At 39.0% G+C, this 72,089-nt stretch overlaps 1 protein-coding gene and 1 non-coding gene across 2 annotated transcripts; one reads left to right on the top strand and one right to left on the bottom strand.

Moving 5' to 3' along the window:
- Window positions 1-10,144: 10,144 nt before the first annotated feature.
- On the top strand, window positions 10,145-55,289 carry VSIG4 (V-set and immunoglobulin domain containing 4). The gene is made up of 7 exons (XM_005700851.3): window positions 10,145-10,274; window positions 14,875-15,231; window positions 38,735-38,797; window positions 39,457-39,534; window positions 51,178-51,282; window positions 54,012-54,033; window positions 54,373-55,289. The coding sequence occupies exons 1-7, from the start codon at window positions 10,220-10,222 to the stop codon at window positions 54,608-54,610; spliced, it is 918 nt and encodes a 305-aa protein (XP_005700908.1). The 5' UTR covers window positions 10,145-10,219; the 3' UTR covers window positions 54,611-55,289.
- A 2,504-nt stretch (window positions 55,290-57,793) lies between these two features.
- On the bottom strand, window positions 57,794-57,900 carry MIR223 (microRNA 223). Its single transcript, NR_129658.1, has one exon. It is a non-coding gene; the product is annotated as a microRNA 223 (primary transcript).
- Between the last annotated feature and the right edge of the window lie 14,189 nt (window positions 57,901-72,089).

Consider the following 72,089-nt stretch of genomic DNA (forward strand, 5'->3'; position numbering starts at 1 on the left):
TATTTAATCAATTAGATCATAACATGTATAGTTTCATACTACACTTCATTGCTTAATATTAGATTATAATTTTTTCCTAAACTTTTAAAAATTTCTCCAAAATTTACAGCTTTATTGATATATATTTCACAAACTATAAAGTTTATTTATTCAGAGTATACAATTTAATCATTTTAATATATTCACAGAGTAGTATAATCATGATAATAATCAATTTTAGAATATTTCATAACTCCCAAAAGAAAACTTTACCTATTAGCAGTCGCTCCTTATCCCTTCCCATATCTCCCAGTCCTAGGCAACAACTAAATCTATCTTCTGACTCTGTATATTGTCCTATTTGCTAATGTAACCTTAATAATGACTTATTTGTTTCTATCTACCAATATGGGTACAGATATTTTCTTAAAATCCTCCAGATGATATGTACTTAAGGAATGTAAACTTATGCTTGGCACAGTACAAATGTTATCACATGGTGTGCAATTATGTAGCTTTTGGTGTGTCACAGGTCAAATCCTGTCTGAAGGCAAAATAGTATCTCATATCTGAAGGCTAAAATCTAGCATATTATTCAAGTGCTGAAGAGGAAGTCATCCATCCATGCAAAAGAGGCCCTGCTCCACCCTGAACTTGAGCTTGAAGAAACCACCATTCCCCCCAATTCTTCCTATAGAAGATTCATCACGTCTTCAAAGTTCATTTCAAATGTCACCACATTCTGTTCAAAAGCTTTCATAATCTTTTGGGAATTTAATTATTCACTCTGCTATGACTTTATAGTATTTTAAACTCTTAGCTATATCACCTTCTAAGTTCAATTTTGTTAAACCTATCAGACACTAAGCATCTGGTACATACCAGGCCCTTGGCTGGGTCCAGAATTATATAGATTCAAGAGGGAGCACACATATGTACACCTGTGCCTCATTCATGTTAAAATACAGCAGAAATCAACACAATATTGTAAAACTATTATCTTTCAGTTAAAAATAAACAAAAAAAACTCATAGTACAAGACACAGTATTGATAGGAGTAACTCAAAATATGGACTCTGACTACAGACTGCATAGGTTCAATTCCCAACTCTGATTCAAATTAGCTATAAAACCACAAGAAAGCCATCTACATTCCACAATGTAGATATTTTACCCTGATCACCTCTAAAATATGAATAAAATTAGTACCTTCCTCATAACCTTAAGGTTTAAGGGTTAAATAAGGGACATAATCCATATAAGGAACCTAAGACAGACCTGACACAAGTCAGTAATCAATCATCTTAGTGAAATGAATTGGGGTTAAATTGAAAGCCCATTCACGAGAGGGATGAAACTCCAGTACTTTGGCCACCTGATGCGAAGAGTTGACTCATTTGAAAAGACCCTGACGCTGAGAAAAATTGAGGGCAGGAAGAGAAGGGGATGACAGAGGATGAGATGGTTGGATGACATCACTGACTCAATGGACATGGATTTGGGTGGACTCTGGGAGCTGGTCATGGACAGGGAGGCCTGGCATGCTGCAGTTCATGGGTCTCAAAGAGTTGGACATGACTGAGAGACTGAACTGAACTGAACTGAAGGGAAAGATTGGCAGGCCCAGACTGTCAGGGATCTTCCTAGACAATAGGATGTCAGGGTTTCTTACTCAACTCTCCAAGTCAGTGGGTAAAATGAAATGTGGACAGTGTGTATACATCACATCCACCCACTTAGCCAGCACAAATGTCTCACTTCCCTTTTTCTGTCACTTTAAGAATCAGAGTAAGAGGAACTTTGCTTTTTATTGCTCAGTCAAAAAAGAAAAAAAAAAAGCCTGGTGGCATATATTAATGCTTGCTTCATTTTTAATTTTTTTTTTTTGTTTTGCATTCTTTGAACATACATGCAACCAATGAATCTAGTCTTGTGTGTGTGTTTATAACATCCCCACACTTAAGATACAGATATATCAACTCCAAAACAGTTTTTCCCTCTTGAAATTCGGATTGTTCCTACTTAGCTCCAAAAGACGTCTGACAATTCTTCTGTGCTTTTCAGAAATATTTTGCTTGGCTTATTTTTTTATATACCCTTGTCCTTTCTATTCTAAGTGTTCAGTCATAGAAAGAGCTTTGGATTCAAGCACAGTTGAAATTGTAGCTCAAATTTGCTTTGTTCCAAAGCTCTTTCTATGACTGAAGTTAATATGCATTCGTATATTGGACTTCCCATGTGGTGGTAGCTGCGTGGTGTGCTACTGCTACCACAAAGTCACTTCTCCATCCTCTTTGCCTAGCTAGTGCTAACAAAATTTCAGGTTCCAGTCCACATTTCAGCTACTCTCAGAAGTCTTCTTAAACCAGTGAAGTCCATAGGAATTTTTACCATCTCTGTGTACCCACTGTACAAATAAATTTCTATCATTCTGTTATCATTTAGTATGTGAGGCCTGTTGTTAGTTTACTTTTAAATGGATCTCCCTCTTTTTCATGTTTCTTTGGTTAATGCTTGGGTTATGTTTTATATGTGTGTGCGAGTGTTTGCACATGTATACACATGCTTCTACTGTTGTCTTCTGTTTTGCTTGGATATATGGGTCTGTGTTTCAACGCTTGTTTTTGAAAGGGTTGAAAGTATTTAGGTTGCCCTATGGTTTATGGCTTCCCTGGTAGCTCAGTGGTAAAGAATATGCCTGCAACACAGAAGTTGCAGGAGACACGGGTACAATCCTTGGGTGGAAAAGATCCCCTGGAGGAGGACATGGCAACCCACTCCAGTATTCTTGCCTGGAGAATCTCCATGGACAGAGAAGACTGGTAGGCTACAATCCATACAGTCACAAACTGTTGGACATGACTGACGAAAGTTAGCACAGCACATGGTTCTGTTTCAACCCTTGTTTTTGTGTCCATGTGTATGTCTGTGTACATTTGTATGTCTATATGACTGTTTTATGTGTCTGTATTTTTTTTTTCTGCATGTATATTTCATCTGTTTTGTGAAGAAGGAAATGGCAAACCACTCCAGTATTCTTGCCTGGAGAATCCCATGGAGGGAGGAACCTGATAGGCTACAGTCCATGGGGCTGCAAAGAGTCAGACACGACTGAGTGACTTCATAACACAACGACAATTAATATTTATGCTTATGGTCATTATATACACATATGTATACATGCATATGCATACATATATGGGACTTCCCATGTGGTGCTAGCTGCGTGGTGTGCTACTGCTACTGCTACTGCTAAGTCACTTCAGTCATGTCCGACTCTGTGTGACCCCATAGATGGCAGCCCACCAGGCTCCCCCGTCCCTGGGATTCTCCAAGGAAGAACAATGGAGTGCACTGCCATTTCCTTCTCCAATGTATGAAAGTGAAAAGTGAAAAGTGAAAGTGAAGTCGCTCAGTTGTGTCTGACTCTTGGAGACCCCATGGACTGCAGCCTACCAGGCTCCTCTGTCCATGGGATTTTCCAGGCAAGAGTACTGACATGGGGTGCCATTGCCTTGTCCATGCATGGTGTGGGCGTGACTTTGAAGAGATACCCCACGTCCAAGGGCAGAGAAGTCCCAGCAAGACAGTAGGTGTGGAGTGGTGGCTGCACAGTGCTCAATCAACTGTGAAGAGATACTCCATGTTCAAGAACAAAGGAGAAGCCCCAGCAAGACAGTAGGAGGGGCAAAATCATATTTAGAATCAAATCCCATGCCTGCCAGAAACACTCAGAGAACTCAAACAAACCTTGCGTGCACCAAGACCCAGAGAGACCACAGAGACTCTACGGGTCAGCAGCGGACTCCCGCAGGGGCAGGGGATCTGAGTGTAGCAGGCCTGGGTGAGGCATAAGCCTTCTTGGAGGAGGTTGCCATTAACCCCATCAGAGAGCCACCAGAACTTATACAGGACTGGGAAAAAACTTTTGGAGGGCAGAAACAGAAACTTGTGTGCACCAGTACCCCACAAGAGACTGACCCAGACTTGCCCAAGAATGTCCAGGAGTCTCTGGCAGAGGTTTAGGTCAGTGGTGGCCTGCTGCAGGGCCGGGGGCACTGAGTGTAGCAATGCATGCATGGGACCTTTTGAAAGAGGTCACCATTACCTTCATTTACCTCCACCATAGTTTGGCGCAGGTCAAATAACAGGGAGGGAACACAGCCCCACCCATCTATAGAAAATTGAATTAAAGATTTACTGAATATGGCCCTACCCATCAGAAAAAAGACCCAATTTCCTTCTCTGTCAGTCTCTCCCATCAGGAAGCTTCCATAAGCCTCTTACCCTTCTGCATCAAAGGGCAGACAGATTGAAAACCACAATAACAGGTAACTAACCAATCTGATCACATGGACCACAGCCTTGTCTAACTCAATGAAAGTATGAGTCATGCCGTGTAGGGCCACCCAAGATGGACAGGTCATGCTGGAGAGTTCTGACAAAATGTGGTCCACTGGAGAAGGGAATGGCAAACCACTTCAGTATTATTGCCTTGAGAAACCCCTTACACAGTAGGAAAAGGCAAAAAGATAGGACACTGAAAGATGAATTGGTAGGTGCCCAATATGCTATGGGAACCAGAAAGAATGAAAGAGATAGATACAAAGAGAAACAACACCCAATTGTGGATGTGACTGGTGATGGAAGTAAAGTCTGATACTGTAAAGACTAATATTGCATAGGAACCTGGAATGTTAGCTCCATGAATCAATGCAAATTGGAAGTGGTCAAACAGGAGGTGGTAAGAGTGAGCATTGACATTTTAGGAATCAGCGAACTAAAATGGACTGGAATGGGTGAATTTAACTCAGATGACCATTATATCTACTACTGTAGGCAAGAATCCCTTAGAAGAAATGGAGTAGCCATGATAGTCAACAAAAGAGTCCGAAATGCAGTACTTGGTTGAAATCTAAAAAACGACAGAATGATCTCTATTCATTTCCAAGGCAAACCATTCAACATGACAGTAATCCAAGTCTATGCCCTCACCAGTAATGCTGAAGAAATTGAAGTTGAATGGTTCTATGAATACCTACAAGACCTTCTAGAACTAACTCCAAAAAAAAAAAAAAAAAAAAAAAGAAAGAAAGAAAAAAGAAAAATGTCCTTTTCATTATAAGGGACTGGAATGCAAAAGTAGGAAGTCAAGACATACCTGAAGTAATAGGCAAATTTGGCCTTGGAAGACAGAATGAAGCAGGGCAAAGGCTAATGGAGTTCTGCCAAGAGAAAGCACTGGTCACATCCTCTTCCCACAACACAAGAGACAATTCTACACATGGATATCCCCAGATGTTCAGTATAAAAATCAGATTGATTATATTATTTGCAGCCAAAGATGGAGAAGTTCTATACAGTCAGCAAAAAGAAGACCAGGAACTGACTGTGGCTCAGATCATGAATTCCTTATTGCCAAATTCAGACTTATATTGAAGAAAGTAGGGAAAACCACTAGATCATTCAGGTATGTCCTAAATCAAATCCCTTATGATTATACAGTGGAAGTGACAAATAGATTTAAGGGATTAGATCTGATAGATAGAGTGCCTGATGAACTATGGATGGAGGTTCATGACATTGTACAGGAGTCAGGGATCAAGACCATCCCCAAGGAAAAGAAATGCAAAAAGGTCAAGTGGTTGTCTGCGGATGCCTTACAAATAGTTGTGAATAGAACAGAAGCAAAAGGCAAAGGAGAAAAGGAAAAACATATCTATTTGAATGCAGAGTTCCAAAGAATAGCAGAGACAAGAAAGCCTTCCTCAGCGATCAATGCAATGAAATAGAGGAAAATAATAGACTGGGAAAGACCAGAGATCTCTTCAAGAAAATTAGAAATACCAAGGGAATATTTCATGCAAAGATGGGCACAATAAAAGACAGAAATGTCATGGACCTAACAGAAGCAGAAGATATTGAGAAAAGGTGACGAACAGACGAACCTTAGACGAACTATAGAAAAACTATTTTCACGACCCAGAAAATCACGATGGTGTGATCACCAACCTAGAGCCAGACATCCTGGAATGCAAAGTCAAATGGGCCTTAGGAAGCATCACTATGAATGAAGCTAGCGGAGGTGATGGAATTCCAGTTGGGCTATTTCAAATCCTGAAAGATGATGCTGTAAAAGTGCTTCACTCAATATGCCAGCAAATTTGGAAAGCTCAGCAGTGTCCACAGGACTTGAAAAGGTCAGTTTTAAGTCCAACCCCAAAGAAAGGCAATGCCAAAGAATGCTCAAACTACCACACAATTGCACTCATTTCACACGCTAGTAAAGTAATGCTCAAAATTATCCGAGCCAGGCTTTAACAGTACATGAACCATGAAGCTCCAGATGTTCAAGGTGGATTTAGAAAAGTCAGAGGAACCAGAGATTAAATTGCCAACATCCACTGGATCATCGAAAAAGCAAGAGAGTTCGAGAAAAACATCTATTTCTGCTTTATTGACTATGCCAAAGCCTTTGACTGTGTGGACCACAACAAACTCTGGAAAATTCTGAGAGATAGGAATACCAGACCACCTGACCTGCCTCTTGAGAAATCTGTATGCATGTCAAGAAACAACAGTTAGAACTGGACATGGAACGACAGACTGGTTCCAAATCAGGAAAGGAGTACGTCAAGGCTGTATACTGTCACCCTACTTACTTAACTTATATGCAGAGTACATCATGAGAAAAGCTGGGCTGGATGAAGCATAAGCTGCAATCAAGATTGCCAGGAGAAATATTAATAACCTCAGATATGCAGATGACACAACCCTTATGGCAGAAAGCAAAGAACTTAAGAGCCTCTTGATGAAAGTGAAAGAAGAGACTGAAAATTTTGCCTTAAAACTCAACATTCAGAAAACTAAGATCATGTCATCTGGTTCCATCTCTTCATGGCAAACAGATGGGAAAACAGTGGAAACAGTGGCAGACTTTATTTCCTTGGGCTCCAAAATCACTGCAGATGGTGACTGCAGCCATGAAATTAAAAGATGCTTACTCCTTGAAAGAAAAGTTATGATAAACCTAGACAGCATGTTCAAAAGCAGAGACATTACTTTGCCAACAAAGGTCCGTCTAGTAAAGGCTATGGTTTTTTCAGTAGTGATGTATGGATGTGAGAGTTGGCCTATAAAGAAAGCTGAGTGCTGAAGATGATGCTTTTGAACTGTGGTGTTGGGGAAGACTCTTGAGAGTCCCTTGGACTGTAAGGAGATCCAACCAGTCCATCCTAAAGGAAATCAGTCCTGAATATTCCTTGGAAGAACTGATCCTGAAGCTAAAACTCCAATACTTTGGCCACCTGATGTGAGGAACTGACTCATTTGAGAAGACCCTGATGCTGGGAAAGTTTGAAGGTGAAAGGAGAAGGGGATGACAGAAGATGAGATGGTTGGATGGCATCACCAACTCATGGACATGAGTTTGAGTAAACCCCAGGAGTTGGTGATAGACAGGGTAGCCTGGTGTGCTGCAATCCATGGGGTCTCAAAGAGTTGAACATGACTGAGTGACTGAACTTAAGTGAATTGATGTGTTACTAGTGGTAAAGTACCCATCTGCCAATGCAGGAAACATAAGAGTTGCCAGTTTGATCCCTGGGTCAAGAAGATCACCTGAAGGAGGGCATGGAAAACCACTTCAGTATTCTTGTCTGGAGAATCCCCATGGACAGAGGAGCTTGGTGGGCTACAGACCATAGTTCCACAAAGAGTTGGTCACAACTGAAGCAGCTTAGCTCACACACATATATACACATGCATATATGTATTTGTCCTTATGTATATGCATCTATGTTTGTATATGATATTTATGGGTTTATGGGTTTATATGTATGCATGTTCTTGAGCAGGACCTGTGTGGATTTCTTTTTTGCACCACTGCTTCCTTCCAGCTCAGTAAAACCCAAGGTACTTGTACACACTGTGCTTAACAACATCATTTTTGGAGACATACAGATATGTGTTTGAATCTTGTCTAGGTAGCTCTATACAGGTAACTGATTTCAGTATTCTGGGCTTCTGTCTCATTTTTAAAATGGTGACTTGTGCAATTCATTCATGAAAAATCTTTATTGAGTATCTATCATATGTTAGTCACTTTTCTAGGCACTGGGGATATCGTATCAAACATGTCTTCATAGTGTTTACATTCTAGAGTGGACAGACAACAAACAAATAAACCAGTAAACATACAATCTGCCAAGTAGTGACAAGTTCTAGAAAGAAAAAAAGAATAATAGCATAAGGAAGAATAGAATGACAAAAGATACACAAGAGTGAGTACAATAATACCATAATACCTACCTAGGAGATTGTAGATACCAAATGAAATAATCTGCACTAAGTGCTTAGTACAGTGCCTGGAAAAGCAAATGATTAAGAAATAGTAGCTGTCATTGTTATTCTTGTTACTGTAAGTATATTATAGTTTGATTTTTAAAGATCGGAAAAGATACAAATATCAAGATTAGCAATGCTCATGTTACAATTGGGGAAGTTGAGGCACAGAAAGATTTAACTTGTCTAAAGTCTCAGAAAGATGCAAAGTCAGGTCTGTCTCTAGGATTTCTAACTTCACCTTCAATGGAATTTCTAACTTTCCCTTCAATGTTCTTCTTTCTCAGCAGTTACTGAGCCTACTGCAGGACTGTAAGTCTTCCCTAGAGAAATGCTGTGCATGCTCTCGAGGACATTTATTTATTGTCAGATCTAGGAGATCCTAACAAGAGGCAAGAGGCAGTTCAATAATACAATCACCAGGCCAGACAGAAACTGACACCAGTCCAGGGGGGCATGGGGTTCTAGCTCTTCATCAGGAAAAGATTGTGTAGGTGAAAAGGTGTGTGTGTGTGTGTGTGTGTGTGTGTGTGTGTATGTGTGTGTGTGTGAATGGTGGTGATGGTAATAGGATGTTGGTTGGGAAATACAAAAGCAGGGTTTTCCAAAGTTCAGCGTTCCCTGAGTGAGGACCTGATGGGAAAGAATGACTAAAAGTTCCAGTGAGGTAGACTAAATGAAGTGACCAAAAAGCAAGGGACACCCAAGGAGAGACTGAATTTGGAAGCCAGAGGGGCTTAACAGAATCCCATGTGATAATGGCAGAATCTGAAATGCTAGAGCCTCCTCTTAGCCCTTGTCAAGCCTCAAATCATCTGTATGTAATCACTCCTTGACAGGCACTAAGGGTGGTTACACACAGGAGTGGAGGAGACAATGTCTCTCTTTGGAGACCCACTTCAGTGTGAATTCGTTGGGTGTATTTTCCCTCTTGGAAGTGTTTATATTTTCAAAGATTAGTGAATTGTTAGCAGTGCCAAACCTAAAGGTAGACATCTAGTGGACTTAAAGTCACCCTGAGGCCTGTGAAGAGAAGTAATTAAGCTTCTCATAAGGCCTAATATCACTCTTATGGGTCAGGTGTATGTATCAATGTAAAACCATTTAAAAGGTCAATCTGATAGAGAATACCACTGTCAAATCAATTGCCAAGTACACTGGATGTCAGACCTAACTTTCCAACTAAAGAAATAAATAAAAGATTCCTTGTGAGCAGTAATGGAAACTTTACCCTTACCACCAAAGAGGTAGAGCTATCAGAGAAAGCTTCCCCTATAGGAGATGTGGGGGTATATCCCCCCATAACAGCATTATTCATGAGCTTACAAATTATTTAAGCACTAATATATAAAAATATCTTTCATAAACTTAATCTCTTGCATTCTGAGGCCCATAGACACCCATTCCCAACTCTTTGTTTTTTTACATAGACTGAATAGACAGGGGTTAACAGTACGACTGCTGAATATTGCATAGGCCAGCAAAGTTGATCTATTCTACCTGGGCACACAAGGAAGGAAAATACTCCCATAGTGGAGTATCCCAAACGTTATTCCTCAACCTCATCTTGTTGAGGAAACACAATAATCACAGCTTTGGAAATCAAAGACCAGAAACTCCTATTGGCTGCAAGTAAAGTCAAGTCAATATTTTAGCAATGGGAAGAACTGCTTCACTCACAGTTAAAACTCCAACCCCAGGCAGGGTAGGGAGGGGGTGCTCATGTGACTTGTACTGAAATAGGGAAGGAAGGGGAATGTTAGATGTGACTGGGAGTCCATGTGAGAGATATAAGGAAGAAAAGGAAGTAAGCAAGCACAGACTCTGGAAGCCATCAGGGGTTCATCTTTTTAATATCAGGAGGCAAGAAGAAAGGACAGAAGTGGCTCTGGCTGTGATGGGGCTCTTACTGGGCCTGCTGCTCCTGAGCCACCTACTGGTGGTCATCTATGGTAAAGTAGTAAAAGGGGGTCTGGCTGCCACTTTTGGCACAGGCAAAAATGGGGGAGTGGGGAGAGGTGGGATTGAATGCCTACTAAGGAAAGCCTACACCTGCTAAATGAGTCACTGTTCTCAGCCAATGCTCCAGATTCTGTCAGCTTTGGGAAGAAGGGAGGGAAGTGGCTGAAGGTTATTGAGGAAGCCAGGAGATAAGTTTGGGTAGAAACTGGAAAGGATCGTCCCCTGTAAAACATACACATTATTTTCTAGTATTTGTTATATCTCAGGGACATTAAAAAATGTTCCCAACATCATTTAATTCCCTTCCCCATTTATTGCCCTTCACCTAAAATTCTACCACTATATGTTTACCTCTATGCTCCCCGGTTTGGATCTTTGTTAAGATATACAGGCTCTGAATAAGTAATGTTGTTAGGAGCTAGATGGGACCTTAGAAGTAACCTAGATCCACCATTCAATGTTATGAACAAGTGCTTAGAATATTTGTTCACATACTTGCAGTGACTGAGAATCCACTATCTGTCCAGACCATCTAGTCTATCCAATCAACTGTTGGAAAATTCTTCCTTGTGTTGAACTAAATCAATTCCCTTGTGTCTTCTTTCAAAGGATCCCAGCCCTGTTTCTTGGAGACACAAAGAATATATCTTCTCCATGTTCTGACAGGTCTTTAGAATGCTGTGGACAGAAACAGTGTTCCTTTGATTCATCTCTTCTCTAAGTTAAACAGCTTCAGCTTCTTCAAGTGTTCTTCACAAGACTTGGTTTCTTATCACTTCCTGGGATGACTCACTTCCCTGTGGACATGGCACAATTTGTCTGGGGTAATTTGTCCAACTTAATGCTGGACTTATATATCAAAAGAGGATTGACTATCTCATAGCAGCATTATTTTCTGAAATCCTACTGTATCTTCATTTATATCCTTGAGAACTGAAATAGCCTTTTAGGAAACTGCTGCTGCTGCTGCTAAGTCACTTCAGTCGTGTCTGACTCTGTGTGACCCCATAGATGGCAGCCCACCAGACTCCTCTGTCCCTGGGATTCTCCAGGCAAGAATATTGGAATGGGTTGTCATTTCCCTCTCCAATACATGCATGTGTGCTAAGTCGCTTCAGTCGTGCCTGACTCTGCAATCGCATGGACAGCAGCCCTCCAGGCTCCTCTGTCCATAGGATTCTCTTGACAAGAATACTGCAGTGGGTTGCCATTTCCTTCTCCCTTTAGGAAACTAAGCCTGAGCAATAGCTAAGTGAAATTCGCTATAGGGTAAAAGGATCCTTGATTCATCCCTGCTTATTCCATATCCTTAGAGGGATAGACCAGATGGGTGCTAACTTGGTGCTATTTAGGTGGTTAGAAAGAATCCAACTTTCCATAACTGACTCAGATCAGGTTACCTTGTCCTGGAGCTCTGTCATCCATCAAATTCTACAACCTCAGAGTTAGAAGAGACACTGAATTAAGTCACCCAAGAAGGAAAATAATTTTTTCCAGGCCACAGAGCATTAGCAACAAAGTTAATGCTCCTAAAAATGATTGTTCTTTCTACAACTACAATGTTTTCACTCTCTAACACATCTTAGAGTGCACCTCTCTACTTTCTCCAAATCAGTTGATTTGAGCTTGGAATTAAAGAGAAAGGACTGGAGCTCAGAGGACCATTTTGTAAATGTTAAATTCAAATCACATGCGTGTGTGTGTGTGTGTGTGTGTGTGTGTGTGTGTGTGTGTGTATTGTTCCCTCTATAGCCTGTGGAGGTCATTTAGACCTAGAAGCAGGTCTATCATTTGTGTGAAGAGTCTTACACCACAGACCTGAGACTGAGAACAAACTGGCCTATAGCACATTCCTTCTCCCTTAATCTCAGTGTCCCCAGCTCATCTGTATAGTGAAGAGATCAGTTTGGCTGATCTCAAAACACCCTGCCAGGTGGACAACTCTGGAGGACTGTGGTTTCACTTCTAAAAAGCCTCTCGATTTAAGACATATGTTGAAATAGTAAAAATAAATCCTAATATTTGCATTTTTTAAATACTATCAACATTTTTCAAATATCTATTATGTAAGCTAATTCTCTATTGCGTGGGCATTATGATAGGGGGAGAGAGGCCAGACAGAGATGTTCAGGGTCATCAGAAGATCTCACTGTCTGTTTGATAATATGAGGATGAAAATTTTAAGTGGAGCCCATAATAGATCTCATAACCACCCAAACCAGGCCTTTCCTTGCTTTAGGATCATCACACAAGCCACAGTTCTCTTTACTTTTTAAAGTCCAGGTCCCAGGACTAGTGTGGGCCCCAGTACTAGCCCTTCTTTCTCAAGTCAAAACACTTTCCAACAAAACCCTTTGAGTCAATGCCCAGCCCTTTTCTTTCTTCTGAAGGGATGAAATAGTTGAATAATATTCAATCTCCTGAGGGAGGATAGCTAAGCTCTGAAGTTGTGGGAAAGATTTCTCAGAAAGCAGTTGGCAGATGAGAGAATCACTTTTTAGGCTGTCAAGAGGATATTTTCTAGTCCTAGGATAGCACTATTAAGCCATATCAAATAGATCCAGATAAGAAGGTGCTTGTTTCAGTTGTAGCTGGTAGATTAATCAGTTTAAAAAGTAAGGAGGCAGTGTGGCATCTGAAAGACTTCATTCTAGTCTTCCAGGCTTGGCTGTGCCCCTACTTTCTGTATGACTTTGAGTAAGCATCTTTCTTTCACTGAGCCTCAGCTTGTCCATATGTACCATGAGGGAATGTGACTAAGTGGATTCTGTAAGCCCTTCTAGCTAAGCCATACTGGAAGTCTCCAAATTCCATCCTGCCTGGTACTTCAAACCCTGTTGTACCAAGTACCTCACCATTTGGTCGTTTGCAAGGATCCATAATGGGCAAAGTGTGTCCCCAAGAGTTGGTAATTTCCTGAAATAGATCTTCCCCTACCTAACTTTCCAGGAAAGTGATTAGTATTTCTTAATTTGACCTACATTTCACATTGGCTGCCAAGCTGCCTTGTTGCTAAAGTGTCCTCTCTAGTTTACCTACAACCAAGGGATGACCTATGACCTGTCCATAACTCGATAGGTCCCAGCAGGTTGTAAAGGAGTTTTACTAGAGTCTCTGTTGAGGGCACAGGCCAAAGGCTAGACTTTAGCATTCCCATTGATAGAAGCCCCGGTATTTGGCAATACATTCTGGGAGCCAGAACACATTCTCCTACTCTATCTTTCGTCTGTTTGATTAAAGCCTGGGAATTTTAGGCTACATAAAAATCTTTATTTGATAAGGGTTTCCCTGGTGGCTCAGTTGGTAAAGAATCTATCTACAATGCAGGATACTTGGGTTTGATCCCTGGGTCAGGAGCATCCCCTGGAAAAGAGAATGGCTACCCACTCCAGGATCCTTATTTGGAGAATTCTATGGACAGAGGGGCATGGTGGGCTACAGTCCATGGAGTTGCAAAGAGCCAGATATAACTGAGCGACTAACACTTTTACTTTCTACACTTTGAAACTACCTCTCCTAAGAGAGATAAAGACATATCTAAATACAATCCTTTGCTCCTGACTCCAGTTAAGTAAAACACAAAATCCTCAAGATATAAGCTTATGGATGGAAATTGTTAATGGAAGGTGGTATCTCTCTCAACACCCCCAACTTTTCCCCCTTAGTTTCCTTTCTCAGCAAGCCAAGAAACAATCACCCTTTGGCTCTACCACCATTCCTACCAGGCAGCTCTAGGAATATACTCAGAGCCTTTGCTCTTCCAGATATTTTCCTCTCCATTCCTCCTCAAGATGAAATTTTCCAATGTACTTTTGCTGAGAACTCAGAGAAACCAAAAGGAAGATAAAGAAAGGATAGAAATCAGAAAAAAATATCAAGCTTACAAATTGCATGTTTTCAACATTTAACAATAACTAATGATTTTGCTAAACAGAAATGCATCTTATACAAGTTTCCACCCTGAGAATTGTCCTTTGCCTGCCTCTTTCTTCCCTTCCAGAAAATAATTTTACTGCAAGGACCCAATCACTGAGCCTTTCTGAGGGAGCAGTGAGGAATAAGCAGGGTAGATAGTCCTTTCTTTCTGAATCCTGAAGCCACTGCATTTCTCCAAGTACATAATTACATGCAGTAAAATAGCTCAGACCCGATTGCTCAGCGTTTGCTCCCAGACTTCTTTTGGAAAATGTTGAAAGGGTTTTTTTTTTTTTTTCATGGATTTGCAGAATATTAGACTCTGTAGGATCCTTAGAGTTCATTCCATTCAGAATTTCTACATAATATATGAAATAAATAGGTCCACCATGGTGTAAATGGACTTACACATGGTCACTTCAAAGCAAGGAAGTAACAGGAAAAGAACCTGAAACTCACAAGTGCTAAAAAAAAAAAATACTTTAGGGCTTTCCTTCTAAGGACTGGTTCTGATTGATGAGAGAGCTGGCAGAGAACAAAAGATCATGGGAAATCCGAACCTATGAGTTAAGGGTGTGTTTCTCAGAACCCTCTTGCAGCCTGCCACTGCCATCTTTGATCTCAGATGAGTGTACCATCTGTGTCTTCTTCCTTCTTCTGTTTCCCCCTCTTCAGGACATCCCATCCTGGAAGTGCCTGAGAGTGTGACAGGGCCTTGGAAAGGGGATGTAAATATTCCCTGTACCTATGGTCCTCTGCAAGGCTATACACAAGTCTTAGTAAAGTGGCTGGTAGAACGTGGATCTGACTCAGTCACGATTTTTCTACGTGATCCCTCCGGAGACCATATTCAGCAAGCAAAGTACCGGGGCCGCCTGCATGTAAATAATGAGGTTCCAGGAGATGTGTCCCTCCAGCTGAATACCCTGGAGATGGATGACCGGAGCCACTACACATGTGAAGTCACTTGGCAGACCCCTGATGGCAACCAAGTTGTGAGAGATAAGATCGTTGAACTCCGAGTCCAGAAACGTGAGTTACTATGGGTGTTAAGAAAGTACTGGTAAGCAAAGACCCAATAAAGGACTGCAATCCTAGCAAGTCCTGAGAAACCCATAGACCTTAGTTTACCTCTACATAGTCTCTCTTCAGCTATATGTGCTAATCAGAAGTAGTGAACAGGATAGTTTCAGGGTTATCACTCTAGTGGCAGAATTTAATAAATGTTGGGAAGGCTTTCTGGCCTTCAAATCTCTACTCCTTCAAGTGTTCCAGAAATTCCAGCACCCATAGCCTGATTGTATCCTTAGACTCTCTCAAAACTCATAAAAATAAGTATATCTGATCAGGTTATCAGAGAATGTATAAATATTCGCAGAGAAACTCTGGGGAAGGGTATGCATGGATTAGTCAAGATAAGCTGAGCTAGCTTGACAATTTTACAAAAATCTGACCCCTGGTCATCCAAAACTTCAGATAAACCAAAAACTCTGAACAAAAACAAGCAAACAAAGCAAAATGAAAAATGAAACCAAAACAAAAAAGTTGTTTGGGCTTTGTTTTAATCAGTTTATTTTTTTAACTACAGATAGCACAAATCCCCAAATAATACAAAATGATACTTTTTCCAAGGTAATTCTTTTCATTTAAGTTGTCTTATTCCCTTTTATTCCCCACATCAGCAGCCCTTTATAGCTTCCTTTGCAGAGATATTCATAACCCTAGACTCAACATGGATGACAGCCTTGTGTTCTCATATCCTTGCAACTTCCCAGAGCCTCCTCTTTTGTCTTCCCTTTTCAGTACCTGTTTCTGAACACACAGTGATGTCTGACAGTGGCTGTGGCTTCACAGTACCCAAAGGAATGAGAATTAGCCTTCAATGCCAGGCTTGGGATTCTCCCCCCATTAATTATGTTTGATACAAGGAATAGACTAACAACCAAGTACCCATCAAAGTAGGAATCTTCAGCATCTTACTTTTGAAGTCTGCAGTGGTAGATACTCAGGTTTCTATTTCTGTACTGTCAAGGGCTGGTTAGGCTCTGAGCACCACAGTCACACTGTGAAATTTGTGATCAAAGGTGAGCAACATTCTTTCTTGGTGAGAATCTCAGTGGACTACCTTGCTCCAGAGATATATCAACATAATGCCCTTATCCCAGAGAAAATCGATTGGGGCAGAGTGGGGAGGGGAGGTTGTTCATTTACTAAAGAAAAATTCTAGACTGGTGCAATAACACTGGAGACATTGCCTGTCATGTTGTAGGTTAAGTAGATGAAAATCGTAAAGGGAAAAGTAATAGTTACTAAGTACCCTTATTTGCCATATACAATGCACAAGAAGTTTGCACATGTTTTCTAAATGAATCCCACAATTATCTCATGAGATAGCTATCACTACTCTTATTTTACAGAAGAAGAGACTACAAGTCAGAAAGGGAAATCTACTTGTCCAGGGGCTTACTGCTTGGAAGTTCAAGGCAGGATTTGTACTCAGATTTCATGTTCTTCCACCATGTCTGATTGCCTCTCGTGATTGAACCTATACCAGTTTCTGGGCACCTTTTGGGATACTTTTTATTGGTTTGTTTTTGTTGTGCTTTGTTTTTTTGTTTTTTTTTTTTGTTTTTTTTTGTTTTTTTTTTTGTTTGTTTGTTTGTTTTTCTGCTGTTGTTTTTATTTTGTTGGTTGATTGTTCAGTTTTGCTTTATGAAATAAAGCCCAGATCTCTGCACAGTTTCTTTAAATCTCCCCTCTTTTTCCCTAAAGCCAAATGCAAATTCTGGTTGAAGTCTAATCAAAGTCTGAATGTTTATTACAGAATTATTTGGAAACACTGCAAATTGTGTACATAAAGATTGTAGACTGGAATTTAAATGAACAGCCCAGCACTGATATGGCCAAATGAATCTTGTTGCCCTTCAAGAAATCTCCTTGGAAGGGAAGATACTTATTCCAAGATGGTTTTTATTTCCCAAAACAAGTTGAGGGCTAACTTCCTTTAGGAGATTATCCTCAGAGCCTCCTGAAAATTATTATCCTCAGAGGATATCTGTGTGTAACAAAAGTAAGAAACTGTCTCCTTCCACTTGGGTTCAGTTCAGTTCAGTTCAGTCACTCAGTCGTGTCCGACTCTTTGCGACCCCATGAATCACAACACGCCAGGCCTCCTTGTCCATCACCATCTCCCGGAGTTCACTCAAACTCATGTCCATCGAGTCGGTGATGCCATCCAGCCATCTCATCCTCTGTCGTCCCCTTCTCCTCCTGCCCCCAATCCCCCCCAGCATCAGAGTCTTTTCCAATGAGTCAACTCTTCACATGAGGTGGCCAAAATATTGGAGTTTCAGCTTTAGCATCAGTCCTTCCAATGAACACCCAGGACTGATCTCCTTTAGAATGGACTGGTTGGATCTCCTTGCAATCCAGGGACTCTCAAGAGTCTTCTCCAACACCACAGTTCAAAAGCATCAATTCTTCGGTACTCAGCCTTCTTCAGAGTCCAATTCTCACATCCATACATGACCACAGGAAAAACCATAGCCTTAACTAGATGGACCTTTGTTGGCAAAGTAATGTCTCTGCTTTTGAATATGCTATCTAGGTTGGTCATAACTTTCCTTCCAAGGAGTAAGTGTCTTTTAATTTCCTGGCTGCAGTCACCATCTGCAGCAATTTTGGAGCTCAAAAAGATAAAGTCTGACACTGCTTCCACTGTTTCCCCATCTAGTTCCCATTAAGTGGCTGATATTGGTTTGAGACTGCTGTTTGGCTTTGGCCTGCAGGGATTTGTTTGCCAAAGTTTAGATGTAGTGAGAATGTGTGTGCTGTAAGTTTTGGTCTGTTAGTTTAGGAAGGAATAAAGGCAGTCTCATCCTGAGAGAAATTTATGGACACTGGTCCAGTTTTTTGAGAGATGACAGTCTGGTCAAGCAGAGAAAGACATGGCCAGAAAGTAAAAAAAAAAAAAAAAATGTGTACTTCATAAAAAGACAAGTTGAACATTCTCATCTTTCTATGTTTCTAGCCCATTTAGGCATGACGTTGCTCACAACCAATCAGCCTGTCTATTCCTTTTCCAGTCCATGTTTACAGGCAATAAAACTGTTAGGCAGTGCTCACAACTGACCTCTACTGATGGATAAGGAAATTGAAGCCCAGAGAAATTAAATCCTTTCCTGCTCTCTGATCCAAGTTATTTTCTCTTGGCTTCCTTACCTGCCTTCTCTTCCACCTCAACATGGTTCCTTAAGCCTGGTCACCTGATTCATCTCTGTCCTACATATACTTCACACTCTGTTTTATTCCCCAATTCTGGAAAAAGTACAGAGATGCATTGGCCTCACTTTAGTTTCATACTCTGTCATCTACTGCTTGTCCCTGTGCTATTTGTCAATCAATTTCCTCATCTATGTCCCATTCCTTATAGCAGCTATTCAGAACAATTTCTGCCTTATTTCATATTTTAACCCTGCTCCCAGAAAATGAGGTCACTTTTTCCTTACTTGAGAAGATCCAGATCCCCACCCTCAGATGTGAATTCTTTCAAGCACCCTCTCTGCTTCGACATTCCCTTGCTCATTCCCTCTTGGCTCAGAGTAAGATATATCTTTTTCTCCACAGAAAAATCCTTTACCTCAGCTCTTAACCTCAAGTACTCTAACTCCCTGCTTCATCCATTATCCTCTACCTAAACCTTTATATATATATATATATATATATATACACACACACATATATAATAGATGTATATGTGTATTATGTAAGCCTAATGTACATATATATGTAAATAACATCCACAATGGCTCAGATGGTGAAGAATCTGACAGAGACACATGGGGTTCAATCCCTGGGTTGGGAAGATCCCCTGAAAGAGGGCATGACAACCCACTCCAGTATTCTTGCCTGGAAAATCTCATGTACAGAGGAGCCTGGCTGGCTACAATCCGCGGGGTTACAAAGAGTTGGACATGACTGAGTGACTAACACCTTCATTTCAACATATGTGTCATTAAATAAAATTTTACGTCTGCCACCCCATCTCTCACCCGTGGCCACTACCAATCTACTAAAACAAGTAGTTTTTATTCTGTCCCACCTTATTTAGCCCAATATAACTTTGTAAACTGGAGTCATCAGTTACTTCCAAATCTCCAATTTCACATCTTTGCTCCTCCTCTCTATTCACATCTTTGCTCCTTTGTCATGAATTAAATGTCCATGTAAGTGTGAGCTTATTTTTAGGCTCTCAATTTTGTTTCATTGATCTGTGTGTCTTTTCTTTTGCCATTATCATACTGCTTCGATTACTATACTTTTGAAGTATAGTTTGAAATCAGGGAACATGATGCCTCCAGGTTTATTCTTCTTTCTCAAGTTTGTTTTAGGTTATTCTGAATTTTGGGGGGGTTCCACATAAATTTTAGACTTGTTTGTTTCAGTTCTTTGAAATGTACCATTGGAATTTGGACAAGGATAGTACTTAATCTGTAGATTATTTTGTGTAGTATAGATATTTTAAAAATATTAATTTTTCCAATCCAGAAAAATGGGATATCTTCTTATTTAGTTGTTTTTTCAATTTCTTTTGTCAGTATCTTACAGTTTTCTTTGTACATGTCTTTTAACATCTTGGCTAAATGCCGGGGTCCAGCCCCGGTGGATCCAGGGAATTCGAAGGGTGGACGGCATTGGCGTGGAAAGACTTGTTTGTTTATTAATGTAAGATTAGATTAAGAAACTATAGTGTAGTAAGAAGATTAAGTGGAGGAAGAGGGCTGAATAGCTTGGTTTACGCGGAAGGCCAATAAAATTCCAGACAAGGAATTTGCACCATCTACGTTGGGCCACCGGCGCCCGCTTGAATATCTAAGGGTGCCTCGCCTTAAGCTCCCTTTCGTGCGGGTCTTAACAGCCAGGGCAAGTAAGTAGACCTGGCGAGCCTCCGCGCCCCAGGTGGAGATTCAGCCTGAAGTTAAAGTAAAGAGCAGAGAGAAGGAAAGGGAGAGAAGAAGAAAGAGAGAAAAAGACATGGGGGGAGCCAGAGTCCCAAGAAACCAGGCCGAGAGACTAGTTCGAGAAACTGGTCCGATCCTTTATTGTTCAGAAGGCCTTTTATACTTTTGATAAAACATGGAGATCAATGGGTAACACAGAATTATGTAGCGTTCGCAGCCCAGACTCTTTCTATACATCATTTTGTATACAAAAGGTCTCAGGTGATTTACATTATCTTCTGGCCAAGAGGCTTGTTAACACTTTTTAGCTCTCTTCCTTAACGAATGTTAATTTTGTTTCCCCTGAAGTGTTTTTCTTTAATCTGCATCTCCTTAAAGCATTAAAGTTACATCTCTATAGAACAAAGGTGCAGTGGGTTATAACAAAGGTACTTAACTCAAAGATCTAATGTTGCTAATACCAGGTCTACTACTTGTTTTTCTATATACCAACTATATCTAAAAATAAAGGATATGAAAATTTGGCAGCAAGCATTGACCCAAAAAATGAAACCTTTAATCAGTCCTATTCTGAAGGTTTTGACTCCTCGGAAGCCCCTACATTCCTAGGATGTTTTAAGCTTCCTGTGCCTCCTGCGGTCAGGAGGCCTCAAACAATCACATGCGCAGCTGTACGAGTCCTGCAGGCAGCCTAGAAAGCCATCAGACGGGTTTTTGGATTGAAACACTCTTTCAAATGCAGAAGACTAAAGCCCTGAATTGACTTTTTCCAGAAAATGTCAGAAGAGTGGAAAAGCAGAGCACAAAAGCAGGCAGATTTTTGTTGGGGTACATGCTTAGGAATTTCCAGAGGGGCCTCTGAAGTCTGAGCATGCCTTGCGTATGTCAGCTTCCTTCCTCATGACCTTGTCACGGGCGGGATTCCTCACACTGGCTTCCGGCAGCTAAATTTATTGCCAAGTATTTTAATTTTGATACAATTATAAATTGGACTATTTTTTTTCACTTATCTTTCTGAGAGTTATATAGAAATGCCACAAATTTCTGTATATTGATTTTGTATTTTATTATTTTACTGAATTTATTTATTAATTTTATTTACTTCTTTTTTGACTTTATGTTTTTATTTTTATTTATTTTTTAATATAACTGTTTTTTTTTAATTGGAGGTTAATTACTTTACAATATTGTATATGCTTTGCCATACATCAACATGAATCTGCCACAGGTATACACGTGTTCCCCATCCTGAACCCCCCTCCTTCCTCCCTCCCCATACCATCCGTCTGGGTCTTCTCAGTGCACCAGCCCCAAGCATCCAGTATCATGCATCAAATCTGGACTGGTGATTTGTTTCATATATGATATTACACCACAGCTGGGCATACACACTGAGGAAACCAGAATCCAAAGAGCCACGTGTACCCAAGTGTTCATCATAGCAGGACATGGAAGCAACCTAGATGTCCATCAGAAGATGAATGGATAAGAAAGCTGTGGTACATATACACAATGGAGTATTACTCAGCCATTAAAAAGAATACATTTGAATCGGTTCTAGTGAGGTGGGTGAAACTGGAGCCTGTTATACAGAGTGAAGTAAGCTAGAAAGTAAAACACCAATACAGTATACTAATGCATATATATGGAATTTAGAAAGATGGTAATGACAAACCTGTATGCGAGACAGCAAAAGAGACACAGATGTATAGAACAGTCTTGGACTCTGTGGGGAAGGGAGACGGTGGGATGATTTGGGAGAATGGCATTGAAACATTTATTAATTTTAAAAGATTTTTGGTGGTCTTTAGGATTGTCTTTATACAGTATCATGTCTCTTTTCAAATAGTAAGAATTTTATTTCTTCCTTTCCAATTTGGGTACCTTTTTGTTTTCAAAATTGTTTCCTTAATTTTATTTTTGGGTTTTTCATTGCTAGGGTGCAGAAGTAACAACTGATATTTGTATATTGATATTATATCCTACAATTTTGCTAAACATTTATTCACTCTAATCATTGTTTTGTGGATACTTTAGGTTTTTCTTTATATGATTTTGTCATCTGAAAATAGAAATAATTGTATTCCTTTCTTTCCAATTTGGATGTCTTTCATTTGTTATTCTGGCACAATTTCTCTGGCTAGTACCTACAGTTCAGTGGTGAAAAAACCATGGCAAGAATGGGAATCATTGCCTTCATTGTGATCTTACAAGAAAATATTCTTTATTTCAACATTAAATGTGATGACAGATGCCTTTATTTTGGTAAATGTTGCTTGGGTTGAGAACATTTTCTTATTCATAGCTTTTTGAGTGCTTTTATAATCAAAAGGTATTGAATCGTATCATGTTCTGTGTCTATTGAAATGATTGCGTATTTCTTTTCTTCTTTATTTTATTAAGAGAGTGTATTATCTTGACTCATTTTCAAATGTTGAAGCAATCTTGCATTCCTGGGATAAATTGATCATGGTACAGAATCCCTTTAATATGCTGCTAGATTTGGTTTGCTAGCATTTTGTTATGGAATTTTGCATCTATATTCATAAGGAATATTGGTTCTTAGTTTTCTTTTGTTTTATGTCATTATGCAATTCCATGTGATATGATAAAAATGATCTCATATACTGAGCTAGGAGGTGCTACCATACCCATTCTTTGAAAGAATTAGTGAAGAGTTGGCATTATTAAAAACAAAAAAATGGTTTGTAGAATTCACCAGTGAAACCACACCTGGGCTTAATCTTTACTTTATATGAAGTTGTTTGATTAGCAATCCAATCTTTTCACTCATTAAAAATCTGCTTTTTTGATTTCCTATTTCTTCTGTATTCAGTTTCAGTAGATTGTGAATTTCTAGGAGTTTACTGTTTGTATCTTAGTTAATCTATTGTCATACAGTTATTCATGGTATTCTCTTGTCATTCTTTTTACTTCTACAAAGTAGATATGTCCCCATTTTCATCAAACATTTTAATAATTTGAGCCTTCTTTCTTTCTTTCCTTTCAGTTTGGTCTTGCTAAAGGCTTGTTGATCTTTTTCAACAATCAAACTTTGGTTTTGTTGGTTTTCTTTATTTCAATTTTCTATTTCATTTATCTCTACTAAATATTTGATTTCTTCAATATGCTTATTTTCTGCTTAGTTTTCTCTTCTATTTTTAATTTTCTTTTTAAGGTGAAAAATTGAGTTATTAATCAGAATTTTTTTTTAATTTTTTGGTGTAGGTATTTATGGTTAAGTACTATTAGCTATAGTACCTAAGTAGTACCAAAATACTATTTTCACTGTGTCCAATAAGTTTTGATATGCTGTGTTTTTATCTTCAATAATTTGCAGGTATTTTCTAATTTCCTAATGATTTCTTATTTAACCCATTGATTATTTAGCAGTGTTTAACTTGCACATATGTTTGCATCTCCCTAATTTCCTTCTGCTATTTTTTCTAATTTTATTGTATTATGATACATTATTATAATTGCTTCAAATTTATTGAGACTTATTTTATGGCTTAACATATATGGTCTATTCTGGATAATTTTCCATATGCACTTAAACAGGATGTGTATTCTGCTGTTGTATTGTGGAGTGTCCTGTAAATGTCTTTGGGTCCGTTGGGTAACAGTATTTTTCAAGTCTTTGATGTCCTTGCTGATCTTTTAGCTCGGTATTCTATCCATAGTTGAAAATGTAGTATTCAAATCTCAAGCTGTCACTTTTAACCAACTACTTCTCCTTAAATTGCACTCACTGTTTGATTCATGTATTTGGGGGCTTTGTTGTTAAAAGCAAACATGTTTATAATTGCAGTGTCATTGATTGACTGATCCTTTCATAATTATAAAATGTGCATTTTATAATTATGAAAGGATCAGTCAATCAATGACACAGTGAGTGCAAGAAGCACAAGCTGAAATCAGGATTGTCGGGAGAAATATCAATAACTTCAGATATGCAGATGACACCACCCTTATGGCAGAAAGTGAAGATGAACTAAAAAGCCTCTCAATGAAAGTGAAAGAAGAGAGTGAAAAAGTTGGCTTAAAGCTCAACATTCAGAAAATGAAGATCACGGCATCTGGTCCCATCACTTCATGGGAAATAGATGGGGAGACAGTGGAAACAGTGTCAGACTTTATTTTTTTGGGCTCCAAAATCACTGGAGATGGTGACTGCAGCCATGAAATTAAAAGACACTTACTCCTTGAACTGTGGTGTTGGAGAAGACTATTGAGAGTCCCTTGGACTTCAAGAAGATCCAACCGGTCCATTGTGAAGGATATCAGCCCTGGGATTTCTTTGGAAAGAATGATGCTAAAGCTGAAACTCCAGTACTTTGGCCACCTCATGCGAAGAGTTGACTCATTGGAAAAGACTCTGATGCTGGGAGGGATTGGGGGCAGGAGGAGAAGGGGACAACAGAGGATGAGATGGCTGGATGGCATCACTGACTTGATGGATGTGAGTCTGAGTGAACTCCAGGAGTTGGTGATGGACAGGGAGGCCTGATGTGCTGCGATTCATGGGGTTGCAGAGAGTCAGACACGACTGAACTGAACTGAACTGACTGAGTAGTATAGCTACTCTGGCTCTATTTTGTTTACTGTTTACATGGCATATTTTTTTCCATTTTTTTAAATAACAAGTCACTTGTGTATTTTGAATCCTAAATATGCATAGCTTGTAGTTGAATTATGTTCCTTATCCATTCTTCAAATCTCTTCCTTTAAATTTGAGAATTTAATCTGTTTACATTTAATGTAAGTGCTGATAAGATAGGGTTTTTGTTTGCCAGTGTGCTATATATCTTGTCTTTTCTCATCCCTTTATTCCTTCATTACTTCTGTTTTGGGTATTAAGTAGATATAATATAGTGTACTATGCAATTCCTTTTGTTGTTTCTCCTGTATATATTTTGTAACTTTCTTGGTGGTTGTCATGGGGATTACTATTAATTCTTAATTTACTACAATCTAGTTTAAATTCTTGCCAACTTAATTTTAATAGCATCTACAGCTTCATTTCTACATAATTCCATTCTCCCTCTTTATGCTGTTATTGTAACAAATTACATATTTATGTATTATAACAATATCAGCATAGGCTTTTAATTATTGTTCCTGTATTTGTCTTTTAAATCAGATAGAATAAAGGGGTTACAAATAAAAAAAATACATTTATACTCTTTCTACATTTACTTAGATTCATTACCTTTATTTGTGTTTTATTTCTAGAGAAGGCGGTGGCACCCCACTCCAGTACTCTTGCCTGGAAAATCCCATGGACAGAGGAGGCTGGTAGGCTGCAGTCCATGGGGTCGTGAAGAGTCAGACACGACTGAGCGACTTCCCTTTCACTTTTTTTTTAATTTTTATTTTTACTTTATTTTACTTTACAATACTGTATTGGTTTTGCCATACATTGACATGAATCCTCCACGGGTGTGCATGCGTTCTCAAACATGAACCCCCCTCCCATCTCCCTCTCCATAACGTCTCTCTGGGTCATCCCCGTGTACCAGCCCCAGCATCCTGTATCCTGCGTCGGACATAGACTGACCGACTGAAATGAACTGAACTGAACTGAACTGATTACCATCTTTCTAAATTCCATATATATGTGTTAGTATACTGTATTGGTGTTTTTCTTTCTGGCTTACTTCACTCTGTATAATCAGCTCCAGTTTCATCCACCTCATTAGAACTGATTCAAATGTATTCCTTTTAATGACTGAGTAATATTCTATTGTGTATATGTACCACAGTTTTCTTATCCATTCATCTGCTGATGGACATCTAGGTTGCTTCCATGTCCTGGCTATTATAAACAGTGCTGCGATGAACATTGGGGTACATGTGTCTCTTCCGATTCTGGTTTCCTCAGTGTGTATACCCAGCAGTGGGATTTCTGGGTCATATGGCAGTTCTATTTCCAGTTTTTTAAGAAATCTCCACACTGTTCTCCATAGTGGCTGTACTAGTTTGCATTCCCACCAACAATGTAAGAGGGTTCCCTTTTCTCCACACCCTCTCCAGCATTTATTGCTTGTAGACTTGAACCCAAAGATAGCAGCCATTCTGACTGGTGTGAAATAGTACCTCATTGTGGTTTTGATTTGCATTCCTCTGATAATGAGTGATGAGCATCTTTTCACGTGTTTGTTAGCCATCTGTATGTCTTCTTTGGAGAAATATCTGTTTAGTTCTTAGACCCACTTTTTGTTTGGGTCTTTCATTTTTCTAGAATTGAGCTGCAGGAGTTGCTTGTATAGTTTTAAGATTAATTCTTTGTCCGTTGCTCTGTTTGCTATTATTTTCTCCCATTCCGAAGACTGTTTTTTCACCTAGAATCAGTGAACTAAAATGGACTGGACTGGGTGAATTTAACTCAGATGACCATTATATCTATTACTGTGGGCAAGAATCCCTTAGAAGAAATGGAGTAGCCATGACAGTCAATAAAAGAGTCTGAAATGCAGTACTTGGAAGCAATCTCAAAAATGAAAGAATGATCTCTTTTCATTTCCAACGCAATTCATTCAATGTCAGAGTAATCCAAGTCTATGCTCTGACCAGTAATGCTGAAGAAGCTGAAGTTGAATGGATCTATGAAGACTTACAAGACATTCTAGAAGTAATACCCAAAAAAGATGTCCTTTTCTTTATAGGGACTGGAATGCAACAGTAGGAAATCAAGACATACCTGGAGTAATAGGAAAATTTGGCCTTGGAGGACAGAATGAAGCAAGGCAAAGGCTAATAGAGTTTTACCAAGAGAACACACTAGTCATAGCAAACTCCCTCTTCCAACAACACAAGAGAAGACTCTACACATGGACATCCCCAGATGGTCAATAGCAAAATCAGATTGATTATATTCTTTGCTTCCAAAGATGGAGAAGTTCTATACAGCCAGCAAAAACAAGACCAGGAGTTTACTGTGGCTAAGACCATGTGCTCTTTATTGGCAAATTCAGACTTATATTGAAGAAAGTAGAAAAAGCCATTGGACTATTCAAGTATGACCTAAATAAAATCCCATACGAGTATTCAGCAGAAGTGACAAATAGATTCAATGGATTAGATCTACTAGATGGAGTGCCTGAAGAACTATGGACGGAGGTTCATGACATTGTACAGGAGGCAATGATCAAGACCAACCCCTAGGAAAACAAATACAAAAAGGCAAAACAGTTGTCTGAGGAGGCCTTACAAATAGCTATGTAAAGAAGAGAAGTTAAAGGTAAAGGAGAAAAAGGAACATATACCCATTTGAATACAGAGTTCCAAAGAATAGCAGGGAAAGATAAGAAAGACTTCCTCAGTGATCAGTTCAGTGCAAAGAAATAGAGGAAAACAATAGAATGGGAAAGACTAGAGATCATTTCAAGAAAATTAGAAATTCCAAGGGAACATTTCATACAACGATGGGCACAATAAAAGATAGAAATGGTATGGACCTAACAGAAGCAGAAGATATTAAGAAGAAGTGGCAAGTATGCACAGAAGAACTATACAAAAAAGATCTTCACATCCCAGATAATCATGATGATGTGATCACTCACCTACAGCCAGACATCCTGGAATGTGAAGTCAAGTGGGCCTTAAGAAGCATCACTATGGACAAAGCTAGTGGAGTTGATGGAAAAAAAACAGTTGAGCTGTTCTAAATCCTGGAATATGATGCTGTGAAAGTGCTTCACTCAATATGCCAGCAAATTTGGAAAACTCAGCAGTGGCCACAGGACTGGAAAATGTCAGTTTTCATTCCTATCCCAAAGAAAGGCAATGCCAAAGAATGCTCAAACTGCCACACAATTGCACTCATTTCACATCCTAGTAAAGTAATGCTCAAAATTCTCCAAGCCAGACTTTAACAGTACATGAACCATGAAGCTCCAGATGTTCAAGGTGGATTTAGAAAAGTCAGAGAAACCAGAGATCAAATTGTCAACATCTGCTGGATCATCGAAAAAGCAAGAGAGTTCCAGAAAAACATCTATTTCTGCTTTATTGACTATGCCAAAGCCTTTGACTCTGTGGATCACAACAAACTCTGGAAAATTCTGAAAGAGATAGGAATACAAGACCTCTTGTCCTGCCTCTTGAGAAATTTGTATGCAGGTCAAGAAGCAATAGTTAGAACTGGACATGGAATGACAGACTGATTCCAAATCGGGAAAGGAGTACGTCAAGGCTGTATATTGTCACCCTGCTCATTTAACTTATATGCAGAGTACATCATAAGAAACGCTGGGCTGGATGAAGCAAAGCTGGGGTCAAGATTACCTGGAGAATATCAATAAGCTCTGATATGTAAATGGCACCACCCTTATGGCAGAAAGTGAAGAAAAACTAAAGAGCCTCTCTATGAAAGTGAAAGAGGAGAGTGAAAAAGTTGGCTTAAAGCTCAACATTCGAAAACGAAGATCATGGCATCTGGTCCCATCACTTCATGGCAAACAGATTGTGAAACAGTGGAAACAATGAGAGACTTTACTTTTGTGGGCTCCAAAATCACTGCAGATGGTGACTGAAGTCATGAAATTAAAAGACGCTTGCTCTTTGGAAGAAAAGTTATGACCAACCTAGACAGCATATTAAAAAGCAGAGACATTACTTTGCCAACAAAGTTCCATCTAGTCAAAGGTATGGTTTTTCCAGTAGACATGTATGGATACGAAAATTTGACTGCAAAGAAAGCTGAGCACCAAATAATTGATGCTTTTGAAATGTGGTGTTGAAGAAGACTCTTGAGAATCCCTGGACTTCAAGGAGTTCCAACCAGTCCCTCCTAAAGGAAATCAGTCCTGAATATACATTGGAGGGACTGATCCTGAAGCTGAAACTCCAATCCTTTGGCCACCTTATTTGAAGAACTGACTCATTTGAAAAGACCCTGATGCTGGGAAGGATTGAAAGTGGAAGGATAAGGGGACGACAGAAGATGAGATCGCTGGATGGCATCACTGACACAAAGTAGATGAGTTTGAGTTAACTCCAGGGATTGGTGATGGACAGGGAGCCCTGGCTTACTGTAGCATATGGGGTTGCACAGAGTTGGACATGACTGAGTGACTGAACTGAACTGACCATTTTCCAATCAAGTTATTTTCTTGTTGTTGTTATATTGAATTATATGAGCTCTCTATATGTTGGGCATTAACACTTTATCATTTTTTTTAATTTTTATTTTTACTTTATTTTGCTTTACAATACTGTATTGGTTTTGGCATACATTGACATGAATCCGCCACGGGTGTACATGAGCTCCCAAACATGAACCCCCCCTCCCGCCTCCCACCCCACATCATGCCTCCGGATCATCCCTGTGCACCAGCCCCAAGCATCCTGCATCCTGCATCGAACATAGACTGGCGATTCTTTTCTTACATGATAGTATACATGTTTCAATGCCATTCTCCCAAATCATCCCACCCTCTCCCTCTCCCTCAGATTCCAAAAGCCCACTCTATACATCTGTGTTTCTTTTGCTGTCTCGCATACAGGGTCATCATTACCATCTTTCTAAATTCCATATATATGTGTTAGTATACTGTATTGGTGTTTTTCTTTCTGGCTTACTTCACTCTGTATAATCAGCTCCAGTTTCATCCATCTCATCAGAACTGATTCAAATGTATTCTTTTTAATAGCTGAGTAATACTCCATTGTGTATATGTACCACAGCTTTCTTATCCATTCATCTGCTGATGGACATCTAGGTTGTTTCCATGTCCTGGCTATTATAAACAGTGCTGCGATGAACATTGGGGTACATGTGTCTCTTTCAATTCTGGTTTCCTCGGTGTGTATGCCTACAAGTGGGATTGCTGGGTCATATGGCAGTTCTATTTGCAATTTTTTAAGGAATCTCCACACTGCTCTCCAAATTGGCTGTACTAGTTTGCATTCCCACCAACAGTGTAGGAGGGTTCCCTTTTCTCCACACCCGCTCCAGCATTTATTGCTTGTAGACTTTTGGATCACAGCCATTCTGACTGGTGTGAAGTGATACCTCATTATGGTCTTGATTTGCATTTCTCTAATAATGAGTGATGTTGAGCATCTTTCATGTGTTTGTTAGCCATCTGTATGTCTTCTTGGGAGAAATGTCTATTTAGTTCTTTGGCCCATTTTTTGATTGGGTCGTTTATTTTTCTGAAATTGAGCTTCATAAGTTGCTTGTGTATTTTGGAGATTAGTTGTTTGTCAGTTGCTTCATTTGCTATTATTTTCTCCCATTCAGAAGGCTGTCTTTTCACCTTGCTTATAGTTTCCTTTGTTGTGCAGAAGCTTTGAATTTTAATTAGGTCCCATTTGTTTATTTTTGCTCTTATTTCCAGTATTCTGGGAGGTGGAACATAGAGGATCCTGCTGTTATTTATGTCTGAGAGTGTTTAGCCTATGTTCTCCTCTAGGAGTTTTATAGTTTCTGGTCTTACATTTAGATCTTTAATCCATTTTGGTTTTATTTTTGTGTGTGGTGTTAGAAAGTGATCTAGTTTTATTCTTTTACAAGTGGTTGACCAGTTTTCCCAGCACCACTTGTTAAAGAGATTGTCTTTTCTCCATTGTATATTCTTGCCTCCTTTGTCAAAGATAAGTTGTCCATATGTGTGTGGATTTATCTCTGGGCTTTCTATTTTGTTCCATTGATCTATATGTCTGTCTTTGTGCCAGTACCATACTGTCTTGATGACTGTGGCTTTGTAGTAGAGCCTGAAGTCAGGCAAGTTGATTCCTCCAGTTCCATTCTTCTTTCTCAAGATTGCTTTGGCTATTCGAGGTTTTTTGTATTTCCATACAAATCTTGAAATTATTTGTTCTAGTTCTGTGAAAAATACCACTGGTAGCTTGATAGGGATTGCATTGAATCTGTAGATTGCTTTGGGTAGTATACTCATTTTCACCATTTATCGTTCTTAGTTGCAAATATTTTATCTCATTCAGTAAGCAGTCTTTTGCTTCATTGATGGTTTGATTTTTTTTTTTTTTTTGCTGTACAAAAGGAATTAATTAGGTCCCATTTGTTTATTTTTGCTTCTTTTGTTTTAGGGGACAGATGGAAAATAATACTGCTATGTTGTTTTTCAGTTGCTAAGTCATGTCTGAACCTTTGCGATGAGACCCCATGAACTGCATAATACCAATCTCCCTGGTTCTTCACTATCACCTGGAGTTTGCTCAAATTCATGTCCATTGGGTCGGTGATGCTATCTAACCATCTCACCCTCAGCCACTCGCTTCTCTTTTTGCCTTCAATCTTTCCCAGCGTCAGAGTCTTTTCCAATGAGTCGTCTTTTCACATGGGTTGGGCAAAGTATTGGAGCTTCAGTTTAAGCATCAGGCATTCCAATGAATATTCAGAGCCGATTTCCTCTAAGATTGACTGGTTTGATCATCGTGCAGTCCTAGGGACTCTCAAGAGTCTTCTCCAATACCACAATTTGAAAGCATCGATTTTTCAGCACTCAACATTCTTTATAGTTCAACTTTCATATTTGTACATGACTATGGGAAAAACAATAGTTTTGACTGTACAGAACTTTGTCAGCAAACTTGTGTCTCTACTTTTTAATATGCTCTCTAGGTTTTTCATAGCTTTCCTTCCAAGGAGCTAGTGTCTTCTAATTTTATGGCTGCAGTCACCATCACCAGTAATTTTGGAAACCAAGAAAATAAAATCTGCAACTGCTTCTTCTTTTTTTCCCTTCTAATTGCCATGAAGTATGGGACCAGATGCCATGATCTTTGTTTTTTGAATGTTGAGTATTAAGCCAGCTTTTTTATTCTTCTCTTTAACCTTCATCAAGAGGGTTTTTAGTCTCTCTTTGCTTTCTGCCATTACAGTGGTATCATCTTTGTAAGTATAGTGATGTCTCTGCATTTTAACACATTGTATGTGTATTTATTTAACTACTATGCAGAGTACATCATGTGAAATGCCGGGCTGGATGAATAACAAACTGGAATCAAGATTGCCAGGAGAAATATCAACAACCTCAAGTATGCAGGCAATATCACCCTAATGCCAGAAACCAAAGAGGAAATAAAGAGCCTCTTGATGAAGATGAAAGAGGAAAGTGACAGAGCTAGTGTAAAATTCAGTATTAAAAAAAAATGAAAATCATGACATCCAGTCCCACTACTTCATGGCAAATAGATGGGCAAGCAATGGAAACAGTGACAGATTTTATTTTCTCGGGCTCCAAAATCACTGTGGATGGTGACTGATGTCATGAAATTAAGACATTCTCTCCTTTGAAGGAAAGCTCTGACAAACCTAGACAGTGTATTAAAAAGCAGAGAGATTACTTTGCCTACAAAAGTCTTTTTAGTCAAAGCTATCATTTTTCCAATAGTCATGTACAAATGTGACAGTTGGACCATAAAGAAGACTGAGCACCAAAGAATTGATGCTTTTGAATGGTTGTGTTGTAAAAGGCTCTTGAGAATTCTTTAAACAGCAAGGAGATCAAACCAGTCAATCCCAAAGGAAATCCGTCCCAAATATTCATTGGAAAGACTGGTGCTGAAGCTGAAGCACCAATACTTTGGCCAGAAAGACTCATTGGAAAAGACCCCGATGCTGAGAAAGGTTGAGAGCAGGAGAAAGGGATGACAGAGGGTGAGATGTTTGGACGACATCATGGACTTAATGGATATGAGTTTGAGCAAGCTCAGGGAGATAGTGAAGGACAGGGAAGCCTTGTGTGCTACAGTCAATGGGGTTGCAAAGAGTCAGATGGGGCTGCAGTCAATGGAGTTGCAAAGAGTCAGACACAGCTGAACAAGAATAAAAAGTAATAAAAATAAAAATGTCAATAAAAAATAAAAATGTCAAAAGTTTTTTGACATTACATAGCATTTTAAAATATTTTGTCTATGCTTTTCTATCCTCTTCTGTAACTTCCATTATGTGTATATTGGTACATTTGATGGTGCCCTGCAGTTCTCTGAGGTGCTGGTCATTTTTCTTCATTCACTTTCCTTTCTGTTTCTCTAATCTGCTACTTTCGATTGTCACCACTTTTACTGATTCTGTCTTCTGCCTGTTTAAATCTGTTTTAGTGAATTCTTCTTTTTAGTGGGTTTTATTCTTTCAGTTGGGGCTTCCCAGGTGTCAGAAGTGGTAAAGAACCCAACTGTCAATGCAGGAAACATAAGAGATGCCAGTTTGATTCGTGAATTAGGAAGAGCCCTTGGAGGAGGGCATGCCTACCCACTCTAGTATTCTTGCCTGGAAAATCTCATGGAGGGAGGAACCTGACAGGTTACAGTCCATAAGATTGCAAAGAGTCATACATGACTGAAGTAACTTAGCATGCAGGAATTTTTTCAGTTATTGTATCTTTCACCTCCAGGATTTCTAGTTTGTTCCTGTTTTATAATTTTTGTTTAATGACATTTTATACTTGGTTTGAAGTTTGTAACATTGCAAAGGAGGACATGACCAAAACTATCCCAAAGAAAAAGAAATGCAAGAAGGCAAAATGTTTGTCTGAGGAGGCTTTCCAAATAGCTGAGGGAAGAAGAGAACTGAAAGGCATGGGAGAAAGGGAAAGATATACCCAACTGAATTCAGAGTTCCAGAGAATAGCAAGGAGAGATAAGAAGGTCTTAAATGAACAATGCAAAGAAGTTTAAGATGACAATAGAATGGGAAAGACTTGAGGTTTCTTCAAGAAAATCAGAGAGATCAAGGGAAAATTTCATGCAAGTTTTGGCATGATAGATGACATAAACGGTAGGGAGTTAACAGAAGCAGAAAAAATTAAGAAGTGGCAGAACTCTGCAAAAGAGGTCTTAATGACCCAGATAACTATGATGGTGTGGTCACTCACCTAGAGCCAGACATTCTGGAGTGTGAAGTCAAGTCGCCTTAAGAACATGACCACAACAGACACAGCTAATGAATATGATGGGGTTCTAGCTGAGTTGTTTAAAATCCTAAAAGATGATTCTGTAAAAGTTTGCACTCAATATGTCAGCAAATATAGAAAACTCAGCAGTGGCCACAGGACAGGAAAGGCCAGTTTTCATTCCAATCCCAAAGAAGGGCAATTCCAAAGAATGCTCAAACTACCATACAGTTGCACTCATTTCACATGCTAGTAAGGTTATGCTCAAAATCCTTCAAGCTAGACTTCAGCAGTACTTGAATTGATAATATCCAGATGTACAAGCTGGGTTTAGAAAAGGCAGAGTAACCAGAGATCAAATTGTCAACATTTGTTGGATCACAGAGAAAGCAAAGGAATTCCATGAAAATATCTACTTCTGCTTCATTGACTATACTAAAGCCTTTGACTGTGTGCATCACCACAAAGTGTGGAAAATTCTAAAAGTAATGGGAATATTCATTGGAAGGACTGATACTGAAGCTCCAGTTCTTTGGCTATCTGATACAAAGAGCAGAGTCATTGGAAAAGACCCTGATGTTGGGGAAAATTTGAAGAGAAAAGAAGAGCATTTCAGCAGATGAGATGGTTAGATAGCATCACTGACTCAATAGACATGAATTTGAGCAAACCCTGGGAGATAGTGAAGGACAGGGAAATCTGGTGTGCTGCAGCCCATGGGGTCACAAAGAGTCAGACACAACTGAGTTACAGAACAACAACTTGGTTTGAATTGCCCTCATTATTTTAGTTTTTTGGACATAGTTTCCTTTATTTCATTTTTTTAAATAACAAATTTAGTTGACTTAAAGTATTTTTTTCTAATGAGTCCAGTATCTGTACTTCCTCAGAGAAAGTTTCTATTCATTGCTTTTTTTTTTTACATGTTTATGGACTATATTTTCTAGTTTCTTTTTTAAAAAAATTTAATAAATTTATTCATTTTTAAATTAAAAAAAGATGAATATTTTTAAAGATAAAAAGTACAACTCACAAAAATAGATATCATAAACCATGAGATACCTAACAGCAAAGAAACAAAAATACATAAAGCAAAAACCTCAGAAGAAATATAAGGGAAAAGAAAAAATATGTAATCATAGTGAGACATATTAACATTTCTCTGAGAATATTTTATCAAATGCAGAAAAAATTAAAAAAGGAGCATCTTGATGATGTAGTCAATAATTTAAATACAATTGATTTCTATTTATATAAATTTACAATAATTTTATATCTTACAAAATTGTATTTAAAATTTTATATCTCATATGTTGCTATTAGATATCCATAGGACATTTAGAAAAACTGGTAAACAATACTAAATTTCTAAATGTAGAAATTTTTGTGTGATTCCCTTATACGTGTATGCATATATTATCTTTGAGATTATTTTCCATTATAGATAATATAAGATATTGACTATATTTCCCTCTGCGACACAGTAAACCTTTGCTGCTTCTTGATTATCTATTTTCTTAAATTATAAATCTAGCATTCTATTTATACTAAATCAAATAAGTGGAATCAAACTGTCACAAAATTTTTTTAGTTAGGCAGAAGTTCATAAGTTTTCTAAAATATATATATTATACATATTATTTACAGTTGTCTAAGCCTCCTGATGGGAGGGACTGGTGGTGGGAAAAACTGAATACTCTACTCGGCAAGACTCTCTCCTTAAGATTTGATCGAGAAATCAAAACCTTTCCAAACAAGCAAAAGTTAAGAGAAAATCAAAACCTTTCCAAACAAGCAAAAGTTAAGAGAATTCAGCACCACCAAACCAGCTTTACAACAAATACTAAAAGAACTTCTCCAAGCAGGAAGCAAGAGAAGGAAAAGATCTACCTACAGTAAATGAACCTATATGAAAAGACTCTGGGCATTGATGAGATATAACTGGGGTTCGAATATTTCCAGAACCAATAAAAAAGTTTTTTCTCATCACAAAAAAAAAAAAAAAGAAAAGAAAATGAACCCAAAACTCAAAAACTGTAGTTTTGCACTTAAATGCAAATGAGTTAAATGCACCAAACAAAAGACATAGACTAGCTGAGTAGATGAAAATATGTGCTTCCACTTATCACTCTGCTTGATCCTCCCCCCTGAGTTGTATATAATTGTTTTATATTATTAGGCTAATCATGTTCCTATTATGGCTTGCAATTGCAGTTATCTTTTTCTTTATTTTTTGTCCATCTATCTTCATTTCTTTTCATTCTTTTCTCTATATTCTGTTCTGCTGCAGAGATTTTCACCTTTCTGTCCTCCAGGTCAGTTATCTGTTCTTCTGCCTCAGTTAGTCTGCTATGGATTTCTTCTAGTGTATTATTCACCTGTTTGTTCTTCAGTTCTTATAGGTCTTTGGTAAACATTTCTTGCATCTTCTCAATCTTTGCCTCCATTCTTTTTCTGAGATCCTGAATCATCTTCACAATCATTACTTTGAATTATTTTCCTGGAAGTTTGCCTATCTCCACTTCATTTAGCTGTTTTTCTGGGGTCTTATCTTGTTCCTTCATCTGAGACATAACTTTTTATTTTTTTCATGATGATTAACTTTCTGTAATTTGGTAGCCATCAGACTGTGCATCTTCTCTCTTCTCTGTTTGCCCTCTGATGGAGGAGTATAAGAGGCTTGTGTAAGCCTCCTGATGGGAGGAACTGGTGGTGGGAAAAACTGGGTCTTGCTCTGGTGGGCAGAGCCTTGCTCAGTAAAGTTTTAATCCAATTATCTGCTGATGAGTGTGGTTGCACTCCTTTCCTAGTAGTTTTTTGTCCAGAGGTGACCCAGCCCTCGGGTCTACAGGCTCAGTAGTCTGGCTAATGGCAACCCAGGAGGATTTATACCAAGGGGGACTTTCCCAGACTGATGTTGCAAGTGCCCCCATCCCTGTGGTGATCCCCTGCAGACCCGCACCTCCACAGGAGACTCTCCAACACTAGCAAGTAGTTTTGATTCAGTCTCCTGTGGGGTCACTACTCCCTTCCTCTGAGGCTTAGTGCACACAAGCTTTTGTTTGTGCCCTCTAAGACTGGAGTCTCTGTTTCTCCCAGTCCTGTGGAAGTCTTATGATCAAATACTGCTGACCTTCAAGGTCAGATTCCCTGCATTTTCCCAGTCTGTTTGTTGGGTCCCCAGGCTTGGGAGCCCGACATGGGGTTCAGAATCTTAACAACAGTGGGAAAACTTATCTGGTATAATTTCTCTCCAGATTGTGGTTCACCCACCCGATGGTAAGATATTTGATTTTATTGAGATTGTACCCCTCCTCCCATTTTGCTATGGCTTCTTTGTCTTTGGATGTGGGGTGTCTTTTTTTGATAGGTTCCAGCATCTTCCTGTTGATGATTGTTCAACAGCTAGCTTCGATTTTGGTTCTCTTGCAGAAGGAGATGGTGCTCTACTCTGCCATCTTTAACCAGAAGCTCCATACTTTCTAGTTTCTTTGTATGTCTTATATTTTGTTGAAAATTTGACTTTTTAAATAATATAATATGACAAATTTAGAATTATGAGTCTCTGTCTCTCTCCAGGGCTTGCTTTTGTTGCTGCTTTCTGTACTAATTGCTATTTGTTTGTTCAATAACTGTCTGAGCCAATTCTATGTAGTCTCTTACATTCTTTGTCATGGATTGCCACTGAAGTCTCTGATCAATTTAGTGGTCAACTATTGACTGGACAGATATTTCTTTAAATACTTGGAATCAATAAAACTCCAATGGTTCTGTTGCCTGTTTAACTGTTGTCAATGCTTACCCAGGAAGTTTATAACTGTGCTGTAGCCTTCATTTCATGCTAATGCAGAGTCTCAAGACTAGTCAGAGATAAGCACACATAACATTCTCATGTCTTTCCTGAGCATGCACACAATCCTATGCATGTCTTGGCTTTCCAGATTTCATGAATGTGTCAGAGATTTTCAAAGTCTCTGAATATTTAATTACTTTGTTGTTGTTTTTTTTTTTTTTTCTTTTAAGCTTCTTTGCAAGTCTCTTGCTTATCTCAATTGTTGTCTAATGCTCCAGGCATCTGTCTGACAAATACATCCCTTCCCTGGCAAGAGTTTTAGCACTGGATAATCAATGAAGACAAGCCTTTTGAATCAGGTCTTTCAGGGAACTTCCACCGAAGTCAAATAATGACAATTTGGGGGGGAATTAAATCTGTTCTCTTCAGTCTAGCACTTTGATCAAGGCTTATTTTCAAGGCTACTACTGGCCTGGGACAGGGTAATAGAGCTGGGGTAAATTAAAATGCAACAATACTTGCTGTGCTTAACAAGATTGGAGTGTTTTTCTTCCATAAATGCTACCTGGGTTGATTCAAATCTTTGGCTATTTTTCCAAAATCTTAAAGAAAAAAAAGTTATGAAAAATTTTTGTCAGTCATTTCACTGCTTTTGTAAAGAAGTAAGTGTTTGGAGGTTATTACTCTATTATCTTTACTAACTCACCACAACCACCTTCTTTGTAATACTTCTAAGACCCTCTCAAGACAATAAGTAGCTAAATATCAACTGGACGTTAGTTAAAACAAAATATGTTCCCCATCCAGATTAATTAAGTATCTAACTGGCTATTATTTATTTCCCATTTTTTCCTAAAACATTCAACTGTTCACTCAGGGGTGCCAGGGCCCTTGAGTGGACTCCCTTTTCCTTGCAGATTCCTCAAAGCCACTTGAGACCAAGACTAAGTCACTTCCAACCATGCAAACCCCCTTGGAAGGTGAGTTTTACTGGGATTTTGTGGGAATAGGGAAGGTCTGAAATGGTGTCATGGAAGCCAAGGGAGGAGACTCAATGCCATTAGACAGGTAATAAGAGGTCACTGAGTTCTTCAGAAGGAACATAGTAATAAAGACATGGAAATAAAAAGGCCTAAGAGTCATGAAGAAGTGAATCATATCATATATATATATATATATATTATCTGTAAAAATGTCTGAGGCAAAAAGAAGGAGAGAATTTGAATAACCCTATAGGAAAAGTAGAAAAAGAAAACTGACTTCTGCTCTGCTCCTAGTCTGAATTGCTATGGGACTTCAGGTATATTTTCGCTCCTCTATGGGCCTTCTTCTCCACCAACAGTAAAAAAAAAAAAAAAAAAAAAAAATTAACAAAAAATAGCTGTCACATTATTGTATTGAATTGGCCAAAAAGTTCAATCAAGTTTTTCTGTAAGATACTATGGAAAAACTCAAATGAACTTTTTGGCTAACCCAATAATAGTGGTCAATGACATGGCCAAGAATTCTGGAAATCTTAGCACAGATACCCATAGAAGAACTGCAATCTTGAAAGTTCCATCTTGAAAGTTTCACCCTCCATCTTGAAAGTTCCTATCTGGAATAGAGGCTTTTGACGCTAATAATCCTGTTCTTATAGCAACATCCACAGTGAATACATCCTGGGGCAGAATAACTGAAGTGGATGGTGATATTGGAAAGACAAGTGCTGGACCAGGTAAGGGAAATGTTAACACTTCTGTTCTTCCTTTTTGGCTCTTAACTTTGCAACAAAAACTTCCCACTTCACACACTATTCTATGTCATTCTACTCTGTAAACCGTTACCTCCTATGTACCAGGCTATGATCAAAGGTCCTAGAGAGAGATAAGATGGATAGAATGGAGAAAGGAGAGGGAAAGATACAGATATGGTAATGTTCAAAGTCAGAATGGGTTTAAGGATAGTGATATATGTGTTCTTAGTTCTTTTTTTTTTTTAATTTTTATTTTTACTTTATTTTACTTTAAAATACTGTATTGGTTTTGCCATACATTGACATGAATCCACCACAGGTGTACATGCGATCTGAAACATGAAACCCCTCCCACCTCCCTCCCCACAACGTCCCTCTGGGTCATCCCCATGCACCAGCCCCAAGCATGCTGTATCCTGCATTGGACATAGACTGGTGATTCGATTCTTACGTGATAGTATACATGTTTCAATGCCATTCTCCCAAATCATCCCACCCTCTCCCTCTCCCTCTGAGTCCAAAAGCCCACTATACACATCTGTGTCCTTTTTGCTGTCTTGCATACAGGGTCATCATTGCCATCTTTCTAAATTCCATATATATGTGTTAGTATTCTGTATTGATGTTTTTCTTTCTGGCTTACTTCACTCTGTATAAACGGCTCTAGTTTCATCCATCTCATCAGAACTGATTCAAATGTATTCTTTTTAACGGCTAATACTCCATTGTGTATATGTACCACAGCTTTCTTATCCATTCATCTGCTGATGGACATCTAGGTTGTTTCCATGTCCTGGCTATTATAAACAGTGCTGCGATGAACATTGGGGTACATGTGTCTCTTTCAATTCTGGTTTCCTCGGTGTGTATGCCCAGCAGTGGGATTGCTGGGTCATATGGCAGTTCTATTTGCAATTTTTTAAGGAATCTCCACACTGTTTTCCATAGTGGTTGTACTAGTTTGCATTCCCACCAACAGTGTAGGAGGGTTCCCTTTTCTCCACACCCGCTCCAGCATTTATTGCTTGCAGATTTTTGGATCGCAGACATTCTGACTGGTGTGAAGTGGTACCTCATTGTGGTTTTGATTTGCATTTCTCTAATAATGAGTGATGTTGAGCATCTTTTAATGGGTTTGTTAGCCATCCATATGTCTTCTTTGGAGAAATGTCTGTTTAGTTCTTTGGCCCATTTTTTGATTGGGTCGTTTATTTTTCTGGAATTGAGTTGCATAAAGTTGCTTGTATATTTTTGAGATTAGTTGTTTGTCAGTTGTTTCATTTGCTATTATTTTCTCCCATTCAGAAGGCTGTCTTTTCACCTTGCTTATAGTTTCCTTTGTTGTGCAGAAGCTTTGAATTTTAATTAGATCCCATTTGTTTATTTTTGCTTTTATTTCCAGAATTCTGGGAGGTGGATCATAGAGGATCCTGCTGTGATTTATGTCTGAGAGTGTTTTGCCTATGTTCTCCTCTAGGAGTTTTATAGTTTCTGGTCTTACATTTAGATCGTTAATCCATTTTGAGTTTATTTTCATGTGCAGTGTTAGAAAGTGATCTAGTTTCATTCTTTTACAAGTGGTTGACCAGTTTTCCCAGCACCACTTGTTAAAGAGATTGTCTTTACTCCATTGCATGTTCTTGCCTCCTTTGTCAAAGATAAGGTGTCCATAGGTGTGTGGATTTATCTCTGGGCTTTCTATTTTGTTCCATTGATCTATATGTTTGTCTTTGTGCCAGTACCATACTGTCTTGATGACTGTGGCTTTGTAGTAGAGCCTGAAGTCAGGCAAGTTGATTCCTCCAGTTCCATTCTTCTTTCTCAAGATTGCTTTGGCTATTCGAGGTTTTTTGTATTTCCATACAAATCTTGAAATTATTTGTTCTAGTCCTGTGAAAAATATCGCCGGTAGCTTGATAGGGATTGCATTGAATTTGTAAATTGCTTTGGGTAGTATACTCATTTTCACTATATTGATTCTTCCCATCCATGAACAAGGTATAGTTCTCCATCTATTAGTGTCCTCCTTGATTACTTTCATCAGTGTTTTATAATTTTCTATATAGAGGTCTTTAGTTTCTTTAGGTAGATATATTCCTAAGTATTTATTCTTTTGATTGCAATGGTGAATGGAATTGTTTCCTTAATTTCTTTTTCTACTTTCTCATTATTAGTGTATAGGAATGCAAGGGATTTATGTGTGTTGATTTTATATCCTGCGACTTTACTATATTCATTGATTAGCTCTAGTAATTTTCTGGTGGAGTCTTTAGGGTTTTCTATGTAGAGGATCATGTCATCTGCAAACAGTGAGAGTTTTACTTCTTTTCCAATTTGGATTCCTTTTCTTTCTTTTTCTGCTCTGATTGCTGTGGCCAAAACTTCCAGAACTATGTTGAATAGTAGCGGTGAAATTGGGCACCCTTGTCTTGTTCCTGACTTTAGGGGAAATGCTTTCAATTTTTCACCATTGAGGATAATGTTTGCTGTGGGTTTGTCAATATATAGCTTTTATTATGTTGAGGTATGTTCCTTCTATTCCTGCTTTCTCAAGAGTTTTTGTCATAAATGGATGTTGAATTTTGTCAAAGTCCTTCTCTGCATCTATTGAGATAATCATATGGCTTTTATTTTTCAATTTGTTAATGTGGTGAATTACACTGATTGATTTGTAGATATTGAAGAATCCTTGCATCCCTGGGATAAAGCCCACTTGGTCATGGTGTATGATTTTTTAATGTGTTGTTGGATTCTGATTGCTAGAATTTATTGAGGATTTTTGCATCTATGTTCATCAGTGATATTGGCCTGTAGTTTTCTTTTTTTGTAGGCATCTTTGTCAGGTGTTGGTATTAGGGTGATGGTGGCCTCATAGAATGAGTTTGGAAGTTTACCTTCCTCTGCAATTTTCTGGAAGAATTTGAGGAGGATAGGTGTTAGCTCTTCTCGAAATTTTTGGTAGAATTCAGCTGTGAAGCCGTCTGGACCTGGGCTTTTGTTTGCTGGAAGATTTGTGATTACAGTTTCAATTTCGTGCTTGTGATGGGTCTGTTAAGATTTTCTATTTCTTCCTGGTTCAGTTTTGGAATATTGTACTTTTCTAAGAATTTGTCCATTTCTTCCACGTTGTCCATTTTATTGGCATATAATTGCTGATAGTAGTCTCTCATGATCCTTTGTATTTCTGTGTTGTCTGTTGTGATCTCTCCAGTTGTATTTCTAATGTTATTGATTTGATTTTTTTCTCTTTGTTTCTTGATGAGTCTGGCTAATGGTTTGTCAATTTTATTTATCCTTGCAAAGAACCAGCTTTTGGCTTGTTGATTTTTGCTATGGTCTCTTTTGTTTCTTTTGCATTTATTTCTGCCCTAATTTTTAAGATTCCTTTCCTTCTACTAACTCTGGGGTTCTCCAATTCTTCCTTTTCTAGCTGCTTTAGTTGTAGAGTTAGGTTATTTATTTGACTTTTTTCTTGTTTCTTGAGGTATGCCTGTATTGCTATGAACTTTCCTCTTAGCACTGCTTTTACAGTGTCCCACAGGTTTTGGGTTGTTGTGTTTTCATTTTCATTAGTTTCTATGCATATTTTGATTTCTTTTTTGATATCTTCTGTGATTTGTTGGTTATTCAGAAGTGTGTTGTTCAGCCTCCATATGTTGGAATTTTTAATAGTTTTTCTTCTGTAATTGAGATCTAATCTTAATGCATTATGGTCAGAAAAGATGGTTGGAATGATTTCAATTTTTTTAAATTTATCAAGGTTAGATTTATGGCCCAGGATGTGATCTATCCTGGAGAATGTTCCATGAGCATTTGAGAAAAAGGTGAAATTCATTGTTGTGGGGTGAAATGTCATATAGATATCAATTAGGTCTAACTGGTCTAATGTATCATTTAAAGTTTGCGTTTCTTTGTTAATTTTCTGTTTAGTTGATCTGTCCATAGGTGTGAGTGGGGTATTAAAGTCTCCTGCTATTATTGTGTTGTTGTTAATTTCCCCTTTCATACTTGTTAGCATTTGTCTTACATATTGCGGTGCTCCTATGTTGGGTGCATATATATTTATAATTGTTATATCTTCTTCTTGGATTGATCCTTTGATCATTATGTAGTGGCCTTCTTTATCTCTTTTCACAGCCTTTATTTTAAAAGTCTATTTTAATCGGATATAAGTATTGCCACTCCTGCTTTCTTTTGGTCTCTATTTGCGTGGAATATCTTTTTCCAGCCCTTCACTTTCAGTTGTATGCGTCCCTTGTTTTGAGGTGGGTCTCTTGTAAGCAGCATATAGAGGGGTCTTGTTTTTGTATCCATTCAGCCAGTCTTTGTCTTTTGGTTGGGGCATTCAACCCATTTACTTTTTAAGGTAATTATTGATAAGTATGATCCCGTTACCATTTAATTTATTGTTTTGGGTTCGGGTTTATACACCCTTTTTGTGTTTCCTGCCTAGAGAATATCTTTTAGAATTTGTTGGAGAGCTGGTTTGGTGGTACTGAATTCTCTCAGCTTTTGCTTGTCTGTAAAGCTTTTGATTTCTCCTTTGTATTTGAATGAGATCCTTGCTGGGTACAGTAATCTGGGCTGTAGGTTATTTTCTTTCGTCACTTTAAATATGTCTTGCCATTTCCTCCTGGCCTGAAGAGTTTCTATTGAAAGATCAGCTGTTATTCTTATGGGAATCCCCTTGTGGTTATTTGTTGTTTTTCCCTTGCTGGCTTTTAATATTTGTTCTTTGTGTTTGATCTTTGTTAATTTGATTAATATGTGGTCTTGGGGTGTTTTCGCCTTGGGTTTTTCCTATTTGGAACTCTGTGTTTCTTGAACTTGGGTGATTATTTCCTTCCCCATTTTAGGGAAGTTTTCAACTATTATCTGCTCAAGGATTTTCTCATGGTCTTTCTTTTTGTCTTCTTCTTCTGGGACTCCTATAAATCGAATGTTGGAGTATTTCATATTGTCCTGGATGTCTCTGAGATTGGTCCTCATTTCTGTTCATTCGTTTTTCTTTCTTCCTCTCTGATTCATTTATTTTACCATTCTATACTTCTATTTTCACTAATCCTATCTTTGCCTCCATTATTCTACTCTTTGTTGCCTCCAGAGTGTTTCTGGATCTCATTTATGCATTATTCATTATGTATTGACTCTTTTTATTTCTTCTAGGTTCCTGTTAAACCTTTCTTGCATCTTCTCAATCCTTGTCTCTAGGCTATGTATCTGTGATTCATTTGATTTCAAGATTTTGGATCATTTCCAGTATCAATATTCGGATTCTTTCTCAGGTAGATTCCCTATGTCTTCCTCTTTTGTTTGGTTTGGTTACTTTCATCAGTGTTTTATAATTTTCTATATAGAGGTCTTTAGTTTCTTTAGGTAGATATATTCCTAAGTATTTATTCTTTTGATTGCAATGGTGAATGGAATTGTTTCCTTAATTTCTTTTTCTACTTTCTCATTATTAGTGTATAGGAATGCAAGGGATTTATGTGTGTTGATTTTATATCCTGCGACTTTACTATATTCATTGATTAGCTCTAGTAATTTTCTGGTGGAGTCTTTAGGGTTTTCTATGTAGAGGATCATGTCATCTGCAAACAGTGAGAGTTTTACTTCTTTTCCAATTTGGATTCCTTTTCTTTCTTTTTCTGCCTCTGATTGCTGTGGGCCAAAACTTCCAGAACTATGTTGAATAGTAGCGGTGAAATTGGGCACCCTTGTCTTGTTCCTGACTTTAGGGGAAATGCTTTCAATTTTTCACCATTGAGGATAATGTTTGCTGTGGGTTTGTCATATATAGCTTTTATTATGTTGAGGTATGTTCCTTCTATTCCTGCTTTCTCAAGAGTTTTTTGTCATAAATGGATGTTGAATTTTGTCAAAGTCCTTCTCTGCATCTATTGAGATAATCATATGGCTTTTATTTTTTCAATTTGTTAATGTGGTGAATTACACTGATTGATTTGTAGATATTGAAGAATCCTTGCATCCCTGGGATAAAGCCCACTTGGTCATGGTGTATGATCTTTTTAATGTGTTGTTGATTCTGATTGCCTAGAATTTTATTGAGGATTTTTGCATCTATGTTCATCAGTGATATTGGCCTGTAGTTTTCTTTTTTTGTAGCATCTTTGTCAGGTGTTGGTATTAGGGTGATGGTGGCCTCATAGAATGAGTTTGGAAGTTTACCTTCCTCTGCAATTTTCTGGAAGAATTTGAGGAGGATAGGTGTTAGCTCTTTCTCGAAATTTTTGGTAGAATTCAGCTGTGAAGCCGTCTGGACCTGGGCTTTTGTTTGCTGGAAGATTTGTGATTACAGTTTCAATTTCCGTGCTTGTGATGGGTCTGTTAAGATTTTCTATTTCTTCCTGTTCAGTTTTGGAATATTGTACTTTTTCTAAGAATTTGTCCATTTCTTCCACGTTGTCCATTTTATTGGCATATAATTGCTGATAGTAGTCTCTCATGATCCTTTGTATTTCTGTGTTGTCTGTTGTGATATCTCTCCAGTTGTATTTCTAATGTTATTGATTTGATTTTTTTCTCTTTGTTTCTTGATGAGTCTGGCTAATGGTTTGTCAATTTTATTTATCCTTGCAAAGAACAGCTTTTGGCTTGTTGATTTTTGCTATGGTCTCTTTTGTTTCTTTTGCATTTATTTCTGCCCTAATTTTTAAATTCCTTCCTCTACTAACTCTGGGTTCTCCAATTCTTCCTTTTCTAGCTGCTTTAGTTGTAGAGTTAGGTTATTTATTTGACTTTTTTCTTGTTTCTTGAGGTATGCCTGTATTGCTATGAACTTTCCTCTTAGCACTGCTTTACAAGTGTCCCACAGGTTTTGGGTTGTTGTGTTTTCATTTTCATTAGTTTCTATGCATATTTGATTTCTTTTTTGATATCTTCTGTGATTTGTTGGTTATTCAAGAAGTGTGTTGTTCAGCCTCCATATGTTGGAATTTTTAATAGTTTTTCTTCTGTAATTGAGATCTAATCTTAATGCATTATGGTCAGAAAAGATGGTTGGAATGATTTCAATTTTTTTAAATTATCAAGGTTAGATTTATGGCCCAGGATGTGATCTATCCTGGAGAATGTTCCATGAGCATTTGAGAAAAAGGTGAAATTCATTGTGTGGGGTGAAATGTCATATAGATATCAATTAGGTCTAACTGGTCTAATGTATCATTTAAAGTTTGCGTTTCTTATGTTAATTTTCGTTTAGTTGATCTGTCCATAGGTGTGAGTGGGGTATTAAAGTCTCCTGCTATTATTGTGTTGTTGTTAATTCCCCTTTCATACTTGTTAGCATTTGTCTTACATATTGCGGTGCTCCTATGTTGGGTGCATATATATTTATAATTGTTATATCTTCTTCTTGGATTGATCCTTTGATCATTATGTAGTGGCCTTCTTTATTCTCTTTTCACAGCCTTTATTTTAAAGTCTATTTTATCGGATATAAGTATTGCCACTCCTGCTTTCTTTTGGTCTCTATTTGCGTGGAATATCTTTTTCCAGCCCTTCACTTTCAGTCTGTATGCGTCCCTTGTTTTGAGGTGGGTCTCTTGTAAGCAGCATATAGAGGGGTCTTGTTTTTGTATCCATTCAGCCAGTCTTTGTCTTTTGGTTGGGGCATTCAACCCATTTACTTTTAAGGTAATTATTGATAAGTATGATCCGTTACCATTTAATTTATTGTTTGGTTCGGGTTTATACACCTTTTTGTGTTTCCTGCCTAGAGAATATCTTTAGAATTTGTTGAGAGCTGGTTTGGTGGTACTGAATTCTCTCAGCTTTTGCTTGTCTGTAAAGCTTTTGATTTCTCCTTTGTATTTGAATGAGATCCTTGCTGGGTACAGTAATCTGGGCTGTAGGTTATTTTCTTTCGTCACTTTAAATATGTCTTGCCATTTCCTCCTGGCCTGAAGAGTTTCTATTGAAAGATCAGCTGTTATTCTTATGGGAATCCCTTGTGTGTTATTTTGTTTTTCCCTTGCTGCTTTTAATATTTGTTCTTTGTGTTTGATCTTTGTTAATTTGATTAATATGTGTCTTGGGGTGTTTCGCCTTGGGTTTTTCCTATTTGGAACTCTGTGTTTCTTGGACTTGGGTGATTATTTCCTTCCCCATTTTAGGGAAGTTTCAACTATTATCTGCTCAAGGATTTTCTCATGGTCTTTCTTTTTGTCTTCTTCTTCTGGGACTCCTATAATCCGAATGTTGGAGTATTTCATATTGTCCTGGATGTCTCTGAGATTGTCCTCATTTCTTTTCATTCGTTTTTCTTTCTTCCTCTCTGATTCATTTATTTCTACCATTCTATCTTCTATTTCACTAATCCTATCTTTTGCCTCCATTATTCTACTCTTTGTTGCCTCCAGAGTGTTTCTGATCTCATTTATTGCATTATTCATTATGTATTGACTCTTTTTTATTTCTTCTAGGTTCCTGTTAAACCTTTCTTGCATCTTCTCAATCCTTGTCTCTAGGCTATGTATCTGTGATTCCATTTTGATTTCAAGATTTTGGATCATTTCCAGTATCAATATTCGGAATTCTTTCTCAGGTAGATTCCCTATGTCTTCCTCTTTTGTTTGGTTTGGTGGGCATTTCTCCTGTTCCTTAACCTGCTGGGTGTTCCTCTGTCTCTTCATCTTGGTTATATTGCTGCGTTTGGGGTAGTCTTTTAATATTCTGGTAATTTGTGGAGTTCTCTTTATTATGGAGCTTCCTCACTGTGGGTGGGGTTGTATCAGTGGCTTGTCAAGGTTTGTTGGTTAGGGAGGCTTGTGTTGGAGTTCTGGTAGGTGGAGCTGGGTTTCTTCTCTCTTGAGTACAGTCGAGTGACCAGTAATGGTTATGAGACGTCAAAGGTTTTGGAGTAGCTTTGAGCTGCCTATATATTGAAGCTCAGGGATGTGTTCCTGTGTTGCTGGAGAATTTGCGTGGTATGTCTTGCTCTGGAACTTGTTGGCTCTTGGGTGGAGCTTGGTTTCAGTGTAGGTATGGAGGCGTTTGATGAGCTCCTATTGCTTAATGTTCCCTGAATTCAGGAGTTCTCTGATGTTCTCAGGCTTTGGACTTAAGCCTCCTGCTTCTGGTTTTCAGTTTTATTTTTACAGTAGCCTCTAGATTTCTCCATCTATACAGCACAGATGATAAAACATCTAGGTTAAAGATGAAAAGTTTCTCCACATTGAGGGACTCCCAGAGAGGTTCACTGTTTTCGAAGACAATGGTCTGCTTTTCTGGTTGCCTGATGTCCTCTGCCAGCACTCAGAAGTTGTTTTGTGGAGTTTGCTCAGCATTGAAATGTTCTTTTGAGGAATTTGTGAGGGAGAAAGTGGTCTTCCCATCCTATTACTCCACCATCTTAGGACCGCCCTCCGTGTTCTTAGTTCTCTGTTGGCATAATGATATACTTCCTAAATGTTCTGTGTAAGAATTGGAGTGGGGCTATGACTTCAGCCAGCTCTCCCAGGGAGACAGGCATTGGACCAGGTAAGGGTAGTGGCAAGGCTTCATTACTTGAGTTATTCTTCAGAGGTCACCAAGCAGCTTGTAGCTGATTTCTGATTCCTTCAAAGTTTCAAGGATCCCTAAGTCAAAGTCTCAGAGATGCAAACCCCAAAGATAAGTTCTTTGGGTTTTCACCTGGACCTAATAGCTAGTATGCAGTGGTTTGACTACATTGATTATTAAAACAATGAAATACTTCTATTTTATTTCATTTTATTTCATCAATAATACCAGTTGATGCTAGATGTTTCCCTTAACCACTGTTTCCCATTATCACCTTGGCTGCCTTGGCCCATCCCTCAGAACTCTCTAGACCACCCCCATGGTCCTGCAACAAAAATATTGATGCCTGGAGACCTCTAAGACTCCAGGTCTACAGTAGGTATCTGCTTTGATTAATAGGTACATAAAAGTTTGATGACTATCACTCCTGGTCTTATCCTCTGGTTGTGTGTCATTGATGGTGGAATTCTTAATGCCTCTGTACTTCTGCCCTCCTGGTTGCAGAGTTTCTTGTTTGTCTCAGGTCACAGCTTAAACTTGTTTTGTGTTCCATTTTTGTGTTGTCACTTTTGGCTTGAAGACTTCCATAGTCCCATGTCTCTCCTATGGCAATATCCATAGAAGAATGGGGACAAGAAGATACTTCTTAAGACAGTTGATTTGAGAAGATGAGAAAATAACTTTTGGAGGAGTGGATACTCAAAGATTTGGAGTTTATGCCCTACATCCTCTATTAATTATTTTACAACTTGACTCTCTCCAATGAGGAACCTTCCCTTGATCTGTATCATTTTAAACCTTGGGTTCTCTCAACTCCAATCAGAGCTCTAAGGACCACAAATACAAGCTTTCTAAGGTATAATATTTTGGGATCTAGAGAAAACAAAGTGAGTTGCAGCAGTAAATCCTAAGAACACTGAGATTTCTTTCCCTCTCCATCCATATCCCCTGACCTCATTCCCTAGATTCAGAATATTATAGCTACAAGTGCATTAGACATCATCCAATCTTTTCATTGAACTTATGGGGAAACTAAGGTATTAGTCAGAAATCTGATTAAAGTCACTGTATTTATTCTTCTATGACTTCTATGTATTTAGCCTTCTAGGACTGCTGAAAAAGTGCCCCATACTTAGCATCTTAAAATAACACAAATGTATTATCCTATACTTCTGGACATCAGAAGTATGACACACTGGGCTAAAATTAAGGTATAATTGGGCTATGTTATTTTTGGAGACTGTGGATAATCAGTTTCTTTGTCTTCCTTTCAGTTCCTAGAGGTTACCTTCTTTCTTTGGCTTCTGGTTACCTTCCACCATTTTCAAAACTAGCAATGTAGCATCTTCAAATATCTCACTATCATTCCCTCTTCTGTTTCCTTCTTCCACTTTTGGGAGACCCTTGAGATTCCATTGAGCCCACCCAGATATTTCAAGATAATCTCCCCACTTCAAAGTCAATGAATTAACAACCTTAAATATATCTGCAATCTTAATTCTTCCCTACAGTGTAAACTAACATACTGGGGATATGAATATGAACATCTTTGGAGGTCCTTTATTCTGCCTACCACAGTCATGCAGCAAATCAATAACAGATTCAGGACCAGAAACCTAGTCCAGGGGTTTCCTTCATGATTTAGATAGGTAACCCAGGAGACTCAGTCGAAATATGTTTTGAGGATTAAGAAACCTGAATGCTTGGACAGAGTGTTTGAATAAAAGAATCATTATGACTAGAAGTAATTGATCATAATCTCAATACAGTAGTATTTCTGTGAAGCTAGGAAACACTTTCTCCTAAGAAAATGTGAAAAACCTCTTGTCTTGGCCCCATGGAAAGCATGGAGTACTGGTTCAAATGCCCAGGCCAATCAGCCATCAATGAGTGAATCTGAAATAACTTGCATATACATTGTGTCTCTAGCTTCTCTCAAGTCTTTCTCATGGATCCAGGGTTTTGTTTGTCTCTCTGGCTAGCTAAATAAGTTAGGAGAAGATGGAAAAGAAAGAACTGTGAGCTAGTCTGGACTGATCCTTGGAGTCTCTGTTTCTGGACTGTTTTCAACCAGATACCACTTGGTCTTGTTTTGCCTCCTAGGTAAAGGCCTGTCTATCTTCGCCATAATTCTCATCATCTCCTTGTGCTGTATAGTGTTTATCACCATGACTTATATCATGGTCTGCCAGAAGACATCCCAGCAGGGTGAGTGATGAATATGAATGGGTGGCTTTTGCTTATTTTTTCATTCAGCAATACAGTTGAACATAAACTCTGTATCAAGCACTATGTTAGGCACTTCAAAGAGTCCCCAGCCTATCCTGAAAGTGAGGATAGGGAATTCATGGAGACAGACATGCAATAAAAGTACAACATATGAAATTTAATTCAAAAATTTTTTTACTCAACCTGGCACAGCATCTATATAATGGATTTTTAATGAGGATGCAAGTTAAGGAGAAGTAACAATTACTTGCCTCAAGTTATTTACAGTTTAATTAATGGAATCAAGGTAGAGTCATGGAGTTTATCAATAACAATACATAGCTATAAAGGTTATGAACTCAAAGCTTGAAGAAGACAATCAGTGCTAAAGGGATCCAAAGGATAGGAGAATCAGTTAGGGGTAGAATAATTATCAAGGGCTTTCAGGTGGAGGCAGGACTTAGACCATACATTGGGGGATGAAAGCCATTGAAAAGGGACAATATTCTACAAATACAAGAAATTACATGAATAAAGGGGTGAAATTGTAAAAGATAAATGTGAGAGGAGTCATCAATAGACAACATTCATGTAGCCAAGCAATAGGGAAATACTAAGGAAAAGATAAGTTCATTCCTGATTCTAGAAAATCTTGAATGACAGGTTAAGGAATTTGGAATTTCTTCTCTAAGTCTTGCATTAAAAATCACTTAAAAAATTTAAGCCAGGCAGTGACATGATTACAGTGTAGTTGTCAGAGTCATTTAACATCTGTTTGCCAACAGAGGAAAAGGAGACTCTTAATGTTTACTTCTAAGTAAGCCTAACTACACCTCAATTCCTTTTGCACTAGTCATTACTAGCATTTATGTGTCTCTTCCTTTGAAGTAGCTCCTACTCCCTAATAGTCTGATTTCTACCACAGGTCTCTCCAACCCAAAAAGAGGAGGAAGCCTTGAGTTTCTCCTTGTCCTGGGTTTGAAGTAAAAACTCTTGTCTTGGCCAATTACCATGGCTATGATCCATGAGGCTAAACTTGGAAGTGGAGATACCTTAAGTTGCCACAAATCCTAGGAGTACTAAAACTAAAACATTCATCATAGTCTCAATAAGACTGAGTACAAACTGTAACCATATTAGAATATTTCTCTTTGAAAAACAGTCCAGTGTTCTCCATGACTCAGAGGACAGAGGTCAAAATGTAGCATACCATTGAAGGCCCTCTATAATGTGGCCCTGGCCTATCTTGTCAACCCCCACCATTCTCTTAGACCTAATTTCATTCCCAGTCACTGGAGTCAAACAGGCAAATATGTGACACACCTCATGTCTTTATACTTTTTCCTCCCTGGAATGCCTTTCCAGAATTCCTGCATTCTATCTCTCTATAAGGGAGACAGCCTCAGGGCATCTTCTCAATTTAACATGTAGCTTCTGAGTACCTACTATGTACCATGCACTAGGCATATAAAAATGAAAAATATCCTACAGTATGAAAGCTGCAGGGCCAATCAGGAAGGTAAGACATGGAAATGTAAGGCTTTATCACAAAACAAAAACCTGCAGCATTCTGTTTTTGCTTTGTTGTGGTTTAATGTTTACATTCCCAGTTGCATCTCTGAAAGATTACAAGCACCTAGAGGGCAGTACTAAGAGACATCCATCTTTGTACCAGGCTATAGAGCTTCCCTGGTGGCTCAGAAGTTAAAGTGTCTGCCTGCAATTCAGGAGACCCAGGTTCGATCCCTGGGTCGAGAAGATCCCCTGGAGAAGGAAATGGCAACCCACTTCAGGATTCTTGCCTGGAGAATCTCATGGACAGAGAAGCCTGGTAGGCTAGAGTCCATGGGGTTGCAAAGAGTCGGACACGACTGAGCAACTTCACTTACTTACTTATAGAACTTCTAAGCCTATGTAGAATGGAGAAGGCAATGGCATCCCACTCCAGTACTCTCACCTGGAAAATCCCATGGATGGAGGAGCCTGGCAGTCTGCAGTCCATGGGGTCGCGAAGAGTCGGTCAAGACTGAACGACTTCACTTTCACTTTTCACGTATTGGAGAAGGAAATGGCAACCCACTCCAGTGTTCTTGCCTGGAGAATCCTAGGGACGGGGGAGCCTGGTGGGCTGCCGTCTATGGGGTCGTACAGAGTTGGACACAACTGAAGCGACTTAGCAGCAGTAGCAGTAGCAGAATGTAGATATTTCTCCTCCACAGACACTAGGGGGCAATGGTGACTTATTCCAAGATCTTTCCTGGATGCAAGATGGGGAGAAATGCACTTGAGAATGACTCAAGCTAGTCTCGGGCATCAGACTGGTAATTCAGACCCTTTTGTCTGGGCTCTGAATGGCTGCCAAGTTTTTCATAAGGACTCCCTGAAGGATAGTTGGCAAGACTCCTGGGTGGAGAGTGGATCCAGTTCCAGTGTCCCTCCCCTCATCACACCAAGCTCTAGCCCAATGTCCAGAGTCAGATTGTGCCAAAGATGACAGATCAATGTGCTTCCTCTTCCTTTCCCGGATAAATCTGCATCTGTTGAAAAACAGGTAAATCTGTATTTCAAACCACCTTCCTAACAGCTCCTAATGATTGGAAGGCTGAGACATATTGAGATCCCCCTTTCTGTCTCCTCTTCCCTTTTCTTTTCACAAGAACTTGCGTTTGGCCCTTACCCATTCCCTATGGAGACTTCTGACCTGATTCTTCTTCTTCTTTTTTTTCTAGATCATGTCTATGAAGTGGCCAGGTAAGATAGCTTCTCATCATCTATCTTCTGACCTGTTCCTTGTCCTCAAGTTTGTTGATTATTGGCATAGAGGCAAGTGGGTTTGGTACAGGCCCAATATTAAGCCCAGAGGCCTTCAAGGTCAGGGCACAACTTTCTTCCTTCTCAGAAGCACCTCCTATGGTACTGTCCTAACCCAGTGAATACACAAAATAATCCAAGTCCACTAGCCCTCTGTTCCAAGAATCCTTGGGTGGCAGGTGCTTGATGGTCAGTTGTCAATAATTGGGGCAGAAAAGTGGGAAACCAAGGTACCAGATTCAAGTTTCTTCTCATGGGTGGTGGGCTCTTGAACCACAGGTTTCATGCCAGGGAGGCCAGTGACTCTGGTGAAACAATGAGGGTGGCCCTCTTCACAAGTGGCTGCTCCAATGAAGAGCCAGATTCCCAGACTCTGGGCAATGACTACTCTGATGAGCCTTGCCTGGGCCAGGAGTACCAGATCATCACCCAGATCAACAGTGACTATGCTCGTCTGCTGTATACAGATACCCTGGACTATGAGCTTCTAGCGACCAAGGGCAAGAATGTCTGCTAAAAATGTCTTACTGGGCCATTCTACATGGCCCCTTTCCCTGCTGTTTCTTCCTGGTTAGTCCAACATGTCTTCCTTGCCAACAATGGGGTTGCTAAGAGTAACTGGTTTTGCCTAAGAAGTTTCCATATGTACCTCAAGCAAGCCTGCTGCTGGGTCATGCCCTAGACCCTTCTAGTATTCCTGCCTACAGCTTCCATTGCTTTTCTCCAAACATCAGAAGAACGTGCCCATAGCACTAGGACTTGGTCACTATGCTTCCAGATGCCATTCAACTTTGGCCTCTTACCACTGAACGGCCAGAGGGAGGCTCAGCTCCACCAGCTCAGAGGATGAGTTGGGTTCAGGTCACTTCCCTTTCTCTAGTGCCAGATAGCTTTGAATCAAGATTATCATGAAACAGAGCAGGGTTCAGATCTGCTCCTGTACTAAGAGCCTAGTGCTCTGATATTCTTTTGATGCTCAATAAATATCTAAGCATAATAACAACACTGGTAATTCTGGTCCTCTCTCAAGTATCTACCAAGAGTGATTAAAGTGAGACTAGTTGAGATGGTTGAGGTCCTGGGAGTATGCATAGAACATTTTCTTTTCTGGTTTTTCTTCCCTCACACCCGTGCTATCTTTACTTCATTTCAGCAGTGAGCTCACTGAAACACAATAAATCTTTGGTAAAAGAGTACTCAACTGCCTTCTGCTGCTGCTGCTGCTGCTGCTGCTGTTAAGTCGCTTCCGTTGTGTCCAACTCTTTGCGACCCCATAGACGGCAGCCCACCAGGCTCCCCCATCCCTGGGATTCTCCAGGCAAGAACACTGGAGTGAGTTGCCATTTCCTTCACCAATGCATGAAAGTGAAAAGTGAAAGGGAAGTCGCTCACTCATGTCTGACTCTTCGCGACCCCATGAACTGCAGCCTGCCAGGCTCCTCCATCCATGGGATTTTCCAGGCAAGAGTACTGGAGTGGGGTGCTATTGCCTTCTCCCAACTGCCTTCTATTCTCCTCTTAATTATCCTGCCAGCTCCACCTGGGTGACTCTTCCCAGGTTAACTGGAAACCATTAAAAAAAAGAGTCTTTCTTTTGTCTTAGGGACTGTGGGTGCACAGATAAAGAGCTCTCCTTCTTTCCAAACTATGGATGCATCACCCTCAGGGATTTTTACTTCCTAGATTTCTGAAATCTTTGGAAAAGTTATACTTTTCATCGGTCATCTTTATCTCCTGACCCCTTCTTATAATGTGGTGTGACGATCACAGCATGGAAGTCTTTCTTCTCAAGCAGGAATAAATACTAGGTCCTGGGGATGGAAGTGCCTGAGCATGTGTATGTGTGTGTGTGTGTGTTTGTTTATCTTTCTGAATATGTGCACACACAATGTACTTTTTAAATCATTCTCCTCAGTGAAGACCTGTTCTGGGCAAGTTCAACTTTTCCTCAGGTAATTCATGTCAAATCGACTTCTTAACCCTCTATGGAAGCTGACATGTACCACTTTTGATTACAATGCAACCCAAGGTCATTTCAGATTTAACTAACAGCTGCCCCCCATACACAGATTACAAAAGTCAAAATTATACACAAAAGTGAACAAGGAGCCCTTTGTTTTACATGAATGAAAGTAATGAATCAAGGAGCACTTCCATCCCCCAGGCCTGTATGCCTTTTGTTGTTGCTACATAAATTGTTCCAGAGTAGAAAAAATTGAAAGCAAACATCTAAATTATTTTAATGATCCCAGTTAACATGGATGCCAGTTTGATTAAATGTCACACAAAAGATAAAATTACAGACCTAGGATCATGTATATATATTACAGCAGGAAACGTCCCGAGATCGTCTCTGTCCAAAACCTGATAAATTTTTACATATAAAATAAGTCAGTAAGAAAGCCCTAGGTATAGACCTAGTCCAAATATACAGTATAGACTAAATAAAGATGATGTGATAACATTGGATCTGTCTTAGGCAAGTAACTGGTTGGGAAAAAGACAAGATCTCCAGAAGAGAGGAAAAATATAAAGCTCCTCTAAGGTAGTTTCTCAAATTTTGTTCCATGAAATACAAGACCCAGGAAATGGCCCACAGAAAAAAAAATCCATAATCAGATAGGCATGGGGAATGTTTCACTCCATGGCTCTCTCTTAGAGACTTCCAAAGCAATATTTCAATATTAAAGTCTCTGAAAAATCCTGCAATAAAGTATCTATATAACCTTTTGCTACCAAGTGATTACAAAACTTACTTTCTCTCTGGGTCTACTTTACTGCCCTGATCCTCTGACTTTTGACCCTATTTCTCAGGGATAAAACCCTCCATGTTCGCAGTAACCTCACACACCCTATAGCATTGTAGTTACCAAAATTTAATTGCTTTTTCACAAAGTTCCTGGGTAGCATTTGACCCAAAGCCCCAAAGCTAAGGGACTAGTGGAAAGTATTTCAATCAATAAGCATTTTTAAAGTATTTTGTGTAACTAGAGTACTGTGCTGAGGTTGGGGTAGGGATGGAATGGGGAGAGAGCAATCAAGGAAAGAGTACTGTTCTCTAGGAGTTCACAACCTAGTGGGGAATTAAAAAATACCTCCCTTAGAAGTTCACTAACAATTCAAAAGGTATCATTGGGCAGTAAGAAATAAATGGGTACATACAAGCACCCAGGCAAGGAGTGTGTTGAAGAACGAAGCAGGAAAGAATATAAGTTAACTTTCAAAAGTCTTTGGAGATGCTGGACTTTGGCTGGGCCAGGAAGTATGGGAAAGAACTGGATGAGACAAGAGAAATAAAGAAGGTATTCCCAAGAGGAGAAAGAACATAAGGAAAAGGAGGGAGATAAGTAGGGTCAAAGTGTTTAGAAGTCAAGATTAAGTGTCAAGAAATTGGGTGTCTAAGTCCTCATGTCCTTGCTAGGTGACTCTGGGAAGGGAGTGTGAAGGAAGAAAGTATGAATCAAAGAACATTTACATACCTTGAAAGTGCCCAAATGCCTTTTCAAGACTACTGTGTCCCCCTAGGGCTCCCACTGTGTGTAGCAGAGCTGCTTCATCTTTCCCCCACACCTTCACGTATAATGGTTTATTTCCCTCAAAGTCACCGAAAATAACTTCTGAGAACTTAGTTGGTATTTGCTGAGTGTTCTCTTATCCAACTGTCTCTCTTCTGTTGTATCTCAAGTGTCCCAGCCTGGAGCTGCTAGGCATATGCCGCACTTGGGGTATTTGACAAACTGACACTACTACATGGAGTGTCCAACTCAGCTTGTCAAATACACAGAGCATGGCACTGCAGAAGGCTGGTCCAGGGGCTTCAGTAGGGAGGCGAGATCTTCCTGGAAGATGTGACCTTGGAGGGAAAGAGAGAGAAAGGAGTCACACCCTGAGCACCAGGGAAACTGCAGAGGCTGTAGGGACTAGGTGAATCACCAGAATAAGGAAGTGAGCAAAATAGGCAATAAGGCTTTTAACCAGTAGAAGGATCTTTATGGTATATGTGGTAGGCCCAGTTGATAATGCAGGTGAAGTCCCAGTGCCCAGTTGAGGGTTTCTCAGGCCTGAGTCCTATAGCTATGGCATTTCTAGGGGTCCTTAGCTACAGTGAGGTTCTCTGTGCAGGAAAGGACTAGGTCCCAGAGTTAAAGTCCATGTCTCACCTTCCTATGGTTCTCACAGTCTTCTCAGTGTTCTCACATTTCGCACAGTGTTCTATGCTATGTGTGCTATGTGTGCTACTCAGTGTGTTATGTTCTCACAGTGTTACGGCTATGAACAAAGGCTTTTAGGATAAGTGTGAGCATGAATTCTGGCTCTTCCATTAAGTAGTTGAGAAATCTTGGATAAATCATTCCATTTCTCTGAACTCTAGTTTTCCACATCCACAAAATGGGTTTAAGTAATGTTGGCAGTGGACTTGGCAGTCAGGTACTGGGATCATTCAATGCAGTCATATGAAAAATAAAGAAGCTACCAGGAGCATGATCATGCATGCTTGGAACTTCTGAGAGAATTTGTTAGCAATGCCCAAATCCTGTTGCTAAAAGTTCCGGGTGGTCTGTGTCAAATTCTTCCCCTCCCCAGGTGTGATAGTTGATCTATGAGAAAGTAACTGGTTTATATTAAATACTGGCATAAAAATTGCAAACATTCCAAGGAATATAAAAATGCCCCATGAGGCGAGAAGGTCTTATCACAGATAAGAAAAGGCAGAGGGACTTCTCTGTCAATGAAACAGCAGAGTGTATTTTTGTAAATAAATAAATAAATAAACTTTAACTCTTTCAGTTGAATATATGTTGGTAAGGGGGTGATGTGTGTGCATGCGTGCTATGTTGCTTCAGTTGAGTCTGAGTCTTTGCAACCCTGTGGACTGTAACCCACCAGGCTCCTCTGTCCATGGGATTCTCCAGGCAAGAATAGTGGAGCGGGTTGCCATACCCTCCTCCAGGGGATCATGCCACCCCATGGATCGAACCCACATTTCATGTCTCCTGCATTGGCAGGCAGGTTCTTTACCACTAGTATGACCAAGAAGCCTCAAAGGGGTGACATGTTCCTCCAATTTGATATCTGAAGGTAACTTCAAACTTAAAGCTCTAAACAGTATTTTCCACCTTCTACCTCTCTACCTATCCAATCATTTCCCTCTCTACCTACCCAATCCATTCCAAGCGACCCAGAAGTGTGGCTTTTTCAGCCAAAGCAACAATCATGATCACCAGATATGCCATAGTGGAAAGAATCAGACAAACTTTGATTCTAATGCTGCTGTGGGCACCGATTAGCCAACCATGGCTTTGGGAAAGTTTTCCCTTAGGTTTCAGTTGTCCTTTGATCTTCAGTTGCCTCCCCTGGAAATGGTAATAAGAAAACTTACCTGGAAAAAATTGTTGTAAAAGTGTCTGGTGACCTTTCCAGAGCCTTTTGTATAGGAGCTCATGGACAGCTTAGCTCAGTCACTGGAGAAACCAGCCAAGGAAGCTGATTAATAGAGTTTGAGTTCAGGGTGGCCAGAGAGAGAGAACTGTACCGATGCCTTTCTTCTATTATCATCCTTATTGACTAGTAGTCAACAAGGATAAACTGGAGATGCCCACAGCCTTCTGAACACATTTTCTGACTTCATCAAAAAGGAAGAGAGATATGAAGAGGTTAAAGATTCTTTTTTAGTACATAAAACTTAAGAGCCTTATAGACCATTTTGTCCCAGTATTAATGGAAAGAGTCAGCAGTTGAGCTGAAACTATATTGGTTTTATTTCCACTTTTGATGTTCTAGTCCATGCCTCTCTCATAGAGTATAATGAAAGCAAGTTTAGCTGAGAAAAGCTGGCCAAACCCATAGAAAGTAAAGGTGGATATCTATATGGAGTGGTATTGAGGGACACTGAAAGCTTTTCTCTTGGTCTGTTACACTACATAAAATATCATCTGCTCTCTGCCTACCCTGGGAGGTCTAACACACCAAGTAGTAAGATTTGCCCTGCAACTGACCCAGTTGGGCCTCCTCACACTGGGAGCAGTATGAACTTTTTTTTTTTTTTTCAGGCATAGTTAAACCCCTGCTCATCCTCACCGAAAGATATTTACTCAGCATCACTTCCACATCCCTTCTCAACAGAGGGCTGACAACCTTCAAAATAAGAAATATAAAAACTAAAAGAGTCTCTGGACACAATTCATCTAATCCTCCCCCTCCTATTTTTTTGCAGAAGAGGCCAAAAATATGTGTCTTAGAATAGAGAAAGGACTTGTTCAAAGATACATAATAGGTAAACAGCAAAACCAAAACTGCTATTTAAATATCCTGACTTCTGGTTACAGAGAACTTTCCACTCCCATTTGACTGTCTCCTAAACTGTCTGTTATTACCATTTTAGATTTCAGGACAGAAGGGGACAAATGGGACCCTTCTTTTCCCCCACCCTTGATCCAGGATTCATGACAAGTGTCCAAAGAGAATGAGATGAGTAGATCCAAGCCACCTTTAGTAGCCATGGCCACTGTCCCACTTTGGGAACCCAAACAGAGAAGGCAAGTGGATACTATACCTGTTACTGAATTGGTGCCTTCATCTTGTAGGAGGCATAGGTTCCCTGGTGATGAGCCATCCTGCAGAAGTCAGAGGGAACTGGACTTTATGCTTTGAGCAGGAAGGTCCTATGTTTTGAAGGGCTTTTGGTGTCTTCAAGAGGAAACAGAAATGAGGAAGATAAGGCTGAGGTTAGCCAACGGAAATCTGAGTGCAAAATGACAAAACAGTGCCGTTGTGAAAGGGTCTCCTACTGCAGCAACAGCCCCCACTGCTATGTCCTTGCCCACTGCCACTGAACTCCACCAGGTACTAATTTCCCAAGCTTAAGAATGTCGGAGTAGAGAGCTCTGGCTGCCCCAGGTTCTGCCTATGGCCAGAGAGGTTTCCTCAAAATTATTGAAGGAGTCCTGAAATGTCAAAGCTAAGACATTGTCAAATGAAAATTGTCAAAATTTAGAAACTGATCCTCTGAAGGATAAAAGGAAATGCCTGATATAAAAAAGCAAATTAGTGGCATACATAGAATTTGAATCTATTTCTGTCAACTCCACATTCATGTGTTCTCTCACCCTGTCTGAGCTGGTGCATGGGGATGACCCAGAGAGATGTTATGGGGAGGGAGGTGGGAGGGGGGTTCATGTTTGGGAACGCATGCAAGAATTAAAGATTTTAAAATTAAAAAAAAATAAAAAATAAAAAAATAAAAAAAACACAAAAAACAAATAAATGTTTCCTGTTCCTGAAACATTCATTTGAACTATATTGGCACAAAACAATTTACAGGCGTAAATTTGCAGGTACAAAATGAAGAGTTCCTTGTAAAAAAAAAAAAAAAAAAAAGAAAGAAAGAAAAAGAAAAGAAAATCAAGATGGTGACAGCAGAATATTAAGCTAAGTTTGGGGTCTTTTATAAGCATGAAGCCCTGTGAAACTTTACAGATCACATACCTTTGAAGCTGGCCTTGCCAGCACAGTTCTGCCCACAGGTTGCATTTTGGCATCTAGGGAACTTAAGACAGAATGAAAAAAGAAACTTCACACTTACAAAGCATTTATTATATGTTTTTGCATGATGCTTTTATTATGTGTTTTGCATGTGTTATTTAATCAACAACCATTTAGTATGGTATTATCATTATTCGTATTTATAGGTGAGGAAACTGAGACACATAGAAGTAAAGTGCCTTGCTTAAAGAAACAAAACTGGGAAATAATTGAGAAGGCAGAATTTGCATTCAGGTCTTTATGATTCCAAATATTAGGCTTTTTCTACTCACTCATGTTGATTACAAAGAAAGTAATTGACCTTGAGAAGGAAAATATAAGGTCAGACCCTTAAATTCAACTGTGACCTTCAGGATTCATGAGGAACATGATAGTCATGACAAGAAAGCAAATGATTTCCTAGATCCTCTTGTTCGCAATACTTGGGCAGTTCCCATCCACAGCCAGGAAGACTGAATTCCCATTATGCAGGACACTACATCATGAAACCTGATGACATGGCAGATGGCATGTCATAGAGACAATTCCTGCTATGCTTTCAGGCTATATTTGCATGATCACTCTCAATGATTGCAGTGCCCAAGTCTCAGTCCTTAGTCTATAGAGCAGAAATAGGACTCTTTGTAATACTCAAGACTCAGTGAATAATCTATCCAAGCCACATACAGTAGTATAAATTCAGGTTCAAGAGAAAAAAAAAAAAAAACACATCCTGGGAGCCAGGAGTTTTGTGTCCTACTCCCAGATCTGTCAACTCTGTTCCCTCCCTTAATCTTAGTTTCCCATTTAACCAAGAGATTGAACTAGATGATCTTGGTGGCCTCTCCAACTCAAACATTCCCTGGTTCCTTTATAACCCTTCCATTGTTGCCCCTCTCTTACTATGGTCTTTTCTGCATATGCAGGGCCTAGAGGCTCTAGGGGATAGCTTGAATAGGGATTCACTCACATTTACACTGCTCTGTAGAAAACTTTCTTCTACCAGAATAATTTATTGATTTAGTCCTTGAGACTAGTTTCCCCAGATCTATCTTCTAGAAAGATTCAGTTCCTTTTTTGTTGTTGTTGTTTCTTACTAAAACTTGGGGTGGAGTCAGGTTTGTCCCTTGAGCACTATCCTAGGGAAGGACCCTTCCTCTCTACTTGTATCCTAGAGATCGAGTAATTTCAGCTACCCACTCTTTTTTTTTTTCCTCTCTCTCATTTATCAGTTAAGATACTGTCCTAGATTTTTAACAGAGACCCTCTGGAAACAACATCTTCAGTTAAAGCAGCAATTGCTGTTATTGAGTTGCTAACTCAAAAAGAGTCATTTTTGACTCTTTTCTTTCCAATGGACTGCAGCATGACAGGCTTTCCTGCCCTTCACTATCTCTTGTAGTTTGCTCAGATTCATGTCCATTGAGTTGGTGATGCTATCTAACCATTTCATCCTATACTGCCCCCTTCTTTGGCCTTCATTCTTTCCCATCAGAGACTTTTCCAATGAGTCAACTCTTCACATCAGGTGGTCAAAGTATTAGAGCTGAAGCTTCAGCATCAGCCTTTCCAATGAATATTCAGGGTTGATTTTCTTTATGATTGACTGGTTTGATCTCCTTGATTCCCAAGGGACTCTAGAGAGTCTTCTCCAGCACCACAATTTGAAAACATCAGTTCTTCAGCACTCAACTTTCCTTATGGTCCAACTCTCACTTCCATATATGACTACTGGGAAAACCAGAGCTTTGACTACACAGACCTTTGTTGGCAAAGAGCTGTCTGCTTTTTAATGCTGTCTAGGTTTGTCATAGCTTTCTTCCCAAGGAGTAAATGTCTTTTAATTTCTTGGTTGTAGTCACCATCCACAGTAATTTTGGAGGCTAAGAAAATAAAATCTGTCACAGCTTCCACTTTTATCCTTTATGTTTGCCATGAAGTGATAGGACTGTATGCCATAACGTTAGTTTTTTGAATGTTGGGTTTTAAGCCAACTTTTTCACTCTCCTCTTTCACTCTCATCAAGAAGTCCTTTGGGTCCTCTTCACTTTCTGCCATTACAGTGATATCATCTACATGTCTGAGGTTGTTGATATTTCTCCCAGCAGTCTTGATTCCAGCTTTTGATTCATCCAGCCTGGAATTTCATATGATGTACTCTGCATGATGGCAAATTTGAGCTTCAAAGTAGGTCCATGAAAAAAGAGTGTTCAGAGTCAGGAGGATCTACAACTCGTGCCTACTGTGCAAAAGATCTGAATTACAGTAAATATCATGGGGCTCCTCAGAGCCTCTTTTTACCTCACAAACACAAAGTATGCTGGGAGAGCCAAATTTGCAGAATAAACAAAAGGGACTTTTCCTTTAGGTCTGTTGTCCAACCAAAAGACACAGAATTCTTTCATTTTGGATATTCTTTGGCTTGACTGTACTTATGAGACAAGATATAGGGGAAGAGAGGTGGATAAGGGGAGCAGGCAGAAGGTGCTGGAGTCTCACACTGTAGATGCATTCATTTATTCACTCAGTGCTGGAATGAAAAAATAAAAAGCACTGAATTTTGAGTCAGAATTCCTATGTCTTAGATGCTGTGTTATAGCCCCTGGGTTATAGATCCAACTCTGAAACTCATTAATTATATGTCTTTGAAAAATCATGCACAGCTTGTTTAAGCACCAACCACCACATTATATCAAGGAATTCTCAAGCTAGAGAGGAAAAGGATGTAGGCATGTATCCAAGGAAATAAATATTTCTATAGTGTGAGACAAGTGATTTGATGAAGGTACAAAGTGCTATCAGAAAACTGAGCGAGAAAGCCATGATTCTTCCAGGGCAGGGAGTAAGAAGGCAGTGGTGATTAGAAAGGTTCTTCTTTTTTTTTTTAATTTTTACTTTTACTTTATTTTCTTTACAATACTGTATTGGTTTTGCCATACATTGACATGAATCAGCCGCGGGTGTACATGAGTTCCCAATCCTGAACCCCCTCCCACCTCTCTCCCCATATCATCCCTCTGGATCATCCCCGTGCACCAGCCGCAAGCATCTTGTATCCTGTATCGAACATAAACTGGTGATTCGTTTCTTACCTGATAGTATACAGGTTTCAATGCCATTCTCCCAAATCACCCCACCCTCTCTCTCTCCCACAGAGTCTAAAAGTCCGCTCTATACATCTGTGTCTCTTTTGCTGTCCCGCATAGAGGGTTATCACTACCATCTTTCTAAATTCCATATATATGTGTTAGTATACTGTATTGGTGTTTTTCTTTATGGCTTACTTCACTCTGTATAATAGGCTCCAGGTTCATCCACCTCGTTAGAATGGATTCAAATGTATTCTTTTTAATGGCTGAGTAATACTCCATTGTGTATATGTACCACAGCTTTCTTATCCATTCATCTGCTGATGGACATCTAGTTTATTTCCATGTCTTGGCTATTATAAACAGTGCTGCGATGAACATTGGGGTACACGTGTCTCCTTCTATTCTGGTTTCCTCGGTGTGTATGCCCAGCAGTGGGATTGCTGGGTCATAAGGCAGTTCTAAGGTTCTTAGAAAAAGAAGGATTTTACTTATATTTCTAAAGATGCTTAGAGAAAGTAATGATGATTACTGTGACCACCCATTCTTGACAAAATTAACTGCTTCTGGCTTTGCCTGCCTCTTTGCCAGACCAAAAACTGCTAAATAGAGACTGTATCTGATCCCTTCCTTTCTTCACAGGACCAAGAATGAAATAGTTGCTCTATAACTGTGAGTTGAATAAGTAAATGCATCAGTGCATAAGCAAATGAAGGAGCCCAAGATCCCCACATTCTTTAGCCTACCTCATCCTCATAAAAAAAAATGAAAAGCCCCTCTCAACACTGAATTCAACTCCTTGCTCATTCACCCCCATCCACTATAGGAAGGCTGTCAAGAAAAGGCCCCAGGGACAATTGCAATGCTGAGGCCACTTCCTGTGCAAGAAGCCAGTGTCCACACACTCCACCTCAACCTTGGTGATTGTTGTGTATATGATTGCACTGGGGCTTCCTCAGAAAGGAAACCCAAATCTGATGCAATGCATGGGGCACCCTCAGGCCAAGATCGAAGAACTTCATGTACTCATAAGCTTGAGGGCAGATGGTTCACTGTGAGGTTCCCCAAAACCCAGTGAGAGTAACAAGAAACATGGCAGCAATTAATATACCAACTATAGCTCAAGTTTATTCAACATGTGTGTGCCGAGTACTTATCAGCTGTGAAGCTCTATAGTTGGTACCAAGGGGAAAATACATATATATACAACAAAGCAGTAGTATACATCTGATAGAAATATAACATAAGCCACAAAGTTTCTAAGAGCCACATTAGAAATTTAAAAAAAAACTAAATAGATGAAAGCAATTTTGATAGTATATATTATTTAACCTGATGCATCCAAGATGTTTTCTAAACCAGTAAGCAATGAAAACATGTTTTAATGAGTTAGTCTGCACTCTAAAATGTTGTGTGCATTTTAAACTTACAGTTCATGACAATATTCAATCACCACATGTAGCTAGTAGCTACCACAATTGGACAGCAAAAGTACAAGATGTAGTCCCTGCTGTCAAGGAATTTACAGCCTATCCTAGGACCCAGATTAATACAAAGAACAAGTACTATAGTGGACTGAATATAAGGAAAAGAGAACTACACCTAAAGTCAGGAGATGTAGACTACAGTCTTCTCTGCCACTGACTCTTTATGTGACCTTGAGTAAAACCCTCTCCCTCTATGAGCCATATCTAAAATGAGGCTGGACTAGATTCATTCACTCAACATTTTTTTTTTAATATCAGGCATGATGTGAGGCACTTGGAATACAGAGAACAAGACGCATAAGATGCCTCCCTTCTTGGCACTTTCAGTGTGGTGAAAAATAGTTGTTGAACAAATAGTTACAGGTAAATATGACATGAAAGGAGGAATCTCAGAAAGTTAGGACACAGGGAACCTAATCCACAAGGCTTGGATAGGTGAAGAAAACCTCTCAGAGGAAGTAACTTCTGAAGTGAGACTGATGAATAAGAAGGAATGAGCCAAGCAAGTAATTGTGAAAAGCTATTCTAGACAGAAGAAACAGCTTATGTAAAATCTTTAAGGTGGGAAAATATGTGGCATATTCCAAGAAGATAAGGAGGCTGATGTAGTCTAAAATAGAGTTAGAAAAGGAAAGAATAGCTCAAAGCAATGTAAGAGAAGTAAAGAGGATATCAAACTGAAGAAGCCCTTGTATACTGTTGAGAGTTTGAAACTTATCCAATGAGACATGAGAAACCAGAGAAGGAACAGGTGGTTCAGTACTCTTTCATCTTCAAGACAAGGAACTCTGGAGGCAAGGGTGTGGAAAAAAAATTAATTCAAACTGCTTGGAGACTTCTCAGAAGAGGCAGCATTTATTTTATTTATATTTTTTCTTACCAGTATATTTTATTATTTTTAATATAAATTTATTTATTTTAATAGGAGGTTAAGTACTTTATAATATTGTATTGGTTTTTCCATACATCAACATGAATCCTAAAAAAGCCTTGAAAGATTATTAAGATCAATAGTCAGAAAAGGACATTCCAGGCAGAAAGAAGAACACAAGTAAAATTGCAGAGGTAAAAAAGATCATGGTGAGCTTGTATGAATGGAGGGACCACTGATATAACAAGGTAAATATAGCCCAAGAATATCTTTAAATATCTGTAGATATACTAGAGTAAGAGCAGCCCCAAAGCCTGCCTAACTCATCAAACGTGTTCTGGGAGAAACAAGGCAAAGGCCTTGTACTCAACCAAGAAAATTTACTAAGTGCCAGACACTGTCTAAAGCCCTTTGTATGTATTAGTTTATGCAATATCCTCACAACAACCTTATGAGGAAGATACTAAAATTAACCTCGTATGACATATGAAGAGCTGAAGTTCAAGGTGGTCATGTCATTTGCCCAAAGGCTATGCAACAATTTATGAAAGGTGAGATTTTTAAAGCAGTCTACAAAAATATTTAATATGACTCTGGTTAACAAACAGCAAACTCAAGTCAGTTATCATCTCACTCTACAAGTGTAGTCTTACCAGAAAAATCTCAATTAATTTCCAATTTATGACAATTTCTGAGCTAACCTTTGCTTAGTTTCTTGGAAAGAAAAAACTAAATGTATGAATGGGAATTCCCTGGTGGTTTGGTGGTTAGGATTCCATGCTTCCCTGACTAGGGTGAAGGTTTGATGCCTGAAAAGGAAACTAAGACTCCACAAGTCAAGCAGCGCAGTCAAAAAAATAGTAAATAACATAGGAGTTCTAGAGAGTTGTTTAAGACTTAGAAAAGCAAGTTGGTTGTACTCTTCACTTCTTTTTAAAATTTATTTAACTGGTCAATAATTATTTTACGTTATTGTGATGGTACCTTACCACCAATCAGAGTTCTTTAGAAGCTTCCATTTATGACAGAACTAACTGAAGAAACTAGCCAAATACTCCTACAATGGTTCACCTAAAGGTAAAAACCCATAGACAACAGTTGTGGACAGTGAAGGAAGGAAGGAGGAAAAACTTGTCATAGCCCATTGCATATATTTGGAAGGAATGAAACTGCATTTCTTTTTTTATTTTTATTTTTACTTTATTTTACTTTACAATTCTGTATTGGTTTTGCCATACATTGACATGAATCCACCACAGGTGTATATGCGTTCCCAAACATGAACCCCCCTCCCACCTCCCTCCCCATAACATCTCTCTGGGTCATCCCCGTGTACCAGCCCCAAGCATGCTGTATCCTGCATCGGACATAGACTGGTGATTCAATTCTTACATGATATTATACATGTTTCAATGCCATTCTCCCAAATCATCTCACCCTCTCCCTCTCCCTCTGAGTCCAAAAGTCTGCTATACATATCTGTGTCTTTTTTGCTGTCTTGCATACAGGGTCATCATTGCCATCTTTCTAAATTCCATATATATGTGTTAGTATATTGTATTGGTGTTTTAAAATATATAGTCTCTAAATTCAGACTGGGATGGTTGCTCCTGATATCACTGACTTGGCGTGCAAACCATGTTCATCCCATTTTCATCTTCCTAGTGTTTCCTCTGACTAAATAAATGGCAAGAATGGTGCATTTGTGGGGACAGAAAAAGAATTTTGGCCAAACCTTTGTGCTTATACCACAGCTAATAATCACCATGAACTCTTTTCATTAATGTCCCTGTCCTGTATCGGCATGTTAGTTTCCACAGGCTTATCTAAGGAGTGTCAGCAATTAGTATAATAGGTTGTTCAGAATCTCTAATTAATATCTTGAACTTTTCTAACCCCTAAGAAGGTGTTATAATGTAGATGGTCAAATGTCTCTTGCTAATAGTGTTACAGTTAGATTAAGTGACAAATAACAAAGATGCTAAAAGTGGGCACTCGATTGGTGGCAGGCATTGAAGATTGTCACCTAAAGCCTTGTACTATAGTGACAAAAGCATTGAAAGACCTGAATTTGAACTGCAGTTTGCCACTTTACAGCTGTAGGTAAGTTACTAATGTTTCTGACTATGCATTTCCCCATCTCAAAATGGAACTAATAAATAGGTACTTCATGGGACTCAGCAGAGTGACATAGCTGAGAATTCCTTCAAGGCCAGACATTACAAGGTAAGAAGGAAAGGCAGCTAAATATTCGTGGAAGAAAAGGCACTGCTCCTCTATTCTCAGTTCTAGGCAGAATGAGATGTGGGAAATGGAAGGAAAAAAAGTATTGTTGAGTGCTTATTATATACTTCATACTCTCACATCTATTTTATCATTCCTCTCAATAAACTTGCAGAATTAGAATTATTCTCTGTTCACAAAATGAGGACACAGAAGCTCAAAAAAATTAAGCAATTTCCCTAAGAGTCACATATTTAGTGAGTGACAGAGCTGGGATTTAGACTCGTATTAGCTGTGCACCTAAGAAAGCATGAGAAGAACTACTCAAAGCTCACCATCTCCTTTGGTCTCTTAGAACCATGTTGTCCAGCCACTTTCCCTAGCCTTTGAGAAAAGGGGGTTCTCCTACTACATTACAAGTACCATGAGGTCAAGAACCATCTCTGTAATATCCACTTTTCTATAAAGTTGCTGATTTATTTTTCCTGTGATTGAGGGTTATTTATATATTAGATAGATTTCTCCTTTTGTAAGTAATAAGAATTGCAAATGTCAATAGTTTAGCATTTGTCTTTTGACCTTGCTTCTAACATTTTATATTTTTTTCACTGTATGTGTCTTCTAACAAACTCCAGGAGGGCAGTGATTTTAGCTTATTCACAGCTATAACTCTAGTGCCTTGCTTAGAGTAAACGTTCAATAAATATTTGTTAATGAAAAATAATTAATCTTGTTGTACAGGCCTGAAAATGAGATGACATGTAGATACTGAATGCATTGACCATCCCTTGACCTTGGTTCCTAATGACCTTGGATCTCAATTAATCAAGATTAAAGATTCACTGAAGAAAGCCCAGGACACAGTGGCAGGAGAGCTGAGTTCCAGGCTCAGCTATGCCATGGCTTATAGTATGAACTTGGGGAATTCCATTCTTTGCTCTTGTTTATAATTTATAGATTATCTTCAGGTCTTCCCTGATGGCTCAGTCAGTTAGAAATCTGCCTGCCATGCTGGAGACCTGGGTTTGATCCCTGGGTTGGGACGATCCCCTGGAGGAGGGCATGACAACCCACTCCAGTATTCTTGCTTGGAGAATTCCCATGAACAGAAGAGCCTGACGGGCTACAGTCCACAGTCCACAGGGTCACAAAACGTCTGGCATGACTGAGCAACTAAGCACAGATGGTCTTCAAGAACCCTCTTTTCTCATTTATGAATTTTTGAAATGGTCTGAGTGATAGAGATACCAAAGATAATACAATTGACCAGGACACTACATTCCCAGATTTCTTGCTCTAGTGAGAGAAAAAGGCACTCACCAAACAATCTCACAGTAAAAAATCAAGATTTATGTAAGATAAATATAGAGCCTTATAAGAGAAAATAATAGTAAATCTAATTTTGCATGAGTTTAGGTAAGTCTTCCTTCCAAACTGTCTAAAACTGAGATCTTGAGGATGACCAGACTAAGTAAAGTTCTCTGGGTTTTGTTTATTTAATATATATGTGTGTATGTGTTCAGCTATTCAGTTATATCTGACTCTTTGCAACCCTGTGGACTGTAGCCTGCCAGACTCCTCTGTCCATGAGATTCTTCAGGCAAGAATACTGGAATGGATTGCCATTTCCTCCACTAGGGGATCTTCCTGACCAAGGGATCAAATTGGCATCTCTTGTGTCTCCTGCATTGACAGGAGGATTCTTTTACCACTGAGCCCCCTGGGAAGTCCTTATTTAATATACACATATACATTAAATTTAATTATTTTGTGTTTATATTGTATTCTTTATATATTTATTATATAATTTACAATTTTATTATAAACAATATTTATATTAAACACAAACATATACACATAAATCCTAACCTAACCTGAAATAAGTTTTCTAAACTGTAAAATGATACTATGAATGTGAAGCATGACATTTTTCATGTGGCTGGGGATTTCTCTGGACCTGTTTTGGGACTTTACTCTAGGACCCTTTGAGGCTGAACCTGAGTCTGAACCTGAGTCTCCCTGAGACTTGTAGGGGCATCTTCTGTTACTTTTAGTAGTATAAAGCAAATGCCATCTGTCTGACAGGCGAAGACTTATTTAGAAGCCTGAGAGTCTCTAACTACTAATTAGGTCCACTTCTCTGACCCACTGATACTATCGGACATCTTGGAAAGCTGCCTCGTTTGTCTCAGTGCTTGGTAAAGAGGTGGGTTGAGGGATGCTCTGTGGGCTCCTCTGGATAGTTTGACTTTATCCAAGACATCCTCAGCTCTTGTACATTGTGGCATGGATTCCCAGCATCCACAAGTTTTCTCACATTTTCATTATCTATTAAGTATAAACAGGGAGAAGAAAGAGGGAGCAGGATCTGGAGAGTCCAGCATTGTGTTGATAGGACTAGGGAAACAAAGGAAGTGGGGGAAGGGAGCTAACAGTTGGCTAATGGCTATTACATCTGAGGCGCTGTGCTGGATGCTATATGCACATCCTCTCATGTAACCTTCACAGTCATTCTAGGAGGTAGGAGTTGTTCTTCCTTTTCCACAAACAAGAAAAATGAAGTTCAGAGTGCTCAAAATGATTCATGTCAAGTCATTCATTAGCAGCTGAATACTTGAAGATCAAACCAATTCTCTTACTTTCTTCTATACCAAATGCCACTTGGAAGAGTCATTTTAGTAACTTCTGTAACTTCCACTGCCTCCAGGATGGATAGTAACAATTTTTATTGCAAAGTATAGGGAGAATTATTTATAAATTTGGGGAGGGGATTGGAAATATAGAGTTTCTCTCACTTCTCTTGCC

The sequence above is a fragment of the Capra hircus genome (genome assembly GCF_001704415.2).
Source record: "Capra hircus breed San Clemente chromosome X unlocalized genomic scaffold, ASM170441v1, whole genome shotgun sequence".
NCBI classification, from domain to species: Eukaryota; Metazoa; Chordata; class Mammalia; order Artiodactyla; family Bovidae; genus Capra; species Capra hircus.

Coding starts and splice junctions, on each gene's coding strand:
- VSIG4 (XM_005700851.3), top strand. CDS start 10,220: ATGGGGCTCTTACTGGGCCTGCTGCTCCTGAGCCACCTACTGGTGGTC. Junction 10,275..14,874: donor CCTACTGGTGGTCATCTATG/GTAAAGTAGTAA, acceptor CCCCCTCTTCAG/GACATCCCATCCTGGAAGTG. Junction 51,283..54,011: donor CCAGAAGACATCCCAGCAGG/GTGAGTGATGAA, acceptor TTTTTTTTCTAG/ATCATGTCTATGAAGTGGCC.